General features: G+C 42.4%; 1 protein-coding gene across 1 annotated transcript; it reads right to left on the minus strand.

The window, feature by feature from the left end:
- Positions 1–30,303: 30,303 nt before the first annotated feature.
- On the minus strand, positions 30,304–60,449 carry LOC109422051 (myosin regulatory light chain sqh; the record flags this gene model as incomplete). The annotated part of the gene is given in 2 exon segments (XM_019696686.3): positions 30,304–31,235; positions 60,396–60,449. A coding segment is annotated over 1 exon segment (525 nt). The 3' UTR covers positions 30,304–30,679.
- Between the last annotated feature and the right edge of the window lie 1,426 nt (positions 60,450–61,875).

The raw sequence follows: 61,875 nt of genomic DNA on the forward strand, positions 1-61,875 counted from the left end.
GTTGGATGTGTAATGTTACAGTTCGTTGTGAGAATAACTACTGTTACTGTCAAGAGCTAAACTTCAGGACATTTTGGACGACCCTTAACGTCCCAAAGGTTCATAATAATATATAGTAGACCTCAGGTTGGTTCAGTAACCGCGATTGATTACGCAACGTTACTCAGTATATCAGATATGACTGCTGTTACGAGTGTAAACCTGAAGTTCTGAACTCCAACATAGTTTGGTTGACCTAGAATATTCCTAAAATGTCTCTAAATGACATTTGAGATTTCCAGAGCTTCACGGATCCCAGTAGATTTTGCAATGCTATTATTTATGATGAAAACTCCAAGTTATTCTTGTAGATATGATGGACTTCATTATAGGACAGTTTGGACGAACCTGAATGTCCCAGAGGGTTTTTATAATGTCAAGTAGACTTCAGATTGGTCCAATAACCACGAATAAATATGCAACGTTACTCAGTGTTAGCAGATATGGCTACTGTTACGAGTGTAGACCTGAAGTTCTGAACTCCAAGGCAGTATGGCTGACCAGGATTATACCTATTATATACTTTAAATGACATTTGAGATTTCAAGAGCTTTACGGATACGGATCCCAACGAATTATGCAATGCTATTATTTATAGCGAGAAAACATAAAATTATTCTTGTAGATTCGAAGGACTTTATTATAGGACAGTTTAGCTGACCCTGAATGTCCCAAAGGTTTGTAATAATTTATAGTAGGTTGGTCCAGTATCCGCAGTTGATTATGCTACATTAAATACGCAGTATAGCAGATATAGCGACTGTTACGAGTGTAGACCTGAAGTTCTGAACTCCAAGGTAGTTTGGCTGACCTGGAATATCCCTAGTGTCTATACATGACATTTGAGATTTCAAGAGCTTCGCGGATTCTAGTAGATTATGTAATTTCCTTGATAGAGGACTCATTTTGCTATAACTTTGCCGAAGACAGTATTCTGTTTTATTGAATGTGTGAATTTATACAGCCGTTTGTGTGTTGGGGTCATGACCCCTCCGGCTCCAAAGTGTTAAAGTGACGCCTCGAATGAGAGAAACTGCTACTCAGTTTTTAACCTTTTCACAATTTCTAAGAACTTACGAGATGAACCAGCCGGGGCTACAAATCTCGACAATATAATAATAATACTAAGAACTTGCTGTACCAACTTTATACTCAACAGGTTATGGGCCCAGGGACGACCTGGTGATGGTTCTTGAAGCGAGAAGAATAGGTGATGAGGAGGTCAATATCCGATTAGGTATAATAGCTGTTGAGGCGGCGAGGGGACCAATACTCGGTGAGGATCTAGTATCTTGATGCGCTGAGAGCTGAAGGAATCGAGACTGATCAGTGGACGCAGGCGCTGGATGGCGAAAAGTACTCGATGTCGGATGAAGTTTAGTGCCAGAAGGAGCTTTGTCGCAAAGAAAGCTTGGTAGTGACAGTAAAGGTGCTCGACCAGGACTCTTTCTGGATCCAAAATTCTTGCCAGCCGAGCTCCTGCTACCACCGTTGCTCTCACTACCTTTGCTACCAAGCTCTTCTTGTCGCCAAGCTTTATCCAACACCGAGAATGTGTTGCTGTGTCCACCGATCAGACAGCACAGCACCGCCTCAATTCCTTCAGTTCACAGCCCTCAAGATACTAGATCATCACCGAGTGTTGGTCCCTTCATCGTTTCTCGGTATCTCAACGATTCTTGGTATACAGCCTCATTGGATCTTCATACCTCTTCATCGTCTCTAGGATTGAGCCGCATCTTAGTCTCTTCGCTTCAAGAACAAGCCGTCCCTGTGCCCATAACCTGTTGAAACGAGAAATAGCACAGGTAGGCTTTCGTTCCAATCTGCAAGCGCTGACTGATATCGCTACCAGTTCAGTGTCTCACCTTTATTCAATCTGGGTACAAACATATATACAATTCATTCTAACTATAGTTTCCCCACCAGTTTCATACCCAGCTCCACTGAGCTGTGTGATGTACCTCAAGGATGCACTTACAATCCAACAAAATGTGCAACAGGAAAAGATCCTAGACTTCCTGGCCTTGAGGATGATCTTGCTGATCTTTCTCTTCTTCGGTGCATTTTACACCAAATCCCCATCCACAGCGTAGAAAAAAAGCCGTGCGTGCGTGGTGCGCTTCTCGGCGATGTGTGCCGAATGGAATTTTAAAATCAGCTCCATCGCATGCATGACGACGATGATGATGATGGAGGGCAGGCGCAAGAAGCATTTCAGCAGCTGGGCTGGGACTGAGAGCGTAACAGCAATGCGCATTCGAATCACGGGCCTGAGAAGACGCAAAAATGCCAAAATTCTTCTTTTTTTCGTCATGCAACTGCCAGTGGTGTAGCTAAGGGGGGTTCCAGGAGTGAAGAATGCCCGTGGTTTGGAAGTACCACCAGATCAGCTGTACTTACACAAGGAACCAACAAGACGACTGCTTGGAACTGACAGCCACTCTCATCCTCAGTATGCAATTTCTGGAGATATTGAATTTGACAAGTGAAAATCGTACCTGTTGTGGTGTGTGAATATAATTTAGTGTTATTCCCCTTGCGTGTCCTTCCCCTAGCAAGCATAAGTGACAGCCAGCACCATGACGAGGTTGTAAGTGTGAAGCTGCCTCATTGAGAAGAGGAGCTTTAGCGGAGCAAGTCGCCTTCATCTTGTGGTTCCGGATTATGCCAAGTGATCTACTGTAGTCGGGGAACGGATTGATCCAGTGAGTTACGCAATATTCACACCTGTCATGTCAGAATGCTGGTCAATGAGAGGGAGAGAAATAAAATGATGTTGCAATCGATCGTTCATGGAGAGTGCATATATGCTACTGCGGCTGCGCGAGTTCGTGCACATGTCGAAGAGTTGGAGAATGGCTGTGACACAGGTTCACTTTGGTCGGGGGATGCCGTTTGGTTGACGTGAGGTAATAGATTATCGATTTGTGCTGTGAAATTGATTAGGGGGAAATCCGTATCCCCCAGTCCAAAACCCCCAGCTTCGCCAACGGCGGCAACAGCATATGCAGAGAGCTTAGCTCGCCTCGTTCCAAGATGCTTATTTTGGGTTTTCTCAAATCCCATCGGGTTATTTCCATCGGAATCAACGGCCGGCCGACCGCGCATACCCACGAGTCTTGGGCCACGACGACGTTAGAAAAGGCGTGTGTGCTCCACGAGGAGATGGCACACACATGTTGCTCTGCTACTGCACTGCCGTGTCGTCTGATGGCTGCTCTGGGAATACGCGGTTCGCCGGCACGGCAGTGCCAGCCAGCGGTGGTAGATCTCCGGCAACAGTTCTTCCGCGCGCGCTTGTTTGGTTATTCTTCTTCAGGCGGGCGCAGCGCAGGGAACATGGCAAAATTAAAATTTAATAACAACCTTTTGCGCTGGCTGGGTTCACCACCAGCCAGCCAGCGATCACGCGAATGAGCTGGGATTGCGCGCCAGAGATTCGTTGCTTCTCTAGTGTTATTTTTCATTTCGGGGTGTTTCTTTCTCGGCCTGAGCATCAGATGATGGGGAATCGGCGTTTAGCAGTTAGAGACCCAATGCAATGTACCCAATGTAATGGAAAGCTGGCTGGAGGTGCAGAGTATGGATTGTACGCAAGCAACCACCAGCGTGTACTCTCATTTAATTACCAGGAATGCTACAATTTGGAATTAGGATATTTTTTTTCATTTTGCGGAACAGTGGCGGCCTTTTCGGAACGTTATTTGACCTATTGGAAGTAGGGCGGTGCAGTGAGTGGTATTTAGAAAAGAAAAGTATATGATTGTGATGTAGGAACCAGTCGGTACTTGCTCAAACAGAAACCATGTAACCCAAATTGAGTAAAAGTGGATCAAATTAATATCTATCAGAATTATTAGTCTACCAAAAATAATCAGATTTTTTAGGGTATGCAAATTATAATATATACTCTTCGAGTGAGGGGCCAATAGGCTCCTAAAGGACTATTTCAATTTCTGCATAATTCGATCAAGCATTGATAAAAACGACATGTTTACTCATTTTTTAAGTATTCCTATTAGGTAAAGCCCATAAAATATATTTTCAAAAATTTTAATAATTTTTGCCACACTCCTTGTTTAGCACTAAATTTTGGGTAAATTTTGTTTACCGTGTATGTCAAACAGGAACATTCATTGTCAAAAGTGAGCCAATGTGGTGTCTTTTGCAACCCGCCGTTTCACTTTCGTTACGTCAAAGTTGACCTCGAATCACAGAGAACAGACGAACATGCTCGAACAAAATTGCTTGAAAATCTTGTGTAAAGAAAAAAACAAGCTCAGTAGCGGCATCGACGGTGACTTTCCCACCTAAAAGCTCGTTTCGACATCATGATGGCGCTTACTAAAGAAATATTTCACTAGCGCACCTTTAAATTTTCCTACTCAGAGACTGTGCTGTATTTGGTCAAATAAGAAGATGTTTATGATTATTTCGCTAATTCAACAACACAATTTGGGCAACCCATTGATAATTTGTTTCATCTCTTTCAATTAGAAGTGAGTTGAACAACAATACAATTATTGTTTTCCAAGTAAATCCAACACATTCTCTCGGTGAAACTACATTGGGGTGCACACTTGGCAACCAAAAGGTAAAACAACGGCAAATTTGTACCTCTTTTTGAAATGCGACAGCGCCGCGTAATGGCCACATTGCCAGTTATTTCAAAACAACCGTTGCAATGCTTTACACAACTGCACTTGATGAGCTTGGACGTCTGTTCTCTGTGCTCGAATGTCAAACAAGACCTGCTCATCATTATTTTATTTTCAAGTTTATTAACTATTTTGTTATTGTTTAAGTTCGGAAAAATTACCATTGAGATCAGAAAAGCATGCTCTTTTGTGTTATGCAGCAAAACCGGGATATTTTTTTCATTTTAGAACCCTATTGGACAGGGGTTCTATTATAGGCAGTTGTCTACTATAACTCCGTCAAAAGGACTTATCAGTGAAGTACTAGATATGTAGTAATGAGTTGAGTTTTAGTATGGTGAGAAGGTCAATTCTCCGTTTCCGCAATGAAATGGTGCAAAAAGCGTGGGTATTATGATTCCTTGCCTGATTTGATGCTGTTTGAGCTAAACTTTGGGCAACAGTGTTATTGTATTCTCCATTTCATGCGACATAAACAACATAGTTATCCAAAGTTTTGCTCAAACAGCATCAAATTAGGCAAGGAATCATAATACCCACCCTTTTTGCACCATTTCATTGCAGAAACGGAGAATTGACCTTCTCACCATACTAAAATTCAGCTTATTACTACAAATCTAGTACTACACCGAACGTGCCCCATTGACTTCTACACTGCCATAATTCTGCAAAAAGACGTAAGCGCCATTCAAAATGTCGATATTTTTGGTATATTATATATAATATCTGGTGTAAAAATAACACTGTGGTATGCCTGCTGTATTAGAATGCAAGATCTAGTCGTAATCTATCATCTATGGAAAGAAACCTAGAGGATGATCAATAGTTTTATGCAAAATAACCAAAAAATGGGTCAAAACTATCAATGTCGCTTACTTCACTTTGCAGAATTACGGCAGTACATTTGTACACGGAAAGATACTGTACGTATCTTACCGTGTACAAAAGGTCCGCATACCTTTAAACAGCTTGGTGAGCTCGTTTTAGGATATGTATAACAATAATACAATAATATTGTTGACTGCACCCCAAATTGGACTGACACAATAGTGTGCACACACCTTCAAAGTGTGATTACAGCGCAGGGATACGTCGGATCGAATTGAAGTCTTCGGTGCACTTATTCCTTGTAAATGGAGGAATAAGTGCCCCGAAGAAGTCGAGATGATCCGAGGCAAATGTGCACTTTTATCACACTTTTTAGGCGTATCATAAAAAGTGTGATAGTCCAATTTGGGATGTAGTCTGCAATATACAATTGTAAAACATGTCAGTAAGCAAAGTAAGTTTGCCAACTCTTATTTCTCGCCATACAAATGTGGTAGAGCGGCCCACTGTGGAAGTGCTTATGAAATACTAAACTGAGAAGCAGACTTTTACCCAGTTGGAACGTCACACCAAAAAGGACAAAAAGAGTAAAAATAATGTGTGATTTCCGTGACTTCAGCTCGGATGACCAATGAAGGCATAAGTACTGATCAACGGCTATGAATACCTTGTATGGAAATCCATCAATTCCATAAACAATAAGTAATAGAAACGAAATCACCTATTCCGCAACATTCCGACTATTCACATAGCTGCCACCGTTGATTACGTGTCCAGACTGCCAAGAGTGTTCCCGAATTCCCGCCAAATTCGCCGGCTTGCCAAAAACTTGAAATTCGGGTACAATAACCCTTCACCCACACCATATTCTCCATCGAAAGATGTATTCCCATTGCCATTAATACCACGAATGGCCAGAAACAAAAAACATGCGACCGACGGGCGACAAAAGTTACGACGACAACGAAAACTTTATTCCCGTTGCGTGCCGCCAAACCGCCAACCACACAAGGGAAATATTAAACAAAACCATACGATCTGTACATATCTTATTTTAGTAAAGGCGAAAAACGCCTTGCCCGTTGGCCAAAAGCGACGCGACGCAGACAGATTGTGATTGCCCAAAAGTTATAAGTTTGTTACGCGTTCTTGTTTACAGATTCGTTTTCGTTTGAGGCTTATGCTTGCACGTTCTTTGGGCAGTAGAGACTGACTTACGATGAGTACATGGCGTACCAGGAGGAATGAATTATATCCTACACCTTCCGTAACTCGCGCGGTTGGGCACCACGCTTATGCTGAGTACAAAAAGCGAGATATTTTCAACGTGTTCTACAAAAAACAACAACGCGAGGTTAAGCCCAGTTTGGAGTTCAAGAGGAATCGCTCAAGAAACTTCTTGAACGATTCCTGGCAGAAACTTTCTACTGTGACTGCCATTTGAACTGTCATTTCTTTGCAACTGCGTAGGGGCTGTCCATTAACTACGTAAGGGAATTTTTGCGATTTTCTGACACCCCCTAAGATTTTTTGTATGAGAACCCAACAATTTTTGTATGGCGCGTAAGATTTCTCAAACCCCTCCTCCCCCCATAAACCCTTACGTAATTAATGGACAGCCCCGTACTGCGATCGAAGGAAAAACGGTTTCTTGAGCGATTCAGCCTCAGCCAAGGAATTTCCCATGCATCAAGATAGGCTGAGAATTTCCTTTTGAACTGCAAACAGCCCTTTAAGGTTCAATAAATAACTGCACATCGATTAAGTTTTTACAGTGATTACTGATTAGTATTGTTACACTCACAGTAAGCTGAGCACTTGTAGCTACTTCAGCTCGAGGATTCCTTTGCATGTTCTTCCGAACTAAAACTTGTCATCGGGAGTGATCGATAGGGAACATGATAAATACATATTAAGAAAAGAAAGAAAATCTCCTCGATATATTGTACGACTGTGATGAAGACACCAACCTATTTTGTTGGCATCCGGTTCTAATTCAGCGACTGGCACTAAATCTACGCAATCGCAAACGGACGGTTCGAATATTTCTATGCTCCGGTTGAGGTTCCTCAGCAACTGCTCCAAAGTTCGGTAGCTACAATCCACAATGGGTCCAGAGCCGCATTTACGAAGACAAAAACGTTTGTGCCTAAACCATAAGTTTTAGATACATGGTGTCTTTGGGAAAGTTTCTTCATATTTTTCGACCTGTTTTCTCATTATTGTGAAATTAGGGTGGTCCCTCTAGTTGAGCTGTTCCAAACATCGGCTTTAAAAGAACTTATTTGGAGCAAGTTTGCCGAAGAAACCATTACTCTATCTCTTATGGTTCCTAACTTATATTTTTTTTAAAAAAGAATCATGTTAGGGTGATCCATGGAATTCAGTTTTCTTGCAATAACTTTTAATCCATTCGTTTCTCGTAAAAACTTTGTTCCGAGCACATTTAGTGCTATCAATGACGCATATTTTTTTCAAAGAGCTCAATGTTCTATCCCTCATAGTTTAAAAGATATTGGCTTTTTTCTTCAAAAAATAACTTTTTTTTTAAGTCATATCTCAAAAAGGAGCAAATGGATTTTCAATCGCCGAATTCGCCGAAATCGCCGAAAAAGTACCTTTTTTGTTTGAAGCTTTTTATTGAATTTTAAAAATACGGTTTTTTATATAGAAAATCAGTTGTAACTCTTAAAATCGAAGAGATGCAAAGTTGACGTCTTCGACAATATTGTGAGTTTTTGGATGCTCTGAAAGTGCTCAGAACAAAGTATAGCGAAAAAATCAACGCATAAAATTGTATTGAATAAAAACGGATTTTCATATGGAAAACGAAACAATTCAAGCAAATTTAACTCTTCTTTGCTAGATAGATCAAATTAGCTTGATAAATGGTCATCAATTTTATTTTAGAACCAACGTTTATTTATACTGCCATTTCCCGTAACGTGGGTAGATCACCTTAGAATGGTGCGTTGCCGTGTAAGATCTACCAAATCAAATTTTGATCTTGATATTTACCGTATTTTTAAATACTCCAAGATCAAAGTTTGATGCTCTTTTCCTTGTGTTTTGTAGTATTTGTGTTTCAACGTACTGCTAATTTACATTTTATTTCAGCGGGATTCAGGTAAATGTATCGTACGATATAAATAATATTTTAAAAATATGTAACTGTGCCGAGCGCATCACTAATATGTAGCTTATTTGACGTACGATGTTAATATTATTTTATATTTCAGATTATCAACCGAAGAATCTAGTAATTCAACCAAATGCCAACAAGATGACGAGCAAACCAAAATGAATTGGGCAGACAACAGATTCGAAGCAGTCTAACAATGGTGTGCCTGAACGTTAACCAAGCGTATCCTTTGGAGTTTTTCCTTCCACTAACAACACCCAAATTCCCGTGACACCTAGGCCTGAGAGATCGTAGAGTTGTCTACATTTTTCATAGGTGTCCAAAACCAACCATCCTTTCCCATTCCTCAGCAGTCGCAAGGACGTGGCCAGGACAGTGCTCGACCATTGGAGGATTGCGTCAGTCTTGTCTAAGAGTCAGAGATTAGTCCCAAATCTTTGTGCTTTGGTTCGGACGGGAAGGAGGCAACCCTCATAACAGCGGTCTAGGACTGTACCACCTACGAATTTGTGCGACTCGCTTAATGCTAATGCTAATGCTAACGTTTATTTATACTGCCATCAGCATTAAGACACAATGTTGGTAAGATATCGCGAATTATGTATCTTTGATAGGCTTTTATGTTAACATCAATATTTACCAGTGATTTACATTTTCGCTATCCATGAATCAAAGAGATAAGATTAAAATTTAATTGACGGAAATTAACTAAAAATCACTTTTTAAGTTGAGTCTATTGACGGAATGTAGAATATAAACAAGTTTAAACTTTTTCGACATGGTTACTTCGATCTAGCTAACAAAAACGATTTGAAATGTTTTGTTTTCCATATGAAAATCCGTTTTTATTCAATATAATTTTATGCGTTGATTTTTTCGCTATACTTTGTTCTAAGCACATTTAGAGCATCCAAAAACTCACTATATTGTCGAAGACGCCAACCTTGTATCTCATCGATTTAAATAGTTACAACTGATTTTCCATGTAAAAAAACCGTATTTTTAAAATTCAATAGAAAGCCTCAAACAAAAAAGGTACACACAATTTTTTCACCATCAATAGAACAGAGTACGATCTTTCCAATGCAATTCAGCGATTGAAAATCCATTTGCTCCTTTTTGAGATATGACTTTTAGAAAAAAAAAGGTATTTTTTGAAGAAAAAAGCCAATATCTTTTTAACTATGAGAGATAGAACATTGAGCTCTTCTGGAAAAAATATGCGTCATTGATAGTTCTAAAAGTGCTCGGAACAAAGTTTTTACGAGAAACGAATGGATTAAAAGTTATTGCAAGAAAACTGAATTTCATGGATCACCCTAACATGATTCTTTTAAAAAAATATAAGTTAGGAACCATAAGAGATAGAATAATGGTTTCTTCGGCAAACTTGCTCCAAGTAAGTTCTTTTACAAATTTGTAGAACATTTTGTAAGCGTACATAAAACTGTTAAAAAGCAGATGTTTGGATCAGCTCAACTAGGGGGGACCACCCTAACTTCACAATGATGAGAAAAAAGGTCGAAAAATATGAAGAAACTTTCCCAAAGATACCATGTATCTAAAACTTATGGTTTAGGCACAAACATTTTTGTCTTCGTAAATGCGGCTCTGGACCCATTGTGCAATCTATGCGGAAATTCTCGTTTTCTTGTCAACGGTTGTCTTGTCGGTGAAGGGCTGGAATAGGTGGTCCCACATGGCTGGAGACTCGCTATTGTTCCCCACTATCGTGCGCGAGTGCTAAATGTCTCGACCTCATCCAGTCCTCCACTGTGTCAATTGCGTGCGTTGATTGCTGTCAGTTACACTTCCTCTATCGACTCACCGTATACCACGAGGATAATGTCATCGACCAGTGGAAGTTTGAGCCTCAATACGCCATAATTCGACGCGTTCCCTAGCACTGGACCCAGAATGGACTCCTGAGGTACCCCCGCGGTGATGTAGCTCCTCTCGCCGTCCTCGGAGTCACACATTAGCACCCAATAGGAAGTAGCTCTCCAGAATCCGGCATAAGCTAATGCTTGGTGGTGTGGGGCGTACTCGATGGCGATCCATCTGACGCTGTTAAAAGCATTCCATACGTCCAGCGTGACGACCTCGCAATAGCGGATTCCCATTCGCTTCTTTTGGAGCGTTATCTCGTCCGTTTTGGTTACAGCCCTAATAGCGTCCACCGTCGATCGACACTTCCGGAAGCCGAACTGGTTATCCGAGAGGCCAGAGCCATCGGGTTTCTCGGTATCTTTACCTTTTCCACCTCTCCGGAAATTCGCCTCTGTCTAGGCACATCTGCATAGCCTTTCTGAACATGTCAGGGCTAGCCTCGATAGCCATTTTGATGGCCACTGTCGGGATACCGTTCCATTTCGGAGTCTTGTTCAACTTAAGCGACTTTGTTACTGCGATGAGCTCGTCGTTCGTCACCTCGCTTTGGTCGGCTTGACCATATGGGGGCCCATGATCTTATATCGTGCCGCGAGAACAACGTTTTCACGATCTTCTACAGTATCTCAGGGAAGCGTTCTGAAGGTGCTGAAGCGCCCTTCGTTTTGGCCATGACTAATCTGTAGGCATCATCCCAAGGTGTCGTGTTGGCTGCCTGGCAGAGATTTTTGAACCACGCCCGCTTACGCGCCCTAATCTCTTTGTTCAGTGTCAGTTTAGCCGCCCTGTAGGCTCACTTCGCTCCATTCTATCCTCATTGATGCGAGCTCTTTGCATCCTCCTTCTACCTCGCCTCATTCTACCTCTACGCGGAGTTATGTGATTTCTAGACACCACCGGTATACCGGGTAGCGACTATTTCTGAGTAGGGAACGCCTTGGCCGGCGTCCAATGCACGGCCTAGGGTTCTGACAAGACCATCGCGTTATAGATCGTCGGTGTTGGCCGCTATAAACAATCGCTCCCAAAATGCCGGCTTATCGAAGCGCGAGGTCAGTCATCCCCGATGACGGTCGATGACCTTCGGCTGTGGCCGTCTTCTTCCGTACTCCACCCTGTATCGAATCGCCAGATGGTCACTGTGCGTGTATCCAACTTTTCATCGTCGACCCTCCTGTACGAGCTACGGTTTAGACCCGGGTTCCAGAAGTCACTCATCAATGATGGACTCTGTACCATTCCTACCACCAAGGTTCCAACTGTAGAGTTTTTGTTACCTACGTTTGCGACATCCACGTTCTGTCATATCTTCGAGTAGAACCCAAACTCTAGCATTAGTCGAGCGGCTACCCCACTCAAATGCCCATGCTTTGAAGTCTCCACCGATGGCACCGAGACTAGACTCTCACTAGTGCGCTTGATAACGAATCCGCATAGACGAGAACTGGTGTATCGGCCACCTGTTATGAGGGGGTCATAGCAACTGCAGTAATACAACACGTTGATCTTCGCTACTGCGAAGCCCTCATATGACGTGGAAATTATTCTCTGGACCGGAAAACGACCGGTTGTACAGATCGCCTCTAGCTTGGCCTTATCCACTACCCTGTTCCAACAGCTCTGCAAATATCAAGAACTAATACCGCATGCACCGCCATTTGACGACCTAAAGGCTAAGGCTCTATCGTCTAGCGCGCAGAAGGAGTTGCCGACATGTGGTGTGATGGCGTCCAGCTTCACGGTAACTAGCAGTAGAGCATGTTGAAAGCTTCCAATATTTTGGTAGCCAAATGGAGGCCGATGGCGTCACCAAGATTGACATAGGTGCACGGATCAAGAAGTCGAGGGCTGCTGTTACGCGTTTAAGGAATGTATGGAAGAACAACCAGATTAGTCGACGCACCAAAATCCTAATTTTCACCCATCACCCAATCACCCAATCACCCAGGATGGAGCTCAGGACGAAAACTACTGAAAGTAAGTATTCATGTTTCATTATGGAAGACAAGCTGAAACTTCTTACAGAACGAAGGCAAGAAAATTTACAATACGAAAAGTTCATTTAATCGAATCTAGACACTTTTGGCATGGGTTCGCTGGCTCGGGCTCGCGTGCGTCATAAACTCCAATATTTACCGATTTGTGGGGATTTATTTGTTTTTTTCAGCAACCCATCCTGTAAACTTCGAATGAGTACCATTTTAGAAGATACGATTCGCTTCGGTTTGTTTTCAAATGAAAACGGAAGATATCGTCTCTCGCGCGGACTGATTGCATAATGGAACCTCCCCGAGAAGAAGTAGGTAGACCGGCGAAGCATAATGTACAATACCATACTACAGCATCAGCATTACTCAATTGACTAAATCGACCGCGCGGGCGGTCTCTCCTCTGCTGCCTGGGGTGCGGTAATTGACATTCCAGAATGAATTTACCGTACTGATCTATTCTCCACTCAACTCACCCACTGACTGTTGTCGTCGTCGTCGATTCGCACCGCACCGAGGAGGACGAGATCACGCGGGTCTTGAAACCCGTCGAATCCCATCCGAACATCGCGCATCTGCTGCAGATCAACGCCAGTCGTCAGTCAGTGTTTTGCAAGGAATTGGCATCCCTATCCCACCAATGCAATGTTTTCGTAGCCAACATAACTGCGGCTCAAGCGTGAGGCTCAAGCTGACAACCTATCTTTTAACACGGCAGCATAGTTTCAATGCTGGGTAAGAAAACAAGAAGACCATAACAGTCCCCTGGTGTTTTGGTTTTTCCTCGCTTCGCTTGATGCAGACCAGCGAAGCGGACGCTTGCCCACCGTACCCGCGACTTGCTCTAGCTATGATGATTGCTGTGCAATTTTCCCTAGTCATTCTGTTCTCATAGATCACCACCACCACCAGCACCACTACATGGAAATCGTCTCGTACCGTCAATGTTGGTTTGGTGGGTACCATCATCCCCCACCCCCTTCCCACATCCAACCATATCGCCGACGATGGGTTCGAGAATTTTAGAATGTGTAGAGAAATTTCTTCCTCTTTCGACTCGAGCCAGACCAGACGAATATACTGCGCAAATTATTTTCTCACCACCAGCGCAAGCAACCATAATAACCATATAGCCGTGTTAGCTCGCTGCTGCTCTTTTGGACCGTTTCTTGGTCGCTGGGGTAACCGACCATCCGACGACGGGCCGGGCGGCGCGCGACTGCCAGCCAGCGACTTGCCAACCATCAGCCGGCCCCCGGAATTTCATTATGGTTCGAGCAGAGGCGTGTGGAGGGATGATGTAGCATAACCCACTGCAGAACACTGAGATTCCATGAGCTTAAATCTATGTGTTACATACCTAGAACAATTCTATAACAACTCATTCCTCCATAAGTTCATCAGGCATCTTTAACTATTCCTACATCTAGCTTAGATTCGGAATCCTTGGCCGTGCTACGAGCCCAGCCCCAGAGAAAGCAGTTGATCATAGATGTCACATTGAAGAAGATAAAGGAGCGATGGGACGCGAAAATTGAAACTGAGCGAGTAATAAAAGATACTGGGCAAAACTTTTTCATGAATTCCCTCTAAGAATTACGGCTGTTTGTCTGTGGTTCAACCTTTCTATTGCTTATCAAGGAGGATGAGTGAGAAAAAAGAAAATCTGGATTCGCTAATGCCGCAAAGGTGTCCACAAGTCGCCCATGGTCAGCCCTGATTCCGACAAATCAAGTGCGGGATTCCGCCAGAAAGAAGTTCCATCCTGGATTGCTTCAGCAAATAGTTTCGGAATTCCTTCAGAAAATACTTCCAAAACTCCATCAGGGATCCCTTCAAGATGCCTTCAGAAGATTGCTTTAGGAGTTCTTTCTGAGATTTCTGCAAAAAAACTGAGATTTTTCAACGAAACTCTTCCGGGAATCATCCAAAAGCTTCTTCCGGTATTCCTCCAAGAAATTCGACCGGGATTCCTCCAGGTATTTCTCCCGGGATTCCTCTTTATGAAATTTTTCAAGGGCTCCCTCTGACGTTTTTTTGAGGAATTCCTCCAACAATTTACTCAGTAGTTCCTCTCTCACATTTATAAGAAATTCCCCCTGGAGTTCCTTCTGAGTTTCCTCTAATGAATTCATTCGGGATTCCATTTTCCAGGAATTCCTTCTGAAAAAAAAAACTTGAAGAGATTCCAAGAACTATTAGGAGAAACTCGAAAGAAGTTCTTGGAGAAGTCGTGGAAAGAGTCTCGGAAGGAGTCGTGGAAACAATTTACAAGGATTCGCTGAACTCCTGGTGTCTTAGAGGGGAATGAATCTCTACTGGTTTGGTTGAAAGCGTAGAGTGAACTAACATTTAATTTCTTAAGACTACTACGATTGATGCTTCAACTACCGAGTTGCTTCGATCTCCATCATTTCTCCTCAAGCTCGGCAGGCTGCAGACCAATTCTCGGTTGCATCTTCTCCATCTTCACGCGTGCCAACGGCTTCGCTAAACCATCGGCCACCATTCTTTCGCTAGGGCAGTAGCTCCTCCTTATGTGGGCTTCGTGGCCGTGCGGTAAGCGCCGTCAGTCGGTGAAAACTTTTCGTCAAACGGAAAATTCACCACTGGACCACTGGGTGTTTCGTGTGTTCTCCGCTGTCTCATGTTAGTTATCGTTCAGTCTGTGCAACCTCTGGTTGAAGACCGTGTAGTGTTTTTTTTTCTGCTTTGCGTTTGGGTATCGAAGGTCCGTTGGTATTGGAGAATGCTTCGCATTTGTCTGGCCAAATCGATCGGCTACTTCTCACTGAAGGGCCTTTGGATCAGGAAAAACTGTCCACCGGATCGTGTGACTTTGATGGACAAATAATGCTTCACATCTCCAAGACACGTGTGTGGGTTTGGCGACCATAGGAATGTGTTTTAGTGGGTCGAGGAGAGAGTCCTGGCTTTTACTATTGTTGTACATAGAAGACGGCCTTAACTCCACACTACCCTAACCTTCCTGTTAGGGTGTCTGTTGAGCAGATTTTTCCCCCTATGGTTTAGGAGAAAAAAAAATCTCCAAGACACGTTATGTTGAAATGCCCCGCAAGATACTTCTGGACTCCGCTTCCGTATCGGTTACTATCCGCATGTCGTCCGCATATAGCAATATGAACGACTTCGTTTTCCAGGTTTACACGACAGGGATCTGCATCGGACGGGACGTATCAGAAGGCCGGCTCCAGAGGCACGTTATCCTCCATTTGGGACATTTGTGCCATGTACTACGGGACGTATGCAAGCTGCTTCAAAATGTCGTTGATATTGGCATTCCAACCTCTGCCGGCCTGCCATAGAGGCTATTTCGTAATTGACATACCTCGTTTCCGGTCTCGCCTACTTAAGTATCTTTTTAAAAAAAAAGACAATTCACACCGACTTCAGCTCAGAGGCTGCACAGACTGAACACATTACTTAAACTAGACAACGGACAACACAGAACACCCAGTGGCCCAGTGATGAATTTTTCGTTTGACGAAAAGTTTCCACCGACTGGAGCGGGAGTCGAACCCACACTCCCTGGCTCACGATACGCCTAGACGACTGCCGCCGCTAACCGCACGGCCACGAAGCCCACAAGTACTTTAAGTACTTAATGCAAATACGTCGTCTTCACATCGACGTACTTGATCAACACACCTCGCCGGGCGGCGGCCCTCAACAGCGTCCGAAAAGTGGTTTGCTTGGCACCTGGCGCAAACACCTCGTCGTAGTCGGTTCCGCAGTGAACTGAAGTCTTGTACCTAGAGTCCGGCTATAAACAATAGACCTAGAGTCCGGCTATAGGATTGGCTATAAACAATGACGTTTCCGCTCTCGAACCACCGGAAATCGGATTCGTCCGATTCGTCCTGGCTGTCATTCACGTTTGCTGGAATAACAGGTGCATCAGGATTCTGTTGGCCTAGGAGTTTGGAAAACTTCTTTGTAGCCAACGAATAACATCTTGCGAGATTTTGCATCTAACTTTTCTATTTTTCTTCTTAGGGATCCAAACGTACGCAGGCGACCCAAACATCCAGAGATGACTCAGGTCCGGCTTCGTTCCAAAGCCACAATTCGAACGGAGTTTCCCTTGGCTGCCCCGTCGGAAATTGATTTTGAAGAAAATTTGCCGTGTTTATCGCTTCGGCCCAGTACCACAGACTAATTTCAAGACCTCGATGTATCAAAGAAAACCATTAAATTTTGTGTGTCCAGTCCGGTACCCAATAATATTCGTCATCGATTTGAAGAGATCCATGATCAGCATTCAGAAGGACGTGGCATTTCTGAAGAAGTGTCAGAAGGAGAAACTAACACCAGTTAGTCATAGGATTAAGGTCAAGAAGCACATCCCACCCAGCGTCACCAGGAAGGCCGAAGCAGAGTACATCGCAGACACCATCAAACGCCACTACGCCAAGTTGGATAAGCTGACACTTAAGTGCTATTCTCTGCAAGTTGGCTAACGAATATCCGGAAGGCTTTCCATTGCTCCTCAAAAAGGTAAAGCGAGCGAAGGAATACGAAGCAAACAGGAAGAGACGACTACACAAAAAGAAGCTGACGAATCTACGAAACGAGACCAGAGCGACGAAGGACACCTACACTACTGTTCCGATGGTTCAACCCATTGAATGATTCGTAGTAAACCGTTCGACGCAACAATTCACAGATGAACAATTGACACTCCTCAATAAGGGGTTAGGATATGCGGTTGCTTCGAAGCCAGACGTGGAACTGATCATCGTGGACATGGAAACAGCGATTACACAAAACGTTAACATCAAAGACCAAAATACAGCCAGGAACATCGTAGCAGACGCCATCAAAACAGGACAGAGCAGTAAGGTAAATCCAGGCGAGACAAGGATTTTAACGGAACTTAAAAAGGAACCAGTAAACTACATGAAGGCAGACAAAGGTAACGCGGTTGTTATTATGGACAAGAAGGACCACGACGAACAGATGGAGAGAAGAAGCTAAACGAAGGACCATACAGACATCTACGAGTAGACCCACTACCCGGACTAATTAGACTGCCAGACAAGACCCTGAAAGACTGTAAACCCATCATCGAAGAGGCTCGTTTGAAGGAAGCAAATCACATTCTTCCGCGGATGAAAAGTCTTCCTAAAATTCACAAACCCGGTCAAGAGATGCGAAAGATTTTTTCAGCTGAAGGATCCCCTACCCACAAATTGGCGAAATGGTTAGTCAAAGAGTTCCAAAGTATGCCAAAACCCTTCCCCACCAGTTCGGTCAAAAACACTCAGGAGTTCACCGTTGTTGGAATCAGGAACCATCGAGGGGGGCGGTTTCTTTCGACGTCGCAGCACTATTCACAAGTGTCCCTGTAAAGGATGCTCTTAATCTTCTCGAGGATTGGTTACTACCCCAAAAGTCTGACGCAGCTTGGAAAGGAAAAGTTAGGACTTATTTACGTTTAGCTAAGCTGTGCAACATTCATTTTTGGATCTTCCATTTTTGGATCTATTCTTAACTTCCATTTTTGGATCTATTAGTTAAGAGGGAAGATAGTTCATCGTTCGAATTCGAGATTTACAGGAAACCTACCAATACCTTGCGTGTCATCTCCTATTCGTCGAATCACTCCTTACAACATAAGATGGCAGCTTCTCACTACATGGTTCACCGAATGCAGACTCTACCTCTAAGCGATGACGGGAAGAATAAGGAACTCACTCTTATATTCGAAACAGCGAGAATCAACGGATACAAGGAGAGGACAATTCAGGCCATCATCGACAAATAGGAGAGGTTATGATATCGAGGTTCCCTAACAACTCTTACCCCTATTTCAGAATCTTAGAAGCGAGTATCAGTCCTCTTTGATCAACACATCACTAACAGTTTACGTTCTACATAGGCTCAAAAATTTCGGGATCGATTCAATATTTTCTAGAAGAAATCATCAGTTGAAGACTTCATTAGGCTCTACAAAGGATCCGATTAACACTCTTAACAAGGCTGGCGTTTACAAAATCAGTTGCTCCTATTGTGATAAGGTCTACGTTGGTCAAACAAAACGGTCTTTGGAGGTAAGGTTCAGGGAACATTTGGCGGAAGTAGGAAAGGCGCAGAGGACAATGAGTAGAGGTTTGGAATACGATTTCAGGTCGAAAATTGCTGAACGTCTTTGAAGACGGTCACCCTGTCACTACAGAGGATATTCAGATTTAGCGAAATGTAACTTCACCTTGGAAATTGTACGTTGCTGAGAGTCTAGAGATATACAAACAGGTTCCTAACACGATGTTGAGTAAGGATCAAGGCAATCCAAGGTGTCAGGCGACCCGTGCTGAGGGATGAATGGTTGAGGGGGTTTAAAATATGCTCAATCTTTAACGGAGCCCGTAGCGTGGGTAGATCGCCTTTTTGGGTTGCGTTGCGGTGATAGATCTGCCAAACCGAAATCTAGTGTCGTCCTATTTTTCAATTTTGGAATATGTGTTCCGGTAATTAAAGGCATTATAGTATTTAGTCCTTGCTACTGGTGTTGTGATGACTTCCAGTCTTTGAATAAAACTAAGTTTACCAACTTTACTTTGCATATAGTTAAAAACCTCACCATCTGAGGCTAAACTCTATGCAAAGGAAATCAAATTGGGTTAGGGATCCATGTATGTACTAACTCTTCGAAGACTGGAAAGTGCTAGTACGCAAGGAACATACTAGAATCCTTATTACTGAACACATGTTCCATTATTGGAATGGTATTGCTGCTAATGTTAAAACCCGGTTCTTTTTACTGGGGAGAATTTAGCGGTAAACAAGGGTGATGCTAGGTTTCCGATGCATGGCCAATTATCAGTGCTCTTGTTTCGTTTTCTATGAGAAAGAAATTTCTAAGAAAGCAAAACAAAAACTGTATCAAAATCGATACTTTATTGCCCTTCAATGGCAATTGAGTAATGCGACATGCACTACACTAAGGATACGGGTAATGTCACAATAGATCTAAAAACTGGTCGCAGTGACAAACCCGAACAGGAAAAAAAAAAAAAAAAAAAAAAAAAAAAAGGATCAAGGCAATGGAAGTTCGTGGCTTTTCAATTTCTTATCCCCTAAGCACTCTCGTATGGCGTGCGTCTCGTAATGTACCTATGATACATGAACTTTGAAACTAGGTTCGAGTCGAATCCCGGTACTAGAAGCACATCCTTGATTGTTGATGGCTCACCATCCGGAGAAGGTACGGTCATCTGGCACGAACCGATTCCTTCCGCTTTCGTCGTAGTAACGTCGATCAAAACCACGCCCTGCTTGCTGCTGTCGTCGAGCTCCAGGAAACTTTCCCGAATTGGCACACATGTGCGACGATGCGCCTAAATCGATGATCCACGCATTCAACTTCGCTTCCGACTCCGTCGAGAGAAAAGAGTACTCCTGATTCTTCCGGGTATCTTGACGAGCCGGTCGCACCCGTGGTTGTGGTTGGCTTTGTGTCTCACGTTGACCTTCCAATGACCTTTGCTCTGAGGTATGCTCTTCCTTCAGGAACGTACATTGCTTCTGCTTGTGCCCCGGTTTGTGGCACAAATTGCAAAGCATTTTCTTCTGTGCCACGTTTCTCTTGAGCACCGAATCCGACTCAGTAGCCGAGCAACGTTTCGCTACTTCATCGACCACGTTGGAATTGACCAAATCCAACGTCAGCTCTTCGTCTAATCTGCTCTCCAAAGCCGTGGTTAATGTCGAAAATGATTCCGGTAGACACCATAACTACCTACAGACTCATGCTCAGCTCCTCGCCAATCAACGTCAGCCGCTCGAATATGCCTTCCATCTCGAGAATATGTCACTCGATGTACTCACCATCGGAAAGCGTTTGTCGCAGATCCACTAGAGAATTAACACTTTGGCCGCTAGTGTTATCTTCTCGTAATGTCCCCGTAGCTTCTCCCAGGTCGCTTCTGCAGTCTTGTAGTCCTTGATCAGGTTAAGCTGGTTATTCTCCAACAGGAGGTCAATCATCACCCGAGCCTTCTGGTTGCCACCGTTTCACGCTGGCCTGGCAGCTTCACTTGCCGAATCGGCTTCGGCCTCCACCGGTTTCGTACCAGTAATGTACTGCCACTAATCCTTCCGAATGAGGAGGAACTCCACCTTGCTCTTCCAAACACCAATCTTTTGAAATGTGAGTCTAAAAACCGACCATCTTTCGAATAATTATTCTAGATGTTTGTTTCTGCCACCAGGAATCCATTCCGCTTCTGAAATTCTTTGCAATGGATTCTTCTCGAACGAACGAACAATGAGAAAATTCTAGATAAGAAAGCCCTTCAATTAATAACTGTGGAAGTGCTCAAAGAACACTAAGTTGAAGAGAGGCAGGTCAAGTACCAGTGGGAACGTAGAGCCATAAAGAAGAAGAAGAATACTTTATAAGAAATTCAATAAATCAGTGAGATGATCAAACATTGCCAATTTGAGTCAAAACAGTACAACCGAAATCGAAAAATCAAGCATAACCAAATTTTCCTAGCCACGCCAGCGATCTTATTTTGGGCCCACGTCACATGCGTACTGTTGTTGTTTTCGTTGTCCTCAAGACGACACGTACCGGGCACACGGACAACCGACGATAATGGGAGGAAAAACAGATTTTCCTCCCACTTCTGCCCATCTTTGTCAACTTTCCTCTTCCCGGTTGCTCACACAAGCGATAGTATACTCACACTGACACGGTCTCGTACTATCCTGCCTGCTAACACGAGTGAGACATCACCACACCATATCCTGAAGCGAAATGCCACAACAAAACAGAGAGAGAACCCCCGAAGCAAGTGAAACTCTACGGGGAATCTGTCTGCTGCAGTCCGACCGACCACCCACCCTACGATTCATCCCATTCTCCTGCGCTATCATATTCTTCATTACCGTTGAACGACTCCCCATGAAGAGGAAATTAAAATCGATGGGATCTTCGTTCGTCCCACCAGAGATACAGGGGATAGACAAAATGATCGGGACAGGCAAAATTTTCACTTTTCAAAAAATGTTCAACTAGCTGTAACTTTTCGAAAAGTGCATCAAATATTCTAAATTTTTTACTGTAAGTTCTTCAACTAGTTGTGTATCAGTGGACAAAATTTGGAAAAGATCGGACAATTCTTTACGAAGTTATAAAGATTTTTGAAAAAGATAAAATTATCCGATAGCCAACTTTGAGCTGTTATATCTCCGGATTCAATGAACCGATTGCAATGAAATTTTGACAATTCAAGACTTATATAATGAACTCTAGAAAACATTTGACTTAACTTGAAATTATTGACAAGCGAAAAAGTTATAGCGATTTTATTTTTTTCATGATTTTTTTAGTAAATTGGTCTATTTTTAACATGCATCCCATTACTTTTTCAACTTATTGGCGGCTATGTTGTTACTTTCCTTCAAAACGCATTTATATAAAAGTCAATTAGAGGGAAACTAAATGAGCTATAATTTACATATTGAATTTTGAAACGATGTTGATGTTTTGGATAATTTGGTGTTTTATTAGAAAAATAATCTAATCGTTATAATTTTCTTCCGTGTTAAGAATATTAAGTTAAGGTAATAGTTTTTCATAGCTCATTATATAAGTCATAAATGGTCAAAATTTCATTGCATTCGGTTCATTGAATCCGGAGATATAACAGCTCAAAGTTGACTGTCGGATAATTTTACCTTTTTCAAAAATCTTTATAACTTCGTGAAGAATTGTCCGATCTTTTACAAATTTTGTCCACTGATACACAACTAGTTGAAGAACTTACAGTAAAAATTTGAGAATATTTGATGCACTTTTCGAAAAGTTACAGCTAATTGAACATTTTTTAATAAGTGAAAATTTTGCCTGTCCCGATCATTTTGTCTATCCCCTGTAGGTACCAAGTTGGCTACATCAACATCACGACACGGCTCGATGATGGAAAACTAGTTCACCTGTCCTCCCGAACCATAGCAGAACCACCCACTCACTCACCCTCCCGGTCACCATTGTCACTTTCGATACTCTGTATTGGTAGAAAGCCAGCCAGACACACACAGACGGTTCTTTTTTTCACTTTCACAGCGTATATCCTCGTCGCGCTCCTCTGGCAAGACCTCATTAAAGGACGTAAACCTTGTGTCCTTTTTTCCGGACCCAGACTGCTTGGCCCGCGGGTGGATGAGACGTGTCCCAGTTAGATCCTTATCGAACAAAGGAAATCCCCGAATCAATCCACTTACTTTTACGATTGCACGGATTGCTGACTGCTCCGCCTCCGTTGATCCTTATTGGAGCTAATCTCCGCACAGCGAGATTTAATCACGTTCACTAACAGTAGGCGAGCACTGATTCGCCTACTTTGCCTGCACCACTATTGACCCCGGCTTATTAGCCTACTAAGTTTACGATCAATACACAGTTTTCCATACGCACGAATTTTCTTCACTCAGAAAACACTGTCAATCCATCGGCCTCGACCGGACAGTCCCAAAACTTGTGGCCTCACAAAAATAATACACAACCGGGAAAATTGTACGCACGTAGCACGGCACGACACGAAGACACGACAGTCCGAACTGTTTTGCGAATATAACTGAACCATCCTCTCCAAAAGCGTACACACAAAACACGCTTCGCAGCTCAGCTCCACACAGTCCACACACGAGCGCATGAACGAACGAACGAACGGACCGCCGCCGAACGAAATGATACGTCGTAGTAAGCGGTGTGCGATGTGGTCGTAGTAAGCCGCCGCACGGCTGTCTGGGTTACACAGCTCGAGCGGCAGAGCAGCACCGTTTGTCACTCACAGCAGTGTTCCTTGCGCCGCACAACCAGCAGCAGCACCGCATGCTTTTCTCGCTGCTCTCGGGCTCTCGAAGAAGTCCATCGTCGTCAAATCAAGCCATCCAAGTAGTCCATCAAAATTCTGGCGTTCCACGGCACGCGAGGCACTCACTCTCGTGAGCGGGCAGAATCTCCACGCGCGAGCGAGCGAGCGAGTGCTCGGCGCTGATTGGTGATTCACGGGCCTACGCGTGCTCGTTTTCCTCGAAAAGTGAGCGGAATATGGTTTCTGGCGTTGCTACGGTGACGGCGGAGTTTTATGAATCACCCCTTGACGTGCGGAAAGCATGCTTGCGAGAGCTTTCAGCTAGTCGAGAGCTTTCAGTAGTCGGGAGAAAAGAGTGCTTTATTGGATGGGGCTGAATCAAAAACAATCATTGGCGTCCGTTGGAATCAGTGAAAGAGGGGTTCTGTTGGTAGATTCTGTTTCAATGCTCGTGTTCTGTTTCGGATGAAACGACTTTATCGGGAATTATAAACCCTTTCTAAGTGTTATGGTGAGCCTGTTCCAGTTTTTTGGACAGCAGATTTTGCCACGTAGTTTTATAGAGATCCACTCGGTACTGGTTTTGAAGAAATTCTTTTGCCAATATTTGAAATTTGACTCCGGATTACGGTACGCCACAATAGGGTAGCGAACCACTTGGGCAGCGGCCGGTATTTTGGGCACCCTTCGCTATAACTCAGTCTGTCAGTTCCAAACCAATTGATTTGAAATTTTGTATACGGCTTGATAGGGTCTGGGGCCATTTGGGCAGGAGCACCTATTTTGGGCACTTGCTGCTATAACTAAGTCAGTTTTGAACCGATTGACTTGATTTTTGAGACATGATCAGCTAGGCACAGTATCAAGCCATGTTAAAAATTTCAAGCAATCGGTTTGAAATTGACTGAGTTATAGAAGCAAGTTTCCAAAATAGGTGCTCCTGCCCAAATGGTCCCAGACCCTACTATACGTATCTCATCCCGTTCCAAAAATTGTGTCAATTGGTTCAGAATTGGCGGAGTTATAGCAGAAAAGTGTCCAAAATAGGACCCCTGCCGAGATGGTTCCACTTCCCTACGCGGTTTGTGGCTGCCGCTCTGCATCCTCGGTCGGGCCCAATATTCGCCAGCTCACGCTCCACCTGGTCCGTTTATCGTGCTCTCTGCGCTCCACGCCTTCTTGTGCCAACCGGATCAGTAGCAAACACCAGCTTTGCATGGTTGCTTTCCGGCATACTCACAACTTGCCCTGTACATCGTATCTATCCAGCTTTTACAACCTTCCGGATGCTAGGTTCGTCGTAGAGCGCAGCGAGCTCGTAAATCATTCACCGCCGCCACACACCGTTCTCCTACACATCGTAAAATATGGTCCTAAGCACCCGACGCTCGAACACTTCGAGTACTTGCATGACCTCTTCGAGCATAGTCCAGGTCTCGTGTCAGTAGAGAACCATCGCTCTCATCAGTACATGATGCATTTGGTGCTTGGGTGAAACTTTTTCGACCGTAGGTTCTTGTGGAGCCCATAGTAGGCCCGACTTTCACTAATGATGCGCCTTCGTATTTCACAGCTAACTTTGTTGTCTGCCGTTAAAAAGGATCCGAGGTAGACGAAATCTTCCACAACTTCGAACGTGTCCCCGTCTATCGTAACACTGCTGTCAAGGCTCGCTCTGTCGTTCCCGGTTCCACCTGCCAGCAAGTACTTCGTTTTTTGACGCGTTCACCATCAGTCCGACCTTTGTTTCTTCACGTTTCAGGCAGGTGTAAGGTTCTGCTACTGTTCCAAATGTTCTTGTAATAATATCCATGTCATCCACGAAACAGACAAATTGGCCGGATTTCGTCAATGTCGTACACCGGCTGTTGAGGCCGGCTAGTCGCATAACACCTTCCAGTTTTTTACACCGTCCATCGTCACTTTTATCAGTCTAGTGAGATTCCCGGAGAAGCCGTTCTCGTCCATGATTTTCCATAGCTCTGTACGGTCAATATTGTCGTATGCCGCTTTAAAGTCGATGAAAGGGTGGTGCGTTGGGACCTGGAATTCGCGGCATTTTTTGAGGATTTTCCACACGGTGAAGATCTGGTCCGTTGTCAAGCTGGCTTGATAACTCCCCACAAACTCATAGACCTTAGGTGAAAGACGACGGAAGATGATATGGAATAGCACTTTGTAGGCGTCATTCAGAATTGTGATCGTTCGAAAGTTCTCACACTCCAACTTGTCACCCTTCTTGTAGATGTGGCATATGGCTCCTTTCTTCCACTCCTCCGGTAGCTGTTCGGTCTTCCAGATCCGTCACTTCTGACTGAGAGATTCCATTTGTGACGACATAAGGAGTGAACCACCGGATGCCAATATAGATAACTCTTTGGTAGATGAAAAGTGGCACTAGATGTGCACCTCCTTTATATATCTTTAACTTATTTCCATTGAATCCGTAGGTACCTCAGCCTGATTACTTCACTCACGAGAACTGAAGTTTATCACGAGTTTTTTTTTTCTCTTGTTGATCTGCTCGCTCAAGATTTGGGACACCATCACCATTTCTTTCAGGTTCAACTTCAAAGAGCCAACCTCTAAGTCTTGGTACTGCCTTACAAAGCACTATATCGTAGTGCGATACCACGCGTCCTCTACCTCTGACTTCATAGATCACCAGAACCAAGTATTATCCAATTCCTGTTTTAAACCTTCTACGTCGAGTTCCGCTCTCAATTCCACACGTGCCGGACATTTTACTTGTATGAGTTTTACGTAGTATTTGCCCGCATCACTGGCGCAATAGGCCGTATTGCCACCAATCGTGTCCAATTATCAGCCGAGTTAGCACTTCTGATTTCGAGAATTTTCCACATCTTGCCGTTTTCTATTCTGCGAAAGAAATCTTCGCGGTTGTAGTACCTCGAGACGAGGAGTCAGAGAGACCAGGGGAGACAGAGAGAATCCGAAGTTTCTTCCTGTGGACAGCGTTACTTTGGAGAAAGACGTGTGTTCTGTAACAAGGTTGGTTTATCAAACAAGTTTTCCAGCAGTTGATTAGGTCTAAACACCATCTTGGTAACCAGGATGGTGACTAATGAACTGCTCCTACGATTCCACTCTTCACCGTTTCTCGGTTGAATGTCTCTAATCCAATCTTAGTCCGCAATGCGCTTAGAGTTAGGGCTGGTATGGCCTTGGTAAAGATGTTCGCCTCCTGCTTTTGAGTTGGCACGTACACAAGCTTTACCTTTCCTACTGCTACAGCTTCTCTGATAAAGTGCAACTTGACGTCGATGTGTTTCACGCGTTTAGTTTCCCCCTTTCCGCCATGGCAATGTCCTCTTGTTTATCCTCGTGTATTGGTACCGGGTACAAGTTGGTTTCTCCCAAGTTTGTCAATAGTTCGCTAAGCCCAATTGTTTCCCTAATTGAACTGCTCATTGCAATATATTCAGCCTCTGTCAATGATGTGGCCAGCAGTGGTGGAAATTGATCGCGAGCGTGCGGTTACGCGCTACAAAAAAATGCCATCAGCATCGCGAACCATTCCTGTACGATGTGTTCTTATGTCTGTGGATCACACTCATACGACACGAACGCCAACGAGTGCATCGCATTTTTTGAAAGCATCAACGAAAACTTTGTGGGTGTCAGCTTCATTTCCTTGGTGGCTTGAGGGTATCGGAATACTCGCCTTGCATGTTTCCAATTATCCTCTCCTGTAGCATACTGGATTCTTGCTTAGTAGCCCACAATGTAGCACAGGTCCGGTCATCCCAACATCAGGAACATCTAACTGCCAACTAGTTCACGATACGGATAGCTGCATTCTCCAGTCGCTGAACGTCACTACAACTTTATTTAAGCAGGCGTTCTAGCTGATTTACAATTCTCCATTCCGAAACGTAAGGGGATTTTCCAGATGACTGCTTCTTGAGATAGATACATGCTGTCCTCATCTCTTTCAGTCTTGCTGCCCAGAAAATGGTGGAGTTCATTCATATCTATAATATAGAAATTCTTATCTAAGTCGCTTCTTGATACTATCTCCGGTTCGTAAATCAGCCGCAACCACGAGTAAATCGTCCACGTAGGTCAATAGTCGTGGAAGACATTCAAATACTCGCAACTTACCAACATCCGGGTTTTCGCCATGTCAGAGCTCAACGGATGTGACGCTTCCTCTCAGAGCTTCCGTTCGTCACGTAGACTGCCTTCAACACTGCTTCTCCCCAAATCTATTTCGTGCGTCAGATTCCTTTAACTTCGCTCCCATAGTTTCCGTTCTAATAGTTCTAATCGTTCGATTAAATCTTTCTGCAACTCCGTTGTGTTGAGGGATGTAGCCAACAATCGATTCCCAGCTTCATGTAGTACTAGTCTTCCTAGGTCACATCTCAGGTTTGCAATTTTCAATCCAAAGTTTGCCGTCGCCATAGCTTCATAGTAGTATTCGAAGACTTGACATTTTAGCTCCAACATGGATATATTCGTCTAACAACGGCACCAGGTACTGATACCCATCTGCTGTCCTCCTGCCATTCATTTCGCCAAGCCCATCAACCATTGCGTTCTGTTTCAGCCGTTGAAAATTCTGGAAACATAAGTGTCCGAACCATTTGTGCCATAACTTTAGATCTTTACTCCATTTTGCAACCATTGCGGAACCGGACGTCACACAGCTCATCTTCAGATAAAACAAACTTCCACGTAGCATTGCTACAGCTATGGTTTCTCCGTTCTTGAACAATATTGCTCGATCTAGCTTGAAATCTACCTTTATGTCAGCCTTCAGCAAAAGCGATAACAATAGCAAGTTGAACTTGAGATTCTTCACGAAAAGCACATTTCCCAGAGACATCGTCAGTCCGCTTCCATTTACGGCAACCCTTCGTTTCACCGTCCCTTCTTTGATAGCAGTTAGCATCTCACCTTCTTTCGCACTATCGATCACCAAGGTCTCGTCGAATTCACATAATTCTTGAAAATGATCTTCATTATACGCCATATGCCGACATGCTCCCGAGTCCAGGATCCATTCGATGAACAATTCTGCCTTGTGATCCTTTCTTTCTTCTTGCAAATTCTGATCCTGATCCATCCGGAACACCTTCTCTTCCCGATCGCAACTGCTCTCCAACTTCAGCTGATCGTCTCTAAGATTCTCCAACATCTTGGTAACCAGGGTGATGATTAGTCAACTGCTTCTATGATTCCCCTCTTCAGTTACCAACGTGTGCTCGGAATTTGTAAGGTTTTGCATGGGAGTTGTAAAGTTTTTACACACAATTTGGACTTTTGCACACAAAAATTCCAAAATTTCGAAAATTAACCTGACGCCCCAACATGTGGAGCATGATGGCCCTGATTTGTTAGAACGTCGGCAGCCTCATTGCCTGCGTGTCCAGATACCCAGACAAAGGTTATATTCGTATACTTCTGCACCTCGATCTAGATCACTACGGGTGTCCAGCCAATACAACGGCCCGAGACCCTTTTCAATGTCTACACGCTTTCAGCAATGCTTAGACCTCTGCACACAAGTGGTCCCTCTTCACTAGCCACGTTTTCGATGCCGACTTGTCGATGTGCGATCACCTTGTAGATGGCCTTCGGCTACTGGATGTGGGAGACACAATGACTGGATAACGGTGGCGCCTCTTCCACCTAATGCATGCAGAAGGGTGATTCTCTGGATGTACATCGCTCTTGCTGCTCGTTCTATCATCTTCAAATCAGTCTTTGTCCACTTTAACATTCCGAAGTTATACGTCAACAAGGGCACAACATGGCGCCATATTCAACCGTCACACTCTTGAAAAATAGCATTATGTTCATTTTACTGTCTATACCTGGTATTCACCAAACTGTGATATCTTCTAGTAATGGGAGAGAACTTCACTGGTTCACGTCAGGAACATAAGAGAACAACTTGATTGCTTCATGCTTACAGCAAACCTCGACACGAATTCTATCTCTTCTTCATTTCTTCTTATTCTCGCTTTTAGATCATTTTAGCTGCCAGTGCTAAAGCTATGCGGGGTGGGGGTAAGGTACACTCTTATAACAATTCAATCGAAAGTGAGTATACGACACAAACAACAATCACCTAATTTTGGTTTACCGAAAGCTTCTGAGAGTACCATAATGTAGCGCGTACCAATTGCTAATAAACGTTACCTTATTTTAGTTATCTGGAACGCTCATACTGAAGTTTTGCCGTGATTAGTTCAGCAATGGGCATCCAAAGCAACACCTTTATCTGCAATCATTCTGGTAGTGATGGTAGTGAAGCTCTTACATGCGTCTATGTTGGAACACAGAGCTTCAAGGGGTACTTGTAACGACAGTCATTCAATACAGATCACAGCGCCTCAATTTCACTGGAAAGATTTATTTAGATCGATAATTATCATCTGGAAAACAAAGAAATATAAGTCAAAAGTTCAAATAACATAAAGAAAAACCACTACAACCTATCAGTTCCAATTGCTCCGACCGGCACGCAACCCGTATCTTGCGGTTTGCCATCTAGTGTGTTACCAACCACCGTGTAAAATGCTGATTTGGATCATCGATCACGACCAGCTCAGGTTTCTATTTCGTAGCTCTTCGGTTTCTCCTCTGCGTATCCGAAGGATCACAACTTACCTGCGGAATTCTAGTTCCACGACACACTCTTCTTGACTGTGATGGTCACCTTGGAAGTGTTACGATTTACCAAACTGCCGGTTGGGACCAACGGAGCTGATTGCGTTTCATCGAACCTAATTGGGGCAAAAGGATGTTAGTGTTCTCCCTGTAAAATCACGTTTTGTACACTGACACAACCAAATTCTACTTACATAAAATCTACGAGTCGTTTACTACCAGAAAAAAAGAAGGGAGTGTTCGGATTGAATGAGACCCCCATCGTATCCTTTTCTTACACGGTATTAAATATATTCAAAAATGTATCTTGCGATTCAATAAGAGATAAGTGATATATTCTGGTTTGTTTTCTCCGAAACAATTTAGTTATCATAATGTACTCGATCCCCACTAAACTTGGTTGCTCACGATTGCGATAGAACGAAATAAACGGAAGGGTAAATGCTACACTTTTTCGATGAAGAATACTGACGATAGTTTGAACTCCAATTGGAACACAGGAAAGAACAGTTGGAAAGATTGCGTCGAAAAAAGATGGAAAGATATAGGATAACTACTAGCTAAACAATTAAGTCGTGCACGGAAACAGAAAGACCGGATCCACAAACATAAAAAAGCCCAAAAACAAATCGAAACAATAAATTACTGTTCGTCCTTGTCCTTGGCTCCGTGCTTCAGGATTCTGGTGAACTCAATATAGTCAAACATGGTGTTCTTGATCGGCGCCTCGCGGAACATCTCGTCCACGTCCTCGTCGGTGAACCGGTCGCCCATCGTGGTCAACAGCTCCCGCAGTCGTTCCTCGTTGATCATGCCGGTGTTGTCCTCGTCGAAACACCCGAAAGCGTTCTTGATCACATCTTCCGGATCGGTTCCCTGCAGCCGTTCGCCGAACAGCGTCAGGAACATGGTGAAGTTGATCGGCCCCGGCGCTTCGTTCATCATACCGTCCAGGTACTCCTCGGTCGGATTCTTGCCGAGCGAGGCCAGCATGTCGTGCAGGTCTTCCTTCTCGATGAAGCCGTCGCGGTTCTGGTCGATCATGTTGAAGGCTTCCTTGAATTCGGCGATCTGCGCCTGGTCGAACATGGCGAAAACGTTCGAGGTGGCACGCTGGGCGCGCTTCTTGGTCGTTCCACGACGGCCGGCCGTTTTGCGGGAAGACATCTTTGTGCTGGTTTGGTGTTTACGGGGCTATCTGGAATGGTAGAGAGAGGAAGTGATTTTGATTAGTATACGAGTGAATCTGCTTCTTCTTCTCTCCGGATAGTTTTTAGAGAAGATCGGGTAATTAGTTGTTTTGCAACGGAAGATTTCCGCCAATTACGTACATCCTTTGTAAAACTAGAAAGACGAAATAAGTCATGTAACCTACAACTCAACAAGACTGTTACAGGCAAGGATCGGTATATTCGCCTCAATCCATTCATATTCACTCATCTTTGCTAAAGCGAATCGAGAGAGATGCAGCAAACGGATTGTCGTGATGAAACACCATGATGAACCCCATGACTAGTAAGACGCAATGCGCAAGTTGCTTGACATGGATATTCGTTGCCGTTCGTAGCAGTTTGGATCGCAAGCGAATAAATGAATGGCGAATGGTGAAGAATGCTGATGAGCGATCGAAGCGGCTATTATCATAGCTAGAAGTTCGGCATGCATACATTTTTAGTGTATTGTTGTTGAAATGCTAGATTGGCAAAGAAAATAATAAACATTTTTGAAAACTTCAAAAATCGTATGCACAATATCACTCGTATCTCTCACAAATCGCATCACCGCTCGATCGCTTGCGATGCGAATGCGGACGAATGAGTAATTTCCAAGTGTGGCTTACCACCGTTCGCCGGAGTTTACTGTCGTCGCTGACAAGCAAACACACAAACTAAAGCGACAACCGTTCGCTGTTGACTATCTTCGAATGTGGAAGAAGATGAAAAGTGGAAATCAGGAACCCTGGAGGTAAACGAAACATAAAACCAAAAACGAGCAACTACCCAAGTAACCACAAGCATTATATCATTGCACGAACTAGACTGAATATCAACCTTTGAAATGCGAAATGCAGTAATTCCACACTTGTAATGCAATAATCCTTCAGATCGCCATTATCAATGCAATGATGCATTACATTTTTGTTTACATTAGGGTGTATTAAAAACTGATATACGATAGTTCAATAATTCAACACTGCAAAAACTGAATAAATGCAATGTACAAAATAGCAAAGTTTGCTCTAACAATACAATTGTAAAAGCTTGACTCTAATGGTAAACAAATGAAATCAAGAAGAGTGAAAAACTTTACTCTAGCGGTCATCAACATTTCTTGTTCGACTCCCGACCAACTTAATCCCCGCTTGAACCACCGATCGACGGCTTTCTTCAGCAAAACCTTTTTAAAAATTACCTTTTCTCTTTTCTATTGGCTGGTTATCACATGCTAATGATGATGGAAACCACAATTAGCATGTGAGCAGTGTGCGAAGGGTGTTTTAATTTTCTTATTTATATTGATTAAATATATTCTAAAATGCATTACCGTATGTATTTATCAGTGATTATACGAATATGTTTACAGGGATTCTATTACATATGACATAGTCGCACTCTACTGCAATGATTGAGACAGAAGAACATTCTCCTTTTAGTTAATGAAATATCTGTTGTTAACACTGCAGCAGAAACGATCCAAGGTGCCAGGGCGTATGGAACTCATCTAACGGTCTTCAACAATTCTGGTTCGACTCCCGACCCGGCGGCAAAAAAAATTATGGTTAAACCATTCATGTGTGGAAGCATTAGTATCGTCGATAATGAAGCGGTGCTAAAAATAGATTTTTGTTTTGGTTTTTCGTGTTGCACGTATTTAGCATGTGTAAATGCAAATGTACAGCACATGCATTTATGTTACTTTAGTAATGGCAGTCAACGTGCTGCAATATGTGGCATTAATTTGATTTTAGTGGGGCCCTTTTCGACTTTAATATTGCTTCAATGGGGTGTTTAAAGTAATGCAGCATGATATTCACAATTTTAAATATAAATATATAGCAAAATTGATGCACTTATATACGGCTTCGTGGTTACTTGGGTAGTTACCCATGAAGAAGGCACGAAACCCCAGGCAGTGTCGGAACGTCGGGCAAATTATAAATCTCGTTTTCTCACATTAGAGATTGCGAAGCCTTAATGTCAGATAAAACGTCTCAGTCGATCCGCTCAAAAATTGACCTTTCCAAGTTCCAAGTTTTTGTACAAAAAAAAAACATTGGGAAAACAAGGCAATAATCTTAGCATTAAAAACAAACTCTAAAATTATTCAGACATTTTTTAGGTATTTTCAATCTCTCAAAAGTATCTTCAGAAATCATAATAAATTGCTCCTGGCGATGATTTCACAAAATCTTCTAGGGATGTATTTAGAAAATTGGGAATTCCTCTAGAATTTTTTTACAGAAATTTCCAGAAGGGTTCCTTCAGAAAAGATTCCAAAGATTTCCTCATTAGTTCCTTCGTGAATTTTTTAGAACACCCTCAAGAGACACCTTTTCTTGGATTCCTGCGGAAAATTTTCCAGGGATTTTTTCAACAATTTGTCCAGCGATTCATTCGAAAAAAAATCCCAGGGAACCTCTTAGAATTGCTTCCGGAATTGCTTAAGAAAGTCCTCCAAAAAAATAAGGTTTTCGTAAAATCTTCAAAGGATTCCTTCAGAAATTCTTCTACAGATTCCTTTAAAGACTTATCCGATTCCTTTAGAAATCCATCCATGTATTATTGATGATTGATTTGAATCTTTAAGAAAATCTTGCATGGATGGCTTCAGAAATTCTTCCATGAATTGCTTCAAAATTTTCTTATGTTACATCAGAAATTGCTTCAGAGATTGCTCTAGATTTTTTTCCATGAACTCTAGACCAACATTTGAAAAGGGCGTAACAGCCATTGCGAATTTCTGCTTCTCCCGTCCCTCCTAGGGTTACCCCCCATTATTCATGAAATCTTTTACCAGTAACAGATGAATCTGACTCCCCTCTATCTGCTAACGGGAAAAGTTTGCATAAAAATATTGAAATACGCCAAGGAGAGACGGAACAAGTGAGAATTTGCAATGGTTGTTCCGCCCTTTTCAAATGTTAGTCTAGAACTCATCTTAAAAACCTTCAATGGACTTCACCATGTTGTTTTAGAAATCCCTCCGAAGATTCTTTAAAAAAATCTTCCACAAATTGCTTCAAGAATCCCTTTAACGAATAGGGTGACAAAGCGTATTACAGGGTGGCCACAGACTCGGGAAATTCGGGAAATGCGGGAAAAAGTCGGGAATTAAAATTCATGCGGGATTAAGTCGGGAATTTTGTTTATGATCGGGAATTTTTAATATATGTGTAATTCCCACAGAATGTAAACCCAAACCTAGATTAAACACTTTACTCATTTCAAATCCAAGTTCTTACTCAATTTCATAATTTTACTATACTTCTATCCTCTCCTCCAAAGCCTGACGAAGAAAATTACAAAATCCAAACATTTGATAATGGCCATTATTGGTTCATCTCAGGACCCACGCTTTACTTCCCTTCCGATATTCTTCCAAACTCATAATGTCGGGAGAGGGATTTGCTCTCAGGTCCTCGGCTTGATAGTCACGTGTTTTAACCATCACACCAGGTCCGCTTCTCAGTGGGTGATTTCTTGGTTGACAGAGATTATCTGGATGATAGCTTAATATTGTCCGGATGCTCTGAACAACGATCAGCTCTTATATTTAGGCACATATTATAAACCACAATTTTGAAAAAAAAAAATGATTCGATTTGGCTCGCAAAAAAAGAAATATTTTTGGTAGAAACTTTCTGAATGATTTTAGCAGAAATGTAAAGAAATACATCTCCAAAGTTTTTCCACAATTTTCACCAGAAATGAGGGGTGGCATACCCCTCAGGGGTAAAATAAATTTGATGAACTTTGAAGAAGATTTTCGGACTAAAATCATGAAATTAGATTGTTTCCATGATAGCTTCCGCTGGTATAGTCTGAAATTTTCCCAACCTGGGTCATGTTTCATTGATACAAAAAAGGATTTTTTTGTAATATTCTTAATTCTTAATGGTATTTTTAGCGAAATTTCATAGTTCATAGATATGTTTCGCCGAATTTCCTGAATTTTCTGATTTTATCAGGGTACTTCCTTGGTTCCGAGACCATGAAACGTGAAAAAATCAATATGTATTCAATTTTTTTGCACCTGTTTTGGCCAAACTGTGTTGGCCCTTTCAGCGTATTTTTCCTGAAAACTACAATATCTTTCAAACAAAAAAAAAAACGGACAACAGGTTCAAAAGTTATGATTTTTATTTGTATTGGAAAATCTTGATATTCTAAATCTAAAAACTGGTCACTCAAATTGACTGGAAAATATTGTCTTTGCAACTACTGACATAAAAATGGAAGCAAAATTACAAGACTGGATTCCCTGGATTTTTATGGAATCTTTCAAAGTATCTCCCTCAAAATTTGAAGAAAAGCTACTGAAGGAATTCCTAATGTTATTAAAATATGAAAAGCTCTCTTTAAGACAGAAGTGTAAATATTGTAGAGGTTTTTATACCTATTTCTTGCGAATCTCAGGAATTGCCTTATGTCCTTCTTGGAACTATTCATAGAAGCAATTCTGTAGGATTTTCTTGCGAGAATTGTTACTGAAATCTAGAAAGTTAAAAGACAGAAGAACGTTTCAAATATTGGAAGAATTTTAAGCCCATTTCTTGATTTCTTTCAGCCTTGAATGGAAAGTTAATCAAATGCTCTGAATAAAACTTAATAATGGCTGTAGAGGATTTATTTAAACTCATACAGCAATTTGATAAAAAATTTGATACATTTTTGGATTTTGCGTTATAACTTTTTTGAAAAGCTGTATCCACTACTCATCAGTTTCCACTAAAAATTATTCACGAGTTTCTAAGAGAGTTCTTCAAAACTCAGATTAGAAATTAAGTCAAAGTTTTGTTTTTCAGGGACTGAGGATTTCTGTACAAAATCAACTACAAATTGTTCATGAATAAAAATCCTCAGATATTTTTTTTTAGGAAAATTACTCCAAGAAATTTATCATAGTTATCCCCAGATTTTTTAAATAAATCATCAATTTACATAAAATAAGAATTGGAACTACCTATAGGAATTATACCAGAATTACATTCCATCATTCACATCTTCAGAATTCCCGTGATAGCGTAAACAAATCCCTATAAAGAATTCACCAGAGTATACTCCATTTGTTTGTCCTGATTTGTAATTGGAACTTCATCGTGTATTTCATAGCCTTTCTAAGATGGCTGAGCGCATCACAGTGGTGTAGATCACGTTCAGCGAGCCTGTCTAAGTCATATTCACTCCAACATCCTACTAGGGTCAAGGAGTACACAAAAAATCTTTTGGGAATTCCGATACAAATAAATTCAAATAGGGTGCGGGCACCGGTTTTGGCCAGTCTAAGGGAAATCATTTTTATAAAAATAACCAATAATCCTATGAAAACAACCAATGCGTCAAAATAAAGTTTTCAATCTATATTTTGAAGGAAAAATGCAGAAATCATGCCAATACTTGATTTTTGTATTGAAAGTGGAACTGGCCAGCTCTGCCGCAGTTTTTGCCATATTCTTAAGTTTGGTTTCTATTTTGGCCAATCACGTGTATTTATTATGGGAGTGGCCAAATTAAAAGCACCCTGGCCAAAATAGATATATGGTAGCAGATTTTTTAAGGAAATACATATATTTTTCTTCCAGTTTTTAATCAAAATGTGTGGTTTTCACAGCTGTAATCATCATATTGTATTAGGATCTACTAGTAAAAAATAAATTTACGTCGATTTAGATCGCAACAGGCTCAATACCGCACTATGGCCAAAACTCCGTGTTTACAACAACGATATTGATCAGATGATCGTACTTGCCGGGAATATTGACCGTCAGCAACCAGGGATGTCGCCACGGGATCGGTTTCGTTCTTGCCGGGGAAGACGGTCCGTAATCTTGCAGGTTAACCCATTTCCGCCCAGTGATCTATTTATAGATCAGATGCCTCGAACGCCCAGTGATCTATTTATAAATGTTCCCGAAGGGAAACCAAAATTTTTAGAGCGGCTCAGATTTTGTAGCAACGCTTAAAACTGTAATTTATTAATCATTCAATTTACATTCTTATTCTATACAAATACAAATACTCACAAGAAGTGGTTTCCGATTTTGTTTTGGGATGACAATGGGTGCAGTTACCCTAGCTTGATCGAGTGCGAATCTAAAGTACAGTATTAACACGATCAATTGCAATTAATACTCAAACCGTTTCTGCTAGTATTGTCATGCAATTACTTACAGTGGATGCGCCGGAATGTGGACAGCTTTTCTATTTCCCTTACCGGTGTTTCCCAGGTACCTGGACTCGGATCAGACTGGCCACGGCTACGAAATGATTTCGAAAGTAATTACATAAATATTCCACATTCGCTACTAATTATTTTCTTTTTTGAGTTCTCACCGTATTGTCAATAATCACACCGATTTTTAGAATTATTCTCGCCTTTGAACTCACTAAACTTTCCGAGATACTTTCACTAAATTAACGCGCTTTTGAACAACTCAACTTATTTGGCTGATCGGTTTAATGCAATGGCGAAATATTCCTATCCTCATAATTAGGGACAATGGAAATTCGCGGAAAAATTTCTCAAATTTCGAGGGCCAACATTGCGAATTTCGCGGCACCATATTTTTGATCGTATTGTTAAAGAAAACATCAATTTTGCATGCGAAACGAATAATTCACTTGAATTTTATGAGGCGTAATCATAAATTTACAGGGAAAGTAACAAATTTAATGAAAAATTGGAAAAGAAGTCGATGTAAAATGTATTAAACTTTTAAATTATTTTACATTGGTAAAATTTATCAGCCAATTCTTTTTTTTAATTTTAAAATAAGCGAAACTTTGAGGTTATTTTCTGAATTTTCTCAGATTTCGTGTCATTTCGCGGGGTTTCTTAAATTTCGCAACCATTGCCCAATTTCGCGGATTTCGCGGCTTCCGCGAAATCGCGAATTTCCATTGTCCCTACTCATAATCATCATCATTGTATGTTTTTATTTACCTTCTCGCTTTACTACACTTCTACTACACTACTACTATCGCACGCGAGCTGTCATGCTGCGGTGGTTATGTTGCGGCTAGACCGGTACATGTTTTAGACCGGTCCAGAAAACTACAAAAACTTATATCCCTGCGGCGTTGTAACAAGTAACTTTTGCGATAACTGCGGAGAAATGAAGCATTTTGGAAGACTGGTGTCTTCAGCAAAATTGTTGAGAAGATCAAGGAGTCTTCGATAGCACGTAATTTAGTACGTATTCGCTCCAGTAGGTGGCACTAGTGATCACGAAACATTGTGCTTTGACAGGTGTTTCGTCAACAGCCATTGCTAATACTGTCGCCTTCGTATCTTGAGAGTCAGACTACATAGAAAAAAATTATATTCAGCAAAGTTGATCAGGACATCAAGAGCTATCCGATAATGAACTAGTTGGTTCTAGGTTTATCCGCTAGGTGGCGCTAGTGAGTCCTAAAAAATTTAAACCTCTGTATCTCGAGAATCCGACTACATAGAAGAATTTCGTCTTCGGCATGGTTGATCAGGACATAAATAGCTATCCGATAGTGAACTAGTTGGTTCTAGGTTCATCCGTTAGATGGCGCTGATGGGCTCTAAAAAAATAAACCTCTTTATCTCGAGAATCAGACTACATAGAAGAATTCCGTCTTCGGCAAAGTTGATCAGGACATCACCAGCTATCCGATAGTGAACTAGTTGTTTGTAGGTTTGTCCGCTAGGTGGCGTTAGTGAGTCCAAAAAAATTTAAACCTATGTATCTTGAGAATCCGATTACATAGAAGAATTTCGTCCTCGGCAAGGTTGATCAGAACATCAATAGCTATCCGATAGTGAACTAGTTGGTTCTAGATTTATCTGTTAGGTGGCGCTAGTGAGTCCTAAAAAATTCAAACCTCTGTATCTCGAGAATCCGATTACATAGAAGAGTTTCGTCTTCGGCAAGGTTGATCCGGACATCAATATCTATCCGATAGTGAACTAGTTCGTTCCAGGTTTATCCGTTAGGTGGCGCTAGTGAGTCCTTAAAAATTTAAACTTCTATATTTCGAGAATCCGACTACACAGAAGAATTTTGTCTTCGGCAAGGTTGATCAGGACATCAATAGCTATCCGATAGTGAACTAGTTGGTTCTCGATTTATCTGTTAGGTGGTGCTAGTGAGTCCTAAAAAAATTAATCGTCTGTATCTCGAGAATCCGACTACATAGAAAAATTTCGTGTACGGCAAAGTTGGACATCAACAGCTATTCGATAGTGAACTAGTTGATTGTAGGTATGTCCGCTAGGTGGCGCAAGTGGGCTCAAAAAATTCTGAATTTTTGTATCTTGAGAATCAGACTACATAGAAGAATTTCAATATCTCGTCTTCGACAAGGTCGATCAGGACATCAAGAGCTAACCGATACTAAACTAGTTGGTTCTAGGTTTATCCACTAGGTGGCGCTAGCGAGTCATAAAAATTCTTAATTTCTGTTTCTCAACAACCAGAGTACATAGAAATATTCTGTCTTCGGCAAAGTTGATCAGGACATCAAGAGCTATCCGATAGTGAACTAGCTGGTTCTAGGTTTATTCGTGAGGTGGCGCTAGTGAGTCCTAAAAAAATAAATCTCTGTATCTTGAGAATCCGACTACATAGAAGAATTTCGTCTTCGGCATGGTTGATCAGGACATCAATAGCTATCCGATAGTGAACTGGTTGGTTCTAGATTTATCCGTCACTAGCGCCACAGTGAGTCCAAAAAAATTTAAACCTCTTTATCTCGAGAATCCGTTTACATAGAAGAATTTCGTCTTCGGCAAGGTTGTCCGCTAGGTGGCGCAAGTGGGCTCTAAAAATTCTGAACTTCTGTATCTCGAGAATCAGACTACATAGAAGAATTTCGTTGATCAGGAGGACATCAAGAGCTACTCGATAGCGCACTAGTTGGTTCAAGGTTCATCTGCTAGGTGGCGTTAGTGAGCCCTAAAAATTCCAGACATCTGTATCTCGAAACTCAGACTACATTGAAAAATATCGTCTTCGGCAATGTCGGTCAGGACATCAACAGCTATCTGATAGAGAACTAGTTGATTGTAGGTTTGTCCGCTAGGTGGCGCCAAGGTCGATCAGAACATCATGAGCTATCTGATACTGAACTAGTTGGTTCTAGGTTTATCCGTTAGGTGGCGCTAGCAAGTCATAGAAATTCTTAACTTCTGTTTCTCAACAACCAGACTACATAGACAATTTTTGTCTTCGGCAAAGTTGATCAGGACATTAACAGCTATCCGATAGTGAACTAGTTGGTTCTAGGTTTATTCGTTAGGTGGCGCAAGTGGGCCATGTGAGTGCTAGTGAGCCCTAAAAATTCTGGAATTCTGGATATCGAAAATCAGACTACATAGAAAAATTTCGTCTTCAGCAAGGTCGATCAGGGCATCACAATCTATCCGATAGTGAACTAGTTGGTTCAAGGTTTTTCCGCTAGGTAGCGCTAGTGAGTTTTAAACATTCTTAGCTGCTGAATCTCGAAAATCAGGCTTCGTAGAAAAAATGAGCCTTCAGTAAAGTTTATCAGGACATCAAGGGCTAATGGATAGTTTACTAGTTCATTTTAGGTTTAACCGCTAGGTGGCGCTAGTGAGCCCTACAAATTCTGAACTTCTGTATCTCGAAAATCAGGCTACATAGAAGAATTTCGTCGTCGGCAAAGTTGATCAGTACATCAAGGGCTAACGGATAGTGAACTAGTTGGTTCTGGGTTTATCCGTTAGGTGGCGCTAGTGGGCTCTAATCATTCTAAACTTCTGTATCTCGAGAATCAGACTACATAGAAGAATTTTGACTTCGACAAGGTCGATCAGGACATCCAGAGCTACCCTATAGTGAACTAGTTGGTTGTAGGTTTGATCGCTAGGTGGCGCAAGTGGGCTCTAAAAATTCTGAACAAATATTGATAAAGTAGTTTTACGATGAAATAGAACTGCATGGCTGCTGATTGAACCATGTCTCGTGTCCGTAGAGGACCACCGGTCGTATTAGCGTTTTGTACATGGTGCATTTGGTGCGTAGGTGAATCTTTTTCGACCGCAGTTTCTTCTGGAGCCCGTAGTAGGCCCGACTTCCGCTGATGATGCGCCTCCGAATTTCTCGGCTCACGTTGTTGTCAGCCGTCAGTAAGGATCCGAGGTAGACGAATTCCTCCACCACCTCGAAAGAATCCCCGTCTATCGCAACATTACTACCCAGACGGATCCGGTCGTGTTCGGTTCCGCCTACCAGCATGTACTTTGTTTTTAAGGCATTCGCCACCAGTCCGACCTTTGCTGCTTTGCGTTTCAGGCGGGTATACAGCTCTTCACCCTTCCAAATGTTCGGGCGATGATGTACATGTCGTCCGCAAAGCACACAAATTGACCGGATTTTGTGTAAATCGTTCCCCGGCTGTTGAGCCAGACTCGTCGCATCACACCTTCCAGAGCGATCTTGAAGATTGAGTTGAGAGTCCGTCACCTTGTCGCAGTTCCCGGCGAGATTCGAATGAACTGGATAGTTCACCGGAAACCCTTACGCAGTTTTGCACACCCTCCATCGTTGCTTTTATTGCTGTGTGCGTTCAAGATGCAAACGGTGCCCAAATGCGCTTCAAACGCGGTAACACAGTGTTACCAAAGGCAAATTAGCAACCATATCCAAAACCACCGCCAACCTAGGATGTAAATGCTCCCACTGACATCGGGTTACTTGTTAGAAAATCTTACCGCATTTGGTGTTCCTGCATTTGATATTTGCGTTTCGAATGCACACAGCAATATCAGTCTAGTCAGCTTCCTAGGAAAGCCGTTTTCGTCCATGATTTTCCATAGCTCTGCGCGGGAGAATGAGATGAGCAGAACGCTCATAAGGTCCTTTATAAAAATGAAACATAAACCAAGCTCAAAGAACAATTGCAAATATTTGGAGTTTTCGAATGACGAGTGCTAAGATAACACAGCGTAACAAAAATTAGCTTTTGGTCTGTCTCAAGAGGAAACTTATGTGTCTCTGACAGATTTTGGGCCGCTGAATCCGAATCCGGGCTCAGATTTGCTCCATCACGTCACAATTTTGAGCTATACCTCAATTTATAGGGCAAAATATGCGATTTTGGGCTTTTTTGACTGCAAGTTATTAAGCATGGAAATATTTTTTTCAAATTTGATGGTTTTGAGCGATTTTTGTTAGGTACAATATTTCCCATACAAGTCACCCTGCAAAAGTTGCATGCAAGTTTTCATACTAACATAAAATGCTTAAATCTATCAAATTTGATTAGGTAAAACGAAATATTTTGCATGAGTCGTTAATTTAGATGTTAATTGACCAATTAACCTTTTGATTGCTTAAAAAAAATATTTCCATGCTTGATGGCTTGCAGTCAAAAAAGCCCAAAATCGCATATTTCGCCCTATAAATTGAGGTATAGCTCAAAATTGTGACGTGTTGGAGCAAATCTGAGCCCGGATTCGGATTCAGCGGCCCAAAATCTGTCAGAGACACATAAGTTTGCTCTTGAGACAAAAAAATGTTGCGCTGTGTAATCTTTCGCTCTGTACTAGATAACGGTGTGTGGCGGGAGAGGGTGAGCCACGTGCTGGCAAAGCCAGAGGGATACGGTGGGCAGGATATACTACTAGAATGCCGAATGTCAACCCACAGACAAACAGACGTAACACTCTGATATTTTGCATCGTACACCGATTTAACGGTCTATTTGAAAATTTGATAGTTGGCCAACTGACCACCCGTGGCGCTCGCATCGTTTTTGCTCGAGTTTGACGTTTGCCCACTACCGCCACCTAGTTGATGGTCGGCCAAACTCAGTCCTTTTAGTATTGGGCGAACATGTTTCCATGACTATGATTTGATTCGAAAAATGTTCGAAGTGTTACGTCTGTTTGTCTGTGGTCAACCCATTATATATAGAAATTATTAGAATTATGCATATTGAAATGCCTAAAAACTGTTGAAAACTATCCATTTATAAGCTACTAGCAGATTGTTTTAGTTATTACTAATGTAATCCATTTCTCGAACATTTCAAACTGTAACTTTTTTATTAGGAGAATATCAACTATGATCAGTCATCTAAAATAGATTTACATAGCTCATAGTAATAAGGTAGCTGCGCAAAAAAAAATTAAAAAAAAAATTTTCAACGTTTCACGTGAATATGCCCCACTGTGTATTAAAACAAAAATTTCACCGTAGATTTCCGTTTAAATGACTGCAATAACTTTCTTTTATGGGGTTGAGATACTCCAGAAAAAAACAGACATCTACTGTGATTGTGGCATAATTCGGGCGTTAATGGGTTAAGGGTTTGTTGGTTTCGTTTTCGGGGACAAATGTTCGGGTAAGGTTTATTCTTATTCAGGTTTGGGATAGTTTCTCTAGCTTCTGTTTCTCGTGAAAGTTTTTGAAGTTATGACGGTTTTCGCATCGCCACCTATGCTTTTTTAAATCGTTACATCATAACCTCGTTGCTATCCGCAACACTCCGTACTGGCCAAAACTGAAGCTTCTACCCTATGGGTTTCGTTACAAGACCTGAGGAATAAAAAGCGAACTTCAAGCACATGTAACATGTAGAATTGTTTTGGTACACGCAGAAAAATAAATTGTAAACACAATTAAATTCTAGTTCAAATCAACCGATTATTCAGTTTACTATAGCGACAAACTGATTTCTAGTTTAAACTGAACTGTTCTATTGCTTGATAATACAAATATATTCATTTGTCGAAATTTTTGACAGTTTGTTAAAACAAACAGAGATATGGTATTTTCAACATGAAAAAATGGATTGATTGAAACGACTGCACTTTTGCCACTAACAAACCCGGAATGTGATTGTGTTGGTGACGGCAGCAACTGCGGCAGCTCGGAAATCTATTTTTAGACCGTCGGTAAGCGGATGGGGAGGAGAACGACTAAAAAAGACAATAAAGGCGAAACCGATCAACTTTTTGTGGATGCTGTCGTGAGTACCTGCGCGTTATCCATCACGGCCAAAGCTGCACTTGGAAGTTGGCGTGATGGATTTGCTACACCTTCTTCGTTGTGGTGATGTTGAGGTAAGCATTTTAGAGCTGTGTGAGTGCTTTCGGACCATGTTTATGGTTTTTATTTTGTTGAAACGAATGAAATTTTCGACATTATATGAAATGATGGTAATCGGTTGTTTTTATCGATAAACTCTAAATGAAAACAATAAAATATAACTTTGGAATAAGTAAATTCTCAGTTTGAAAATCAACCATGCGTTTTATTGTTTTAAACAAGCGCCATTTTTCTGCGTGTATGTTTTAACGTCTTAGAAAAATTACGTAACTGTCCCAGTATGATAAAGACACTATAAATATCCCACTAAATTTTACAGATCCACTCAAAGGTTTGGATTTTGGAATGTTTTGTATGCTCCAAAAGCACATGGAGAAAAGTCGGGAAAATTTAAAATCAATGCGGGAAAAAGTCGGGAAAAATGCGGGAATTTCATTTTTGATTTTGTGTGGACACCCTGTTATTATCGGCAGGTTTGTTCTCTTCGTCATGGGGGGACCAAATTTGAGTTAAAAAAAACATGACGAAGACAACAAAACGGCCGAAAATACGTAAGTTCCTCTATTTCAGAAAACCAGAAATTTAGAAAGTCTCCAAAGTTATCTTCTCTAACTCTTCCAGGAATTCCAAAGAACATTTTCCAGCGATTCATCCTTCAAAGTTTTTATTTCACTTTTAGAATTCATGGATTCTTCAAGAAACTCCTCCAAGAATTCTTTCAAATATTTCTTTAGGAAATTCTTAAGATATTTCTCCAAAAATTTCTTCATAAATCTACTAAGGATTCATTTAGTTATTTAGATTTTTTTTCCAGAGATTCCTTCTGAGATTTTTCCAATGATTCTTTTGGAAATTCTTCCAGCGGTGTATTCAGAAATTCTTCCAAGGATTCCTTCAGGAAATTATTCAAGAATTTCTATTGAAATTCCCGAAACAATCTTGACATATTTTTTTTATGGATTCCTGCAGAGATTCATTCATGATATCAGGAGTTCCTACAGAAATACTTGCAGGAATTCCTACAGATATTTCATCAGGAATTCCCGTAGGTGTTCTTCTATGTATTTTTTATTGCTTCAAAATTTCCTCTAGGATTTCCGTCCAGGACACCTACAGAAAATTCTCCATAGACTCTTGCGGAAATACCTTCGGAAATTTTCTCCAGCAATATGTTCTAGGATTTTTCATAGGATTTACTTTAGAAATTTCTGAAGAGACTTTTCTAGAAATATTCACAGATGTTTATCCATATGTTTCTCAAGATATTCCCCAAAAACGTCTAGGAATTTTAATTCGAAATTCCTACAGAAATTCATTCGAAAATATCTCAACAGATTCTTTTTGGAATTCCACTAGGTGTTTCCCAAGGATATCTTTAGGCATTCCTCTAGGAATTTCTTTAGAAATTGCTCTTTTTACGAGTGCAATAATTTATCTCACACTCCCATGTTCATCCTATTCGAAAACAAGCGATTACGGCACCGATTGATTCTGTTCTGTGTGCACTGTGATTTCTCCGCTATGATTCTTCTGAACGCCGGGCACCTTAGACCTCCCGTTGAGTGCTTGTTGTTCACGGATTTCTCGGAACAAATCAAACACGTGGGTGGACTCGTGTGGTCTTGTGGCTTATGGCCACTTGTGTCCTGGTTCCAGACACCTGAAAGAAATCTCCGGTGGCTCGTGCAAGGTCAGTTGACATATTGACCAGCCCACCTCGAGCTTCCATAGTTTAACGGACCTTTTCGCGTCTACCACAGGAAGCTGTATCAAGGCTATCTGTGTCCCTGACGGGCTCTTCCGTAGCCGAACGCCTACGGTGACCACCTGCACCTCGCACTACTGCCGCAGTGCCGTGGCGAGATCTTCCGCGTCACTGATCTCATCTAGGTTCTACACCTTCACCTCCGCTGTAAGAGCCCTCACCTCGACACCCTCGTCAAGGACCTTTTCCGCCAGACTTTTGTAGGCGGCGCTCCTTGCGCTCCTTGTCGCGCTTGACCTCATTTCACCAGTATGAGTAATAATACTGCGCACGGCTGATTCTAGATCTATGACCTTGGCGTCGCCCCTCATCGTCTTCAAGAATTCTCACTACTTGGATTGTGCGGTCTTGATGGCAAGCACGTCGCCCTTCTCGCGCTTGGTATCTACCCTCCTATGTCTCTTAGGTTTGGTGTTCGTACGCTTCTGCATATCCAGTGGTTTCTTTTTTCTCTTCTTCCGCTCAACTATGGTCCAAGGGAGAACCCTCTCCCGGATCCGCCCTAAATTGTGGTTACTGAGGACATAACAATGGTCACAATCCCCCACCACCCTTCCCAGGTTTCCGGGGCACCTGGCTGGGGTCCGACTTACCGTTTGCCTCCAATCGCTTTTACGAATTCTTGGCAGTCGCATCCGCCGCACGCTTTGGGTCACCCGCAAAAGCGAAGGCCTCCGTTTGGATAGACTTCGGAAAATGCGTCTTCGTGGGTTTTGAAGCTACTGCAGTTTCCATGGAATTCATCGTGGAATCAGTGAAACAATTCATGGAGGAATCTCTGTAGGACAGAGGTTCCCAAACTTTTTGCTACCGCGGCGCCTTTTGAAATTTTCAAAATTTTCGAGGCGCACCAACAACTTTTTACAAAGAATTTTAATAATTTTAACTCCTTCAATTCAAAATTTCACATATAAATCGTAAGAAATGACATGCTTTTTTATAATTAAAAAAAAAAGAAATACTGCTTAAAGATTCTCAGAACTTAACACAAACTTTAGATTGCTGAAGAATTGCATTGCAAAACTTTGAAATTTAAAAAACAAGTACGTAGATTACCAAATTTATGGGAAAATAGATTGTATTCGGAACTAAAAAAACTCAACTCAACAACTCAAAAAAGGCAGTTTCAGAATCATGCATGAAATCGGCACATAAATTGTCGCAGATTTTTTTTATGATAAGGAGCTGAACCAGTCTAAAGGAGGAAATCTCAATCATAGAGACAAACTAACAAGTTATGATAGTGATGTAAGTAAAAATGTCGTCCCGAAACGTTTGTGACAGCACGAATACCTGGAGATTGACAGTAATTATATATGACAGTATTATGGAAAGAACTTCAAAACAGTTTCTTGAAATATCTACTTTGAATTGCAAGCTACATTGATAAAATCGAAAACTAAGCCGAATCATAAAAAGTCCAACAATTTGAGAGTCTTACAAAAAATTTCAAAATTCCAGAAATATAAAAATTTTGTAAAAATCGAAATGTTTTATGAAGGTTTTATAAATTCCGGAAAACATTCGTTGACTTTGGAATATTTACTATGTAATTGAAAATTTAGAAGAGAGAAAACCCCATTGAATGAGTTTCTTTTGAAGTCTTCCACAAAAAAGGCAAAACATTGGTATCGAATACAAAAAAGGGTTTGAGGTGACACTAGTTTTACAAAACAACACAAAAACAACTAAACATATATTTTGCCTTCAATATGTAATAAGAGTTTGTTCTTTGTGTTTTGGCCCAAGAGCCTGCGGCGCACCTGAGAGATGTTCACGGCGCACTAGGGCGCCGCGGCGCACAGTTTGGGAAGCACTGCTGTAGGAAATCCTGGAGGAGTCCCCTGAGGAACATCTAGACAAATTCCTGGTGGAATCCCTGGAGGAATTCCTGGAGGAAACCTTGAAGAACTCCCTGAAAGAATCCCTGGATGAGTCCTTGGAGAAATCTCTAGAGGCATTCTTGAAGAAATTTCTGGAGGAATTTCTAGATGAATTCTAGCAGAAATGTCAGGAGGAGTTCCTGGTAAAATTCCTAGAGGAATTTTTGGATGAATCCCTGGCGAAATTTTTGGAGAAATTCCAGAAGGAATTCCAAGAGAAGTTTTTGGAGGAATTCCTGAAGGAATCCCTGGATATATTTCTGAAGAAATCTCGTGAGAAATTCTTGGAGGAATTTCTGAAGGAATACCTGGAGAAATTCCTGGAGGAATCCCAGGATGAATTCTTGGAGAAATTCGTGGAGGAATCACCAGAGAAATGCCTGGATAAATGTTCGAAGAAATTCCTTGACAAAGTCCTGGAAGAATTCCTAGCGTAAAATCTGGAGGAATCCTTAGAAAAATTCCTGGAGGAAGCCGTGGAGGAATCCCTGAAGAAATTCGTGGAAAAATTCCTAAAGGAATTCCTGGAGAAATCCCTGAAACAATTCTTGGAAGAATCCTTAGGGGAGTCCCTGGAGGAATTCTTGGAGGAACATGGAGGAATCCCTAAAACAATTCTAGAAGGAATCTCTGGAGGAATTCCTGCAAGAATGCATGGAGAAATTCCTGGAGGAATTTCTGGAGGAGAGTCTAGAGGAATTCCTGGATAAATCTCCAGAAGTAACCCCTGAAGATATTCTTGAAGAAATCCCTGCAGGAATTCCCAGAGAAAACCCTGGAAGAACTCCTGGAGGAATCCTTGAAGGAATTTCTGGAGGAACCCCAGAAAGAATTCAAAAAAAAATAACTCTATAGGAATTCCTGAGGGTATTCCAGGAGGAGTTTTTGAAGAAATCCCAAAAAGTACTGACGAAATCGCATAAAGAATTCAGGTAGAAATTCTGAGAAGCGTTCATGGGCTGCAGTAGTTCCTGAAGAAACCCCAGAAGGAATCCCGGAAGCAATCCAAAGAGGAATTACTAAGGGAATCCTTAAACAAATCCTGGAGGAAATTCTGGATTATTTCCGGGAGTGAATCCCTGGAGGATTTCTTGAAGGAATTCCTTAGAAAATCCTAGGAGAGGTTTCTTAAAGAATTCCTGGAAGAATTTCTGTAGAAATCCCTGGAAAAAAAATCTGAATGAATTCATGTCAGGAGTTATTTCTGGATGAATTATTTAAGAAATCTTTTGATGGATTCTTTAAGGATTTTTTTTTGTACAAAATGATTAATTCTTGGATTCATTTTGAGTAATATCTGGTTAAATTTTCCGAGAGAATTCCTGGAAGAAATTCCTACAGAAATAGTTCGAATAATTCCAGATGGAATAATTGGAGCAAACTCTAGCAGAATTTTTGAGGAATACACGGAGAAATTCCTGAAAAAATCTTTGAAAGAATACCTGCAGAAATAACTGAAGGAATCCTTGAAGTAAAGCATCGGAACAAACTGCACTGGAGGAAGCTCTGAAGATATCCCAGGAAATTTCTCGGAGTAATGTCTGGTGAAATCTCTAGAGGAATACCCGAAGGAATCCATAGCGAAATCCTTGAAGAAGTTATGGAAAAAGTCCTGGAGGAATTTTTGGACCCCCTGGTCCACTCTAGCTACGCCCATGTGAACCTCTGAGATAACCAAACAAAAACTGTACAGAAATCGATGCTCCATTGCCTCTCAATGACAATGAAATAGTACGACGTGTACTAAATACTAAGTCGCCGTCCACAAATTACGTAATGCTCTAGGGAGAAGGGAGGAAGTGGAGACTGTATATATAGAGACATGCAAAGACGGCTTCTTTTGATTGTTGTTCTTCTTCTTCGCCAGACTTTGTTTTCATAATTTTGCTGGCGTGCTCGATAGGTAGCCGATTTGACAGTTCGATAGATAGATTAGGCACAGACAAACAGACGTAACACTCTTCAAAAGGGCTTGGCACATGCATTTAACGATCAATTTCAATTTCATTTGATTTGCGCGATTGTTACACCAGAGGCGCTAGTGTTCGATCGCTTTGACGTTTGCCAGTGTACACGTTGCTGAATGATGCAAACGAAAATTACAGGCAATTTGTGTAGTAGTGTGCGTGTCAGCAAAACGTCAAATCGAAATCCATCATGGCCGATAGTGTCGCGCGCGGTTGTACCAACAGGTGGCAGTGTGCTCATGAAAATGACACCGGACAAAAGTGTTTGATGAATTTCTTCTAAGAGTTACGTCTGTTTGTCTGTGGATTAGGATTGTTTAGGATGATTTAGGATGTTCATACATAACAAAAAAGAGGTGGGATGTAAAAAATGTCGATTTCAGCGTGACGTAATAAATGGATGCTGCCTAAGGCTACGGATATTGCCACACTAGATCTAAATACTGGTCACAGTGGCGCACCTGAACAGAAAAAAAAAACATATTCACGCCTGCCACACGATATACACATGCAAAATAATCATGGACAGAGGAAACTCTTAGGATAACTGTGGAAATGCTTATAGAACACTAAGTTGAAAAAACATGCTTTGTCCCAGTAGATAAGTTAAGCCAAAAAGATGATGTATGCTTCTTCTTCTTCTTTGTGCCTCTGCGTCCCCACTGAGACTTGGCCTGCCTCGCTTCAACTTAGTGTTCTTTGAGCACTTCCACAGTTATTAATTGGAGGGCTTTCTTTGCCTGCCATTGCATGAATTTGTATATTGTGAGGCTAGTGCAATGATACACTATGCCCAGGGAGTCGAGAAAATTTTCCCGACCGGAACGGGAATCGAACCCGCCGTCTCCGGATTGGCGATCCATAGCCTTAAACAGTAGGCTAACTGGAGACCCCTGATGTATGCTATAATACTCTAATAATTAGAGTCTAACTAAGAGAACTTTTTAATCCTATAAAACTTTTGAAGTAATAACCGAAGTAAACGCGTAGATCTTATCTTAGCCCTTATCAAACCGCGAACAACAAACACATTGCTCGATATAAACCATGGTATGCAGCGTGAGTCACAGCTTGCACATCAACGGTCAGTTGAGCACACCCGAAAAGGAAACACATAAAGCACCTTCTCCTTGCACAGGCAGGTATGAGAATGACCTCCATTCCACACATTTCAGTTGTACGATATTCCTTCATATTCACAACGATCACATCAAGAAAAGCTGTAATTAATCACATTTGTATCTCTTTCACCACATGGCCATGCAGATCCATCCGCTAGCCACAACAAATGTCTTCCCGGAACCTACGCAAATGGCCCTTTCGCGAACAGATTGCTTCACGGCGAACGGGGCACTGCACTGTGAAGACAAGGCCACTATCGGTCACTCCACCATTCTTCATCGTCATGTTCACTTTCGATCGAAAGTGAATCAACGTCAATCTTCAGAAGACACACACAATCCTATGTCACTCACCTAAAATAAAACTTATCTAAACAAGTCACCGATGATGATCTACAACAGTCAGTCTTTGTGTGTTCCCGCGAAACGGTGCAAAATGCCCAAGATTAGCGATTCCAACTTGGTCTTCTCCGGACGAGTCGCGAGCGAGGACTGAATGTGTAAGCAAGCCAAGGCGTTTTCCAACGACATTTACTCTACACTGCACTGGTTGCGCATTACCTACGCGTAGCGTAGTAGCGCGAGTCGAGTACTAAGCCACATTTGCTAGCTCACTACTTGTGAACGACGACGGTGGTTTATGACCAACGAGTTCGTAGTGGTGGTACGCTTGAACGTTTCTCCGACTTCGGAGAATGGAATGATTGGTATATCGAAGTTGAAGAAGTTGTCGCTTACATTCATTCAAGCGCCACTTGGACAATATGCCTCTATCTGGAAGACTTTTGCTGCCTGCTTGTGGTCTACAGAGGACTTCTTTTCGACCAATTTCGCACCAAATTGAGCTGGCAGTCAAAGGGAACCAACCACCCAAATTGAGTTGAAACGTTCACACAATTCCATATCCGAACGGTGAACGAGGTCATCCGGTGGTGCTTGGACCAGGGCTGGTAGAGGATCACTTAAATATTTGCAGATTCCTTCGACTTACGTTTTATATGATTTTGCTCGGTTTCTTTGGACCTTTCCCCTAAACCCCTTTCATTTATTTAGTATTACAGGTCGGACTCGATTATCCGGAGTCGGGTTTTGGTACTTCTCCAACATATATTGCGCATTGCGCGGTTATAAGTGCGACAATGAAGTGCGGAATCTCAAATAAAAGTGCGATTTTGCGTCAGATCGTTCCGGTGTCTTCACCGCACTTATTCATTAGCTCGTGATGAATAAGTACGGTGAAGACACCGGAACGATTTGATGCAATATCGCACTTTTATTTGAGATACCGCACTTTGTCGCAGTCCAGTTAGCAATGCAAAAAACTATACCTGGAGAACAGAATGCTCTATTAAGCTGAAATTTTGACATTTTGTCAAAACAACTTTGATTAGTGATCCGTCAAAATTTCAGCTTCTTACAGCATTTCGTTTATGTGATATTATGTTGGTAAGCGACGGAACCTGACTCCGGATAATCGAGTCCGACCTGTACATCAAATCTATATCTATCTATCTATATATATAAAAATGAGTTTGAAGTCCCTTTGAGGCAACAAAACTCACGAAGGGGTGAACAGATCAGGATGACTTATGCAGGGTTAGATTCGAATTCATGGTGGCTGTGTTTATATGCAGAAAAAGTTACGAAAATCACTTTAAAAAGTATGCAAATTGCAAAAATACTGATTTTTGATGAGCCGGGAACAAATTCAGCGTGATCAAAATTGAATCAATCTAGAGTGCGTTGCTGCGATGACCTCAACAGTTGTCAAACCACCGCAGCTTGTCAGAACAAAGTTTGCCGGGACAGCTAGTCTATATATATAAAAATGAGTTCAAAGTTTCTTTGAGGCAACAAAACTCACGAACGGGTGAACCGATCAGCATGACTCTTGCACGGTTCGATTCGTATTCATGGTGGCTGTGTTTATAAGTATTAAAAATTACGAAAACCATTCAAGAAGTATAAAGAATGTAAAAAATACTGATTTTTCATAAGCCGGGTACAAATTTGGCATGATTGAAATAAAATCAATCTAGAGTGCGTTGCTGCGATGTCCTCAACAGCTGTCAAACCACCACAGCTTGGCAAGACAAAGTTTGCCGGGACAGCTAGTCTATATATATAAAAATGTAGTGGCATACGTGGGACCGCGCATAACTTGCGAACGGAGGGTCCGATTTGGGTCGTCTTATTTTTGTTCTGTTAGTTTTCACCCAAGGAAGGTTTATGAGCCATAAAACATGGACAAATCGAGAGTTTTTGAAAATCCAATCTTCATACATTTTGAACGGGGACTTGGTCTTGGCGAGAAACTTGAAACGTAAAAAAACGCAGTAGGCAAGACAAAGTTTGCCGGGTTCAGCTAGTATATATATAAAAATGAGTTCGAAGTTCCTTTGAGGCAACAAAACTCAAGAACGAATAAACTGATCGACATGACTCTTGCACGGTTCGGTTCATATTCGTGGTGGCTGTGTTTATATGAACAAAAAGCTACGAAAATCATTTAAAAAAGCATGAAAATAGTGAAAATACTGATTTTCTTATGAGCCGGGAAGAAATTCAACGTGATCGAAATTAAATCAATCTAGAGTGCGTTGCTACGATGACCTCAACAGTTGTCAAACCGCTACAGCTTGGCAAGACAACGTTTGCCGGGACAGCTAGTTCAAGATAAAATTCTTCGACCTAGGCCGATCAATCCTCGGTCGCGCCCAATGCTCGCCAGGTCACGCTCCACCTGGTCCACCCATTGTGCTCTCTGCGCTCCACGCCTTCTTGTGCCAACCGGATCAGTTGCAAACATCAGCTTTGCCGGATTGTTGTCCGGCATTCTTGCAATATGCCCTGCCCATCGTATCCTTCCGGCTTTGGCCACCTTCTGGATGCTGGGTTCGCCGTTAAGTGTAGCGAGCTCGTGGTTCATCCTTCTCCGCCACACACCGTTCTCCTGCACACCGCCGAAGATCGTCCTTTGCACGCGGCTCTCGAAAACTCCGAGTGCTTGCAGGTCCTCCTCGAGCATGGTCCATGTCTTGTGCCCGTAGAGGACCACCGATCTTATTAGCGATTTGTACATGGTGCATTTGGTGGTTGGGTGAATCTTTTTCGACCGCAGTTTCTTCTGAAGCCCGTAATAGGCCCCACTTCCGCTGATGATGCGCCTCCGGATTTCACGGCTCACGTTGTTGTCAGCCGTCAGTAAGGATCCGAGGTACACGAATTCCTCCACCACCTCGAAAGTATCCCCGTCTATCGTTACATTACCACCCATACGGATCCGGTCGTGTTCGCTTCCGCCTACCAGCATGTACTTTGTTTTTGAAGCATTCACCTCCAGTCCGAACTTTGCTGCTTCGCGTTTCAGGCGGTTGTACAGCTTTACCACCGTTCCAAATGTTCTGGCGATAATGTCCATGTCGTCCGCAAAGCACACAAATTGACCGGATTTTGTGATAATCGTTCCCCGGCTATTGAGCCCGGCTCGTCGCATCACACCTTCCAGAGCGATGTCTAAGAGTAGGCATGAAAGTTCATCACCTTGTCGCAGTCCCCGGCGAGATTCAAATGAACTGGATAGTTCACCCGAAACTCTTACGCAATTTTGCACATCGTTCATCGTTGCTTTAATCAGTCTAGTCAGCTTCCCAGGGTCTCCAGTTAGCCTAGTGGTTAAGACTATGGATCGCCAATCCGGAGACGGCGGGTTCGATTCCCGTCCCAGTCGAGAAAATTTTCTCGATTCCCTGGGCATAGTGTGTCATTGTCCTTGCCTCACAATATACAAAGTCATGCAATGGCAAGCAAAGAAAGCCCTTCAATTAAAAAATGTGGAAGTGCTCAAAGAACACTAAGTGGAAGTGAGGCAGGCCAAGTTCCAGTGGGGACGTAGAGCCATGAAGAAGAAGAAGAAGCTTCCCAGGAAAGCCGTTTTCGTCCATGATTCTCCATAGCTCTGCGCGGTCGACACTGTCGTTCGTGTCGATCGACTTCAAGGCGATGAACAGGTGATTGGGCGTTGGGACCTCTGGTATTCACGGCATTTCTGGAGGATTTGCCTTACGGTAAAGATCTGGTCCATTGTCGACCTGCCGTCGATGAATCCGGCTTGAAAACTTCCCACGAACTCATTCGTTTTAGGTGACAGACGATGGAAGATGATCTGGGATAGCACTTTGTAGGCAGCATTCAAAATAGTGATCGCCCTGAAGTTCTCACATTCCAAATGGTCGCCTTTCTTGTGAATGGGGCACATTACCCCTTCCTTCCACTCCTCCGGTAGCTGTTCGGTTTCCCAGATCCTGACTATCAGCCGATGCAGACAGGTGGCCAACTTTTCTGGGCCCATCTTGATGAGTCCAGCTGCGATACCATCCTTACCAGCTGCTTTGTTGGTTTTGAGCTGGTGAATGCCATCCTTAACTTCCCTCAGCGTGGGAGTTGGTTCATTTCCGTCCTCCGCTGTACTGGCGTCGTCGTTTCCTCCGTTGCCGTGGTCTGCTTCCACCTTTCGATCACCTTACATCCGTCCTTCCGTCAAGAGGCCAACATCTTTATCCCTGCATATTTCGGCTCGCGGCACGAAGTCGTTGCGAGATGCGTTGAGCATCTGATAGAACTTCCGTGTTTCTTGGGAACGGTACAGCAGTTCCATTTCTTCACAATCCGCTTCTTCCAGGCGGCGCTTTTTCTCCCGAAAGAGGCGGGTCTGCTGTTTCCGCTTCTGTATGTAACGTTCCACGTTCTGTCGGGTCCCTTGCTGCAGCATTACCGCCCTCGCTGCGTTCTTCTCTTCCAAAACCGCTCTACAGTCTTCGTCGAACCGTTCGATTCCGTTCCACGTACCCGATAGTGCTCTCGGCTGCGTTGTTGATGGCTGCTTTCACTGTACTCCAGCAGTCCTCTAGAGGGGCCACATCGAGCACACCCTCGTCCAGCAACGCTGCCTCGAGATTCTGCGCGTATGCGGTGGCGACATCCGGTTGCTTCAGTCGCTCTAGACTAGATCGTACCGGGGCGGCCGTCGGTAATGTACATTGTTAACAACGGAGAGTTTTGGGCGCAGTTTAACCATCACCAGGTAGTGATCGGAGTCGATATTAGCGCCACGATAGGTCTTGACGTCGAGAATGTCGGAGAAGTGCCGTCCATCAATCAGAACGTGGTCGATTTGCGATTCCGTTTGTTGTGGTGATCTCCAGGTGTAACGATACGGGAGGCTGTGCTGGAAGAAGGTGCTACGAATGGCCATGTTCTTGGAGGCGGCGAAATCGATGAGGCGTAGGTCATTTTCGTTCGTCAGCTGGTGGGCGCTGAACTTTCCAATCGTCGGTCTGAATTCCTCCTCCTGGCCTGCCTGAGCGTTTAGATCCCCTATGATGATCTTGACGTCGTGGTTTGGGCAGCGGTCGTACTCGCGTTCGAGCTGCGCGTAAAATGCGTCTTTGTCATCATCAGTGCTTCCGGAGTGAGGGCTGTGCACGTTTATTATGCTAATGTTGAAGAATCGGTCCTTGATCCTCAACCTGCACATTCTTTCGTCGATCGGCCACCAACCGATCACGCGCCTCTGCATGTCGCCCATCACTATAAAAGCTGTTCCCAGCTCACGTGTGTTGCCGCAACTCTGGTAGATGGTATGATTACCTCTAAACGTTCGCACCATAGATCCTGTCCATCACACCTCCTGCAGCGCTACGATTCCGAACCCGCGGTCCTTCAGTATATGGGCGAGTATGCGGGTGCTCCCGATGAAGTTGAGAGATCTGCAGTTCCACGTACCGAGCTTCCAATCGCAAGTCCCTTTTCGTCGCAGTGGTCGTCGCCATTGGTATCGGTTCGCATTCTTCTCTTGTTGATTTTCCGGTGCTAGTCTTTTTTACGGCTGGCTCGCAGGGCCTGACACCATGTGCTTAAGTAGCAAGCTTTTCTCACACTTTTAATGGGCTTCGCACTATCCCAATCTTTTTCATGGTTGGTTTCCACCGTATGAACCGTTGCTCCTATTCGATGCCACGGCATTGCTGTGTTCTCTAATGCGGTCTTTGACCTTCCGACGAGTTTGGCCGATGTAAACCGCCGGGCAGCCCTTGCCGGGAATCTGATATATGCCAGACCACTCGTCAGATGGAATCTTGTCTTCAAGGTTGCAAAGCAGGTCATGCATAGTGTTCTTACTTTTGTGAATAATGTGTAATCCTCGTCGGTTGAGTGTAGTTTTTATGGGGTTTGTTATTTTGGGATAAGATGATTCCTTTTATTTCTCTTGTGCCCAGTTCCAGTTAAACTGTGGCGATGTGTTTTATGTTTGTGTTTACGAATTATTGTATCCACAGAAGACCATTCACTTCGGCTGCTGAATAAATTCGGCTTTTCTCTTCTTCGAATTTTTTTTTCGCCATGGGTACGTTAAACAACCGGTGCGCCATAGAGTGTAATACGGCTTGCTTGTGTGCACCGAAGTCTGATGTGATGTATCTATCAGTGGAGGTAGGCTTGCGGTAGTTCTAAAATTTCAATATGCTGTCATCATATCTGCTGATCAACAAATCGAGAAACGGGATCCTCCCGTCTACTTCCTTCTCTACCATGAAGTTTATTGTGCTGTGTTGGGAGTTTAACATGCTCAAAGTTTGATTCAAACACCGTTTTTTCAGATGGGGGAACATACCGTCGACGAAGCGCCATCAGATCCTGGGGAAGAACTTCTTCTTTTGAGTATCGTTCTCAAAATCGCTCACGAAGAGATCCGCTAGCAAAGGGGACAGCTTGCTACCCATACTGAGCCCAAAGGTGTGTCTGCAAACTCTGCCTCTAAAGATAAAAAAAATTCTGATTCATACACACCTGGGCTAGGGAGAGATACACTTAGATGCGGTTTTGTAAAGCTCGAATGCGTTACAAATGACGACGCAGGATTTGTAGGGCTTCATTGACGGATACGCTCGGGACAGTGCCGTTACATCGAGCGAGACCAAAATTTCTCCTCGTCCCAGCTTAAACTCTTCTAATTGCTTCACCAAATCCATTCCCCAGCTGCCATTTTTTGTGTGGGCGTACGGATGTTGGATTTCCGATAGGATTTTTATGGATCTTCGGTAAGCAATACAAAGACGCCACCTCGGGATTCGGGAGGTGTAGCTTCCTGTCGATCCTCTCTATTATCCATCTGATGAGCCTCTTTCTGCCGGGCATGGTTCACTTCCTCAATCATTTTGTTTAAAGGTTCTTTCGGCTTACCGTTTTTAACCCTAAAAGGGATACCTTCATGGCCTCAGTTTCGTCACCTCGCTGAGTGTGTTCCATCAAAGACGAGCTCTGAAAGGCGCCTGGGGTCCAATGGATCCCAGGTATCCCTTTTAGGGTTGAATTTGACTTCTTCGTACGGGCCACAACCAATTATAATTAATATGACACGAATGCCTCCTAAAGGTAAAGTGTCACTAATAAATAATAATAAATGACAACCAATTATGTCATAGTCATGCACATCGTAGTCCTCTCGACCCATTATCACCACAACGTTTTCCTTATCCGCATGGGAGTACATCACATCACGGGCTTTCAAGTTTTTGTAGAAGTTCTTCCACAGCTTTCTTCTAGACAGTTTTCCGACATTTCTTTTAGCTGTAGATTCCTTCGCGGGATTTTGCCTTTAGTTCTTCTAGGGATTTCTCTAATAAGCTTTCCTCCCAGTTTCTTACAGGATTTCTTTTTTTTAGTTTCTCGCGCTAAATTTCACCTTTTTGTAAAGGAAATTCTTTAGTAGTCCCAAGAGACATTTCAAAACTAATGGAAAAATCATGCCTTGAACTTGGAGCAACAAAGGATCTTCCATAATATCAAGACAATTTATCGTAGGAATTCAAAGAAGAGCTCTGAGAATAAGCGCGATAAAATCTGTAAAACAATCTCGGAAAGATCACTGCTAGTTATTCAGTAAACAACTACAAATAAAAACCTGAAATCTCTGAAATAAATCACGGAAAAATCTTCTTAAGAAATATCAGCAATAGCTTCTGCAGCAATCCCAGAAGGCACTCCAGAAAAAAAATCTTGGGAGAGAGTCCGGGGTACATGCAGAAAAATTGATCAATTCTAATGCAGATCCAATCAATATAACCGGTACCAGCCCTGTTGTCATCATCGTCGCTTGCTGCTGCTGGAAAGTCTCGACAGCGGACAGATAAAGGCCACGACTCGAATGTGATCGAGACGCCAAGCAGCAAAAAAGGGGTACATACAGCGTAAAAACATTACCCGTATATGGTCATCTTGGAATCCTCGACTCAGCATCAGTTGTAGCTGTTCGATACTCATCCGTAAGATATGAGGATACAGAAGTTTCCAACATTGTTAGCCTAACAGTTTTGTGATACATTTTTCGATGTTCTGATAAAACTCAGCATCGAACTGCAACTGAAACTTGCCGAAAGCAGTACAATTACGACCATCAGATTGCCACTAGCATTGGAGCCTCATTAACTCAAACATGGTCATCTCGAGAGCGAAGTTGTTTTGTCCAAAAATGGACAAACCTAGAGGAAACCGGTCGACAATTAATAGCAACTGCCTGTGTCCCCTTCAAGCCACAACCGTTGCATAATCCTATCAGTTGCAATTGATATTGCTATATGCTGAATGTTGCATATTGTTCATAACTAGATTGAGTTTAAATAAGGGCGAAAGTAACATGAGAGAGTTCTCTTCATCGACTCTCTCTTCTTCAAATTAAAGTGACAAGATGCAAGTATTGTTGAACTTTTTGGTCATAAATCGCTAGGTTGCGATGCAATCTAGCGTCTAAGTGTAAAAAAGTTCGATTGAATTTGCATCTTGTCACTTTAATTTGCAGATGAGAGAGTCGATGAAGAGAACTCTCTCATGTTACTTTCGCCCTTATTTAAACTCAATCATTATGATCAACTGAGTCAATTTTTTTAGGATACAGAACGTCTCCTCCACGCAAGTCCGGAAGTTGAACAAAAATAAACCCATGATGATGTGCACTTCCCTTTCGGTGGTTGTTCAACACTGTTTACTAAACTAGTCATTTTTATGTATTTCACTGTCTGCTAACCGCGATCGCGGTTACTAATCGCCACATAAATAGGTGTCTGCTGAACAATCATTCTTTCGAGAGACTCTGCCCCACATCGACCACAGTTCTGACGTCAGCCGAATGGAATTCAAGGGCCCCATCATCGCCCATTGACAAACATTGGCAGTGGCAGCGAAGAAAACATGACTTTTTGTTTGCGACGAAATCCACTCCGAAAACACTTTTAATCCCACAACTTTCACTACCACCGTGTAATTTCACTACTTTTCTGAGGAAATTCAGCTAAACTTACCGGAAAAGCGCTGGAAAACGGTGGAAATTTGGAGAAACAAAACGCACTTGAACACTGTTTTCTGACTCACACTCGTCGGGTTGGGATGCTTTCTTTTTGTTGGACGACGACGAAGACGACACACAAATGGGACACGGTGGAAGTGGAATGGCAGCTGACAGTTTGACAGTTCGAGATTTGAACTGAACTGAGGCAGTGTTGCCGAAGCTAATTCACAGAACCGCAAATGTTGACTTGAAATTCGATTTCCCCGAAAATGTATTTAACCAAAAATTATAAATATTGCGCGCAAACCCCAAAATTTTATTCCCACCTTTGGGTTTCCGCGCCGAAGACCCAGCACCAGATTCGACGACAAAGAGATTTGACAGCAGTCGCCGGACAGTTGGCAATTCTGATGGGAACGTTCAAAAATTACGTCCAACATTTGGGGGAGGGGGGGGGGTCTACAAAAGTGTGACACTACGTGTATTAGGTATAGGGAAAATGCGTGACAGAGGGGGGAGGGGGGGTCTAGAAATCCCAAAAATTGATGGACGTAATATTTGAATCTTCCCTACACGGTAAAAATTCTGCACGCTCGATGTAAGGGAAAATCCCTTAACTATTCAATGTCCTAATCAACATGATCAGAAATGCTTTTCCTTTGGGATCGCAATGCTGTCAGTGTTGATTTGAGGACCAAAACAAACCCACCGGAGAAATCAACTGAAAATCCCTTCGATTTGCACTACTGTAGAAAGCAATACGATCCAAAGTGAGGAGCTGTTGATTTGGTAATGACTGTCTTGGGCATAAAAGTAAATATAGATGACAGGTGGTAGAAAGTGCTTCGCTTCGATTCACACCTCTCTAACAGACGTGAAGTAGTGTAGTGGTAAAACAGTTGATCGGGACTCTGAAGGTACTGGTATCGATTCTGGCTGCAGCTGAACATTTTTTTTTTAATTCTAGTTTTGAAATCAAAACATTGTCAACAACGAATTGAAGTGATGTTCCATTAAAATTTAAGAGGCATAGGATGTTCTTTGTCAAATGATTTGTAATTGATAACAAACTGATTGAACAGTAGTGCGAATTCAAGTGCCAATCAGTTCATATCACAGTGCAGATTTTTTACCGTGTATTTGACGGCGGTCATCCGTTAGGGTTCATATATTACGTAACGCAAAATTTGCCAATTTCAGACCCCCTCCCTCCCCCACGTAACAACTTTTGTATGGAAAATTTTGAAATTTTGTATGAAGCGTAACGCAGCGCTGGACCCCCTCCCTCCCCCCTTAGCGTTACGTAATATTTGAACGAACCCTTAGCTGTGGGAGTGGATTGTTGTCATGCAAATAGAGCATTTCGCTGATAATGCATGTGTATTTTGTTATTGTTGACAGATTTTGTTTTCTGTGTTAGTGTTAAATATAGCAATTTGCTGTATCGCGTAAGCACAGACAAACAGACGTAACACTTGCGAAATTTCCATCGA

Source organism: Aedes albopictus, unplaced genomic scaffold, assembly GCF_035046485.1.
Source record: "Aedes albopictus strain Foshan unplaced genomic scaffold, AalbF5 HiC_scaffold_119, whole genome shotgun sequence".
NCBI lineage: Eukaryota > Metazoa > Arthropoda > Insecta > Diptera > Culicidae > Aedes > Aedes albopictus.